General features: G+C 34.0%; 1 long non-coding RNA gene across 1 annotated transcript; it reads left to right on the top strand.

Moving 5' to 3' along the window:
• Positions 1-3248: 3248 nt before the first annotated feature.
• On the top strand, positions 3249-46589 carry LOC124367136. Its single transcript, XR_006922869.1, has 3 exons — positions 3249-3342; positions 7317-7434; positions 46492-46589. It is a non-coding gene; the product is annotated as an uncharacterized LOC124367136 (long non-coding RNA).
• Positions 46590-69794: the final 23205 nt, after the last annotated feature.

The raw sequence follows: 69794 nt of genomic DNA on the forward strand, positions 1-69794 counted from the left end.
TGTGTGTGTGTGTGTTTATATATATTTGTATATATAATATTGTATATATATCAGAAATGACACTAACATTTTATTTCCCTTACTATGAATTGAGTTTCGGTCAGTTGAACAAACAACAAAAAAATTTATTTTACTCATGGAGTTAATCTAAATTCTTTTGCATGAGTAAAAAATTTTAATTCTGTATAAATTTGCTAAAATTTTTGTTTCATTAAATATGATATTACTTTCTAAATTAATATTTGGGATCGTACGAATGTGCAACAATATATTTATTGTTTTCAGTTACTAGAACAGTACAAAAGTTTAATTATTTATTGAGTTGACCAGGACAGTTAGTTCTAGCTTGTATGGAATTGAGTCCAACGGTATATAAAAGGAAACAAGCTCACGTGTAGTGAAAAATGTTGTTGCAGCTATCCTTATTTCCTTTAGTGGTGGTCTCGAGAGATAATAGTTTTACTCTACTCTTCTTATAGCTTTCTCATCCGAGATACTCATCACTTACGGTGCTTAGTGAGACCATACGTATTAGATTTACAATTCCTTATTCTCAGAGAAATATAATGGAGACTTTTGGTAAAGTACGATATAAATAGTAATACAAATATTGGATGAGCAGGTAGCCTTTATCATTAAATGAATAAAGCAAGTAATAATTTGACATGATGTACTATTGAACTAGTTTCTACCACGATTCTTATATTTCATATTCAAAGTAGCTGAATTTATTACCTAAAGAACCCTATATGTAAAGTGCAAATGTCCAAGAATATACAGTACAATCATGAAGCAGTATAATACTACTATAATATTAAAGTACTTTCGATTGTACCTTTGAGAAATCATTTGGTTGAATCGAATCAATATTAATTCATGATTTTACTACAAAAACTTTATTTGCGGTGTGAGTGAGTGTCATTAACACGTTGGTCTTCGCCTTTTAACAGAATTATCAGAACCAGAGAGATGTCTGACAATATATAATTTACCACGAATAAGCCTAAAGACCCTTCAAAGGTTTTAAAATCCTGTGTTGTTGGGTCAAGAAGTCAAAGGGCAGTCTGTATGATGAGTCTCAGCGAAATCTGGTAGAAACTTCAAACTTGTACATTGGTTCATTCAGGTCCAAGTAAGATTATTATAGATCTTAAAATTGAACTCCCAACGAACATTCAGTTTCTGTGTCTGTTTGATGTGAACGATAAAGGTGAAAAATTTAACAGTTTGGTAAGATTTTCGTTACGGCTTGTCCTGTGAAACTTCGTTGTCTCAGTTTGTTCATTACTTATTGAACAGGATAAAGTTAAACTTATTTTTAATAAATATCACAACTAAAATGGCGGATAATTTAGATTTATTCTTTTAATTTATTTACTAACATTCGGTTCCAGATGTGAACTGCAAACCTGAACGAGGATCCTGCCGATCGGATTAGGTGGAGTCAGTGCGGTGTGAGTACTGACAACTTTGATTTGATTACGGTTACAGTTCATATCTGAGTTCTCTCAGTCTAACCTACGTAAGGTATGAATCACTGGGTTTTTTTTTCATGATTTAATTACATGAATTTGCTTAAAATATAATATAAATATAGGCAGTTCAAAGATGAGATGCGTCATATTTTATACCTCTTGGCCAGATTAATCACACCTGTCTTTTATTGCGCAGTTATTTTTTTAGTATTGTTTGGACGAATAATACACTAAATAAGCGTTGTGCAGATATTAAAAATAATGTAAAGTGCTAAAAAACACATTTTTCCGTCACTTTTCACAAGTTAACACCAACGAAGTATTTTAACGGTGAAATGAAACATGACCAAAAGAGTATAATAAATTGGGGTAGGTTGATTTTGATATTTTAATACCTAATACATTTTTATCGAATAATTAAAGTAGTAAGGAATCGCCATTTATGAAATACTGTATGAACTACAGGTTTTGGATTTACTAGCTTTAGTGAAATAAATTTCATATATAAATTAATTTCATTTACTAGGATAAACTCGTTACGTGGTATATGACTTAGATACTCTATAAAATAATATGTTGATTATTTTTATAAGACTAACGAAATTCTAATTTATTGGAGTTGATGAAATATTTTCATTAATGCACTTTGCTTAAAATATATTTGAACAATGTGACGTTTAAAACTGGTGCCTTTAAATTCATTTTCATAACAAATGCCCATAATTAGAAATTCTGGATTCAAGTTTCACTTTGCTTTATCCAAGACTACAGTTACTTTTTTTTAAATAGAAACGAAATAAAAGCTGTAAGTTAAAATATTATAGATGTCGAGTTTAGTATTACTGGCTAACATAAGTAATCAATGTTCTAGATGACAAAATAAATTTCTCTCTTCACTCAGCAATCTTCACTCCATTCAACTAACAACAATGAGAAGCTGACACAGATAAATATCGAGGGGTATTTGGAGGGAGCTTTTGGCGGGAGATGACTTGATTACAGCCGGGGAGGCCTCCCGCTATGTCGCGCCGCGAGTTAATCGCTCCTCTCACTCTTGTTCCTTAAGATTATAATTAAAATCACTCATATGGTACTTTGAGCTGAACTGGCATTATCCTAACTCTGCAAAAGAATCGAGTTAAATTTATTATAGAGAAAGAAAGAAACTATAAACTTTCCCTGCCTATATGTGTAAACTTTCAATTGACACAGGCAAAACAAATATTCTTTACGTATTATTAACGCTATAATTTATAGAGATTTATTATAAACGAAGACAAACCAACCAGCTTTTATTTTAATCAATATTTAGCCTAACATATTAAAGAAAATCTTTGTTGTATGGATCACTGTTCTTATTCTTTTATTATCCGGAAATTTCGTGACCCATGAAGAATAAGATACTTTGAATAAGTTTTTATTTCGATTTTCTATGTATTGACTTCTTGTATAGTTACTTGCAAGCATAACAAATTTGCTGGAATCTCTTTACTCTTATCCATTTCTCGCAACAGCTACTGTGGGTTTTCTCTATATTTTTCTCTACAGATTCAGACATTTTGCCGGATCATCTAAATGAAAGAGACATAAAATATTTTATATTTTATTCTAACTTTTCACTTTATTCTAACCTCATTCCTTAAATAATCTGTTTGTTGTTAAATCTTATAATTTAGGCCCATAATGCTCTCACGAATCGTCCAAATTACAGTATATACTTTAAACCTGGTTCTAATGCTCCACATAATCAATCCTGCTAATCCGTTTGGGTATACCCTATTTCAGAATAGAATCTGGAAACTCCTCCCACTCCAGTACGCAGGCGAATTGTGAATTGATCACTTCTCTTAATCCACCAGCCACAAAGGTAAAATTCGTAGCCATAGTATGCCAAAGCATATCCAATCTAAAAATCAAAACCCTGATTTGCCATATTTTCCATACGATTTTCTTTGTTTCTTGGATAAATATATCCTCTTTTACCCGTACTTATACTGTTCGCTCTCATTTGTAGGTCTGCTTAGCTCTATGCAGAAGATACCATCAGGGTCCCCCTAGTTATATAGTGTATTTTAGATTAATAATGTTTAGCATGGAATATGCTACCGTCACTCAAGGATAATTTTATTAGTAACGATTGTTATATACGAGTATAAAAAAAATTATTTATCACAAAATAATTTGTATTCCGGAACTGACTGTTTCGTGGACTTCGTAATAAAGTCTCAAATAGCTTTGAATATATTATGCTTGTTTTTTACTTTATTATAACCCTTTATTTTGTTTCCAAACATTGTCACTGTTATTCTTAATAGTATAATTATTTGAAATATATAAGAATACTTCAGATAACGAATTACACGTGGCACGCAATTTATAGGGCAACCTCTAATAATAACTATCAACTTTAAAAAGTAATTCTTGAACCCGGATATAGAGATATTTTTATCAAAGTACTATAATACATTCCAGATGCTTCTTTTATCCATCTTTGATAAAAAAATAAAACTATCCAATTGTTATATTTTATTATGGTCACGTATTTTTGATTAGATATAGTTTCAAATTTTTATATACCTCTATTTTTGTAACTAAAAGTGTTTTATTTAAGTTTATATACCTACTAATGTATGTTTATATTATTTATACAAAACTGTGTACTCAATTATGTGGGTCAAAAAAATTTAACCTAATTTTTAAATTAGTTAAATTCAACTAAGTTGGTAATTTCCAATTAAAACTTGTATTAGAGCACGTTATTAGTAGATATTAGGAGGATTTCAGACCTTTAACATCTGACAACAAAGAGCTCGATGGTATTATAGCTACTGGCATTCTTCCCGCTCGCCTATTTCCTTTACTACATACACGCTCAAATTTACACGCTCAGGTTATTAAAACGAGAACATTCCAATTACGTTCAATATGGTGAGCACTTATAAACTTAAAATTAAACAAGAAGTTTTTTAGTATTTTTTCATTTCGAAATATAGTTAAAAAGCAGTTTTTGTTTATTAAAATAAATGTAAATCCCACTAAAATTTCAGTATAAATAGATGTAATATTTCTTTTATCATCATTGTTACCAGTAAAACCAATAATGAAATACTCGATAAAGTTCAGCCAAATCGCATGAAGTAGCATGCACCATCATCTAACTCAGTGTTCCTTATGTATAATGGATGCATGCCCAATTTAAAGTCTACAGGTTAGTTCGTTTTTTATGTATCGTGCGGTCTAATATCTATATGAAATTTCACTATCCCAAGGGCGAAAGGCCTCTCTAAATCAGTCAATAATTCCTGTATTATATTCTAGTGTTTGTATATTACACACTTTCCTCATTACTTGTAATATGTTTTCTCATAAGTCCTGCGAAAATGTTTGTATACATTGTGATGCAATAGCTACACACCTATAACATTGAACGGTGCAAGAAATGACAATGGCGTTTGGCCTGGAGTGTTTCTTAGTGGAGAATTTTAAGAGCTATGGTGACAACTGCTGCCATGTAGGAATCCACCATCTCGGTTTTAAGCAAAGCTTTTAAAATAGTAAGGAACTGACGGAACTTCAATTCAAAAGAACCTATGATGAATAGCCTATTATTCTTGAATACAAATATGAAATATTATTCAGATATTTTTGTTTGTAAAGTCATACACAGTTAAAGTTTGTACCCAAACATCAGGATGAATGATCAAATCTAAAAATATACTCACTCAAAATAGTTGATCATAATTTTTTATAACATGCATTAGAATCCATGGGAACCTTTATCTTGAATAATCTTGGGCCTTTCATTACTTTCTCGTAAAATGGTGCATCAGAATGCCTAATGTGTAAAAAGGAACTATATAGCTGTCTTATTTTAAATTAAGATACGGAAGACGTAATATATGTCCAATGTAATAAGAATTTAATTACAAGGAATTAAACTCTATAAACGACTTACGCTGTCATAAAACTTTATAAAACACTCGTGAGGGTAGCAAGACTTGTTCTCAGAAAGTAATGGCTTAATAAAAGTGAAGAGGCAAATGTATTAACAACTATGGAATGAAGCCTAAAATACGTTAACTAACCTATTGTAGCTGTGTTGATACAGGGGCTAAATCTGTTTATAAAAGGGCTACTGGACTCTGAAATAAAGGCGAGAAAGTGTTTTGGTAGACTTCTGGCTTTTTTAATTCCAATGTTTCAATTGTTGACGTGACAACGTCTTAAATTAGGTTGCGGCTCGGAGTCACTCATGAAAAAGTGTAACGCCCGGTAACGTTACGATGCCCGTCCAGTGGGTCCGCCGCACGGGATCCGCACGGGATAAAGCAGATAACTGTGGGTCCGCCGCACGGGATAAAGCAGATAACTATGTTTATTCGTGAAAATGTGGAGTGCTTAGATTCGTCATTTACAACAACTACAACAATAAAGGTAAATAATTGTACACTGATATTTCATTATCGTAAACTATGATTGATTGATTAATTGTTAGATTGACACAAAAGTTGAGAAACTGAGTTTATAGGTTATGTCATACTATTGACAAATGTTGATAGTGTTAAGTAAATTATTAGTTTAAATCACTCTGCAATCAATCGTAATTCAGTCGATTGAGAAGAAACAGCGCGTATTGCTAGTCAAACATTTAAAATAACAAATTATAACCTCTAACCTGTCATAACAGTGCGACCAAACAAACGAACTAAACCGACCAATCACCACGCGCGGAGTTAGAATTTAACTGTGTTTAGCAAGAATTTCAAATTCCAATTTTAGTAAATGTTTTATTCAACTTTACCATTTACAATAACAAATTTTAATTAATTTCAAATTATGTACAATGTTTTAGTAAACAAAATATATTTCTATAGTTAAAATTTGTGCAATTCTTATTTTCATTCAATTCCTTGTTCCTATTGTGCAATTTAATAATATTCATATCAATAAATATTCTACCGAGAAAAAGACGTTGTCACGTAAAATCTTCGCCCGTAAAACCGACTTTACAGGCAACCATAATTTTTTTTTCTTGTGTTAGTAACAAGAGGGATAAGAACTTTATTAAAAAAACTTATTAATATTCAGTAAAATCATGTAGATACTTTACCATCTATAAACACATTTTGTGATAGGCTACATGAGGTTTTTGGTTTTCTAGATACTCCATTACCATACACTAATTGACATTATAAACCATATCCTCATTTATCTTCCTCAATTATAGCGGTACTTAAAAATGAAAACAATATAAAGCAAGGATGCAATTCCTTTTACGTAAATTCTTACTCTATTTATTTACTTGCATTACATTTGTTGTAAATTAATCAATATTAAGATAAAAACATGATTAAGAACATTTTTTATCTTTAAATAGTGAAACATATATAATAATGCTATAAAGATTTTAAAACCTATTTTTCTTCTCATGAGTGAAATATTTATCACCTAATGTTAATATAATATAATAATAAACCAAAATTGTTTCCCAACAATATTAATCATTTTTAATATTGCATACATAATTGGATTAATTTTAACTATGTTCTTATAACTTAATCGTTGATCTGCTAATTGTATGTATGAATATTCAATTAAATATAAAACCTGTTATTTTTACCCTTATTAAATTACTTGTTGTCAATTACAATAAACAAAGAAAAGTGTGTATCTATGTGTAATCAATTCCCACTTTTTATATATTTATACATATTAGCACGGATATTCCTTGTACAGATAACTAATTTAATCTTGCTACAATAATTAAATGGGTCCTAGAGCTTAACCAGTTTTATACATTGCATATTATGACGTGTTAGTGATTGTAACAAAATTTTATAGGCATTTCAAGGACCATGCTGATTGAGGATTATTAGGATGATGGACATTCGACTGGGTCACACCTACCGCAGTATCCCTGTTGGCTTTGTAGAGGAATGAGCTTGATATCGCTCCACTTGTAAGGCGCAACGTATTGATCTGTTCTTTCTCCATAGTCTAGTAAATGGCACTAGCATCCAGATAAAGCTGTTTTGGATTTGCTGTAAATCAAGTAGCTGTAAAAAGTTCAAAACAATAAAAATATAACACGAAATATTATACACTGCGTATTAGTATGAAAAATAATAGGGTTTTTCATGCATTGAATTTAAAAGATTATTAAATACAATAAGCTAGGCATGCTTATAAACGCTTCATAAGTAGCAAAATAGATAAGAATTTTTGAATATAGTTCTTCAGAACTAAGGACCCCTCAGGACAACAACATTGTTGTCTGGGATGGATGACGGGTTATAATAACGTAGTCCTAGCATTGGATCTATAATCTAAAATATATGTACGATAGCAGGGGAAGAGGTTAGCAGTTAACATAATATCATTAAGATAGGTTTGAATTTATGGATTTAAAAGTGTGTGATTAGTTCAATAAATAACATTCCTTACCTAATTCTTAATATTCCTTATTGATTATTTCAACGAGATGAAATTTCACTCCTAATTTACTGGACTATTTAACCCGCCATACTATTATTAAATACTATATCACGCCAATTATACTTAAAATTTGTAATTATTCAAATGCATTAACCATGTAGGATAGTTAGAGACTTGTGGATTGGAGTACAACGGGAATTAAGTGAGATTTCTTGGGTTTACAGCTTATCCCAATACAACTTTATAACATTTTTACCGTATTGAAAATCTTTCAATGTTATATATGTTTTTATATATTAATGCATTGGTTTTTCTCTTTGTTGTTCAGGATCAGAGTGAGAGCTAATTTGTATTGTATAAGGAAACAACACGGTTTTTAAGGCAACTAATAGAGAAATTTCATCAAGGTCGAAATTGGGGAGTATAAAAAGGGTTAGAACTATAAACTAATTAGTTATTATCTTATTGTTTGGTTAAAATTCCTAAAACCTAAATCATTAATGTTATATCGTAAATAAATGATAAATTAACGCCAGTTTATACAGACCCTTAAAAATTAGCCTTACAGTATGTATATCTAGTTTTGAAGGAGATTTGTACAATATTCATGTGTTTCAATTATATAATATGATAAAATTACAACGCGTGAAATATTTGCTGCTTCCTATTTACAACTCTTTGAATACATTCACTTTTTAAAAACCAGGAATAAAATCTAAATAATGGTCGATTTCGTTTCTAGGACATTATTCTTGTATTGATTTCCAAAAATTGGTATTTTGTGGGATCATGTAAAATTTTAAGTATATAGCTTATGCGTTACTATGTCACATGTTACGATATCGTATGATGTAATCAGTCTTTAAAAAAATCATTAATCTGCAATTTTTTCTTTGCCATCATATATGATGCTTCATACAAAGTGTTAAGTTTAAAGGTCATTTTGTTCCTAAGATATTGCGCAGAATGACATACAGATAAACAAACAATAACTAATAAATCTTTTCCAGTCCCTCGTGTTCAATAATTACCCTAAGCCAGTTCATTGCTAGGACTTCTAACTATGAGTTATACTTATTCTTTCTTTTATGACTTTTAATTTGAGAATGTTTTAAAGAATATATTATGTAATAAGGACACCTCTAACTATAGTAATTTAATAAATATAAAAACATCTTAAGAAACAAGATTAAAATATAGAATCCAATCATTACAACAATTAATATTTTTGTGAATGAATATTTAAATATTTTTAGTTACTTTGGATAGATACTCTAGAGAGATAAAAAAGGGTTTATAACACAAACATAACTGTGTACTCTCCTCAAATTAGTTATGGATTTATTTGTATGATTCGAGTACATTAACCAGGACACCAGACTTTAATATTAATTTGATAAAGTCCTTTTAGTATTAAGTAGGTCAGTGAACAAAATGTAAAGACTAAAGTCTGATAAGGGAAATAATGACAGTGCCAAGAACTAATCAGTGTACATATTTCAAAAGCGAGAAACTCAAATTTTCTATTACTAAAAAACCCACAAAGAATACTGCAAAAATGGATTTTTGGTAAGAAATATTGTCATTATCTCCATAAGTACTGGAAAAAAGTAGAGTAGGGCAATCAAGGCGTGAGACAACCCTCCTTTAAGAGCAGTTGAGGGAGAAAAGAACTGTAGTACGTCGTTCTCAGACAGGAGATAATTTTACGATAAAAGAATGCACGAATATTCATTAAAGGAACAAGAAAAGCTTTTGATATAGTATATATAATTTCAGTTTCCTTGTTTGTTTTATATTTAGGATATTTATAAAAGCTTTCCTTGTTATATAAAAGGATTTGTGTTGTGTTGCGAGTTTCCTCATTGGTTTACGGATACTTTAATATACAGGTTGTTCCATGAGTAACCCTAAAGACGTTTTAGGTAATTTCCTCTTGTAAAAATAATCTAAAAAGTCCATATTAACATATATCCGAAAACGCTTTATAAGCGAACTACGGCTATTGAAAGATATCGCCCGATTTTCTGGGAAAGCACGGAAATAAAGTGAAACTGACGTTTTATTGCGTAAATGTAGGTGTTAAAGTAATCTTAATTTATGTAAAAGTAACTGAAAAATTGAATAAAATACGTCCCGGACATGTAAAACCACCCATACCTGAGATATTAGACAAAATATGTAAAGTTAGGTCTCGGAAACCATACATTAAAACGTATAGTATTGCAGTACATTAACTGCATTAATTTGGTATTAAACACACACTTTTTAACCAAAACGAGTAGAAAATTTCATTTTTAAAACAATTATGTAAATTAGGCCAAAAATAAACAAATACACGTTGATAATAGTTATGTTTTATTAAATCAACTCATATGAAAGAGGTATAAACATTTCATAATTTAATGTATGACTCAGCACGCAATTACGTAATATTTGGGTGTACAATGCAATAAAAATCCAAATATTTAGAACAATTTTTCCATTTAGTCCTGTTTAAAATGTTTTATTGACAAAGGATATTTTTATGCAATACAAATTTTTTTGAAATTTTCCATGTTAATTTTTAAAATGCTAATTTTTATTTACATTTAAAATAAGTACAATGGTTAATGTACTAAGCAAAACTTATATTGGTTGGTTGTTTTGCGTAGTAAAACACCCTAAAGAGTATGTAGAACGGTCACTTTCCTACATAATCTTTGTATTAAAAGACTAATTCTGAAACATATACAAGAATATATAAATATATATATATATATAAATGTTAAACCGTTATGGAAGATTTGAGGTATGCTTACTTACCAGTTAAAACTTTAGCGGTGGACATAGAGACCTTCAAAAATTAGATTGTGCGATAGTAAAATTTAATTCAGCTCTGAACTTCTAGACTGCAAAATATTCTATAGGCCAGAAAGAAAGTATCATATACTCGTTCATTAAAGTATGGACAGATTTTTAATATATAGTGTCTATTTCTTATATTTTATATTTACTTAAATATTTATTAAGCAATTATTAAAGTTTCTGCGCTGCTGATAATACAATAATATATTTAATTCCAGTGCTGAAATATTTTTAAAGAGAAACTCAGTAACAGGAGTAAGCTGATTCAAGTGCGTAAGTGAAAGAACATTTGCCATGTGAAAAGGTCCACATAGAATTTCATCACCAGTAAGTAATTCGATTGAAATGAAAGCTCTCGATAAAGGGAGGTCATATTGGTGTTGAAAAGCTTGGAAACCCCTCTTTGACAACGAGCAATATTTTTAAGCAACGCGAAATCTGAGATGTATTTCCATTGATTGACCAATTATGAGACTGAGATTTCTCTATAATTGAGGTATGAGTTAACACTTTTGGTTTAATCTTATTTTAGGTCCCAGCAGGCTCGACTGAGAGAGTGGCTAAAATAAAAGCTTAAAAAGTTATTTACCGATAAAAACAAACAAGTTGTATTTTAGCAGAATGTAACAACGATGTTTATTTAATAAATATTTTTACCAGGCTTTTACATATTTTATTTTCCATATTTCGCAAATATTAAGGTATGACATTGGGTCTTATAAGTTTCTTCATGCTGATAAATTGGTTTCCCACTAACGAAATGCATCTATAGAAGATCAGCTCCCTTCGCTCTCACTTCCTTTAACTGGCTAATTACTCGACTTCGATTGAGTCAGATGTGGGTATAATTGAGTCTCTTCGTCTGAACTGGTATAATTACTCAGGTGTCTTTCTCGAAGATAATTGCCTCCCGTCTCTGTTCTAGAAGTTTTCAGTCAGTGTTATTCCCCGATATCTGCCTCTCAGCCTTAGTCTTATGTTTTAAGATAATTACATAACCTACTGTAATGACTCGTATCCAATATGAATTACACATCAAATAATATTCATCATTACATTAAACTTTTATGTATAATTTAAACATGAATTATTCTTTATTTAATAAATATTTTCTTATCCTTGTGAAAGTCTTAATTTTTGACTAAAACATAATAATTATTAAATGTAAAGCAGTGTTGGAATTAAGTGAGTAGGGCAGTAGAAAGACTACTGACAATGAATGCATTCAGCACCTGCGTGTGCTGGAAAACAGTCTATATCAGGCCTTAGACTCAGGAACATATGATTCTCTGTACGTCTATTATAATAATTTTCTAAATTCTTTGAACAATGTATGTCAGTATTATATTTTAAATCAGAAGTGTTCTCCTATTTTAACTTTTTATAGATTTCACATTTCTATAACTCGAACAGTAGAATAGAAAAGTTATTTTTGAAGTTTAACTTTTGATGTTAAAAGGAACGTCTTTTCCGGAATCATCCAGAAGGATTTTTTCAAATTAAAAATTTTCCATCAGTTACCAAACAAGATTATATACAACAAAGTTGTACTTATTTACAACAAAGTGAACAAAAAAGATGAGAAACAAGAAGTACATAAATAATCTGAAGTATACCAAATTAACTGTAGTGACTGTTAAAAAGTTAGTGACTCGAAAGAGGAATTACATATTTATTAAAATTATAACAAATATCCTCACAACATATTAAATAGCAATCTAAAACATAAGACAAACCTTATTTAAAAAAAAAAATTAAATACAGAATACTAATCAAAATTACATGTGCCATGTAAACTGAAAATTTATTTAAACGTTCCACATGTTCATATTTAGTTAGAGGTTAATTTTCACACTGATGATGCTTTAGTACCAAAATACGTGAGTTTATCTCAAACAGAGGAAATAACCTTTTATAATGAATACGAGAATCCTCCATCCCTAGATTATCTGTCATCGATACACGTAAAGAAAAAGGTAAAAATAGTAATAAGTACTTATCCTATATCCAAAATTATTTTGACTCTATTTACCTTCATTTTTAATATGAATATCATGTATCAAACGTATATTTTATTTTTATCTATAAAATCGTGTTAAAATGAGTTGCAAATAGGTTTCGTAGAATTATTTACACGTGCAGAAACACGCAAAGAGAGAAGAGAAAACCATAACACCTGGCACATACATTGTTTGTATTTAATATTCAACTCCGTTTAAATCTGGAGCTCAAATGATCTTTTATACCAACTAATTCTCCAGTTGGGATTATTTACTAATGAGAAACGCTTTCTCGTATACGAAGAATAACGATTGCAACTGTGATTGGACACTTAGAGTATGTACTTTTATTTCAGTAATATGTGTTTTCCCTATCGAACATCATTAGATCTAACTTTACATTAAATATATACCATAACTCCTTAGAGTAAATAATATATAACACATATTCTTAACATCGTTTACAAATCTGTGTAAAGTTAATCTAATTCACTTCAGTTTATTCAATTAAAATTTTATTTTTGCCAACTATTCTGTGGGATTTTATGCCGATCGCTTTACATCCTAACCTTTTTCTAGCACATTGTACAATTTTAAGAATTCTCACAGTCGATAGTGGAATAGTTCCCAGTAACAGTTATTATTATTATTATTATTATTAAAGTATCGATTTCAACATTACATTTTAATACCTTGCGTTTTTCACCGTATTCCTCCTCGAGTTCACATCTAGATCGAAATGTAATTAATAATAATTCTTTATATACTTAGTCATGTACGGGTTTGTAAAGTAATAACGGATTTTTATATTAGATTGTATGTTAAATTTGTACGAAAAATAACGTATATTTTGGATAGGTAATGACGGCACTATATAAGAGTGTAGCTACTCTATCACTAACCGTGCAAGATAACAAATGTAAAAGTAATCAGGTAATCTGGAAGCAGTGAAGTGTAATTAAATCTTGGTTAATTAAGAATATTAGGTAGATGGTAAAGTTAATCTAATTATATTCAAATAATTTTAATGAGCTTGTGGCAGGTAAAATTGTGATAAAGTTTTAATCTGATTACAAAACAAATTGCAACAACTAAGCTTTTATCGGAAATATTTGTGCAACATTTTCTAAATAAACTAAAACTAGTTTGCAGTTTTAAACACATTCTTCGTGACTAATTGTATAAGTAAATCAAAAGTGAACGTTTTTGGTTATGATCTACAACTCTTATCATAGCTATTTTTTATGATATGCAGTTATACGAGGGGTGTTCAATACAGACTGACAGTAGCGTACATGTAAACAAACAAAGTAAAATAATTCGTTTTTTCAATTTGCTATTAAACATTGAAGTATTAGCAGCAACAAAATCAGCTGTTAACATTATTGCATATTTATTGTTGTCATGGCAACCAATGAATAAAAAGTTGCAAATTTTTGCCTCTAAAGTTTAATATATCTGGTTTTATGAACAAAGATATGCGATAAAGTGTTGTGTGAAACTCGGAAAAAGTGCTAATGATACAGCGACTTCAAAAAAGTAGTTGGTATTGATGCAATTAGTGAAAGAATCTGTTTTAGATGGCATACAGATTGGTGTGCCTGGCGCACCTGTTTCTATCCTTACCGAAGAATCAATCAGCACTGGCTTATGATTCACATTGGCCCACATTTGGCCATTTGAAGTATGCTATAATGCTCGATATATTAACTGGCAGTTTCCACACACTCATGCATGATCAATTGAATATGTCACGCTCGTTCGATACCACGTTTGTATCAATCAAGAAATAAAATCGCGTTGATATTGGCCAACTTAGGTTACAGTGCGTGCGTCGAGAACGTCATGCGTGATGGAAACATATTGTTACTGCTGATGAAATTTGGATTTACTGATCTGGTCCTGCAACAAAACAACAGAGTGCAGAGTGGGTGGTAAAAGGTGGACCGACGGCGAAAAAACCTTGTGCTCAAAGGTCTGCTGCAAAGGCAATGGTGATTACGTTCTTTCAATATCGTGGTATGGTGTACACCCATACAGTACTACAGGGTCAGAGAATTATTAGGGAGTACTACATTTTAGTATCGAAGCAACTAATCAAAGATAACATCCCAAAAAATCTAGACCTCGTCGGAAGTAATGGAAATTGCATCACGACATTGCTCGCCCCCACGTAGCCAATACTGTGCTTAAGTTTCTAGCCAAAAAAGGAATCAAAACTTCGCCACATCCACCCTACAGCCAAAAAGGTGTTCAAAGGCTGGCGTTTTTTATCTGCTATTGCCACTATAAAGACTTTACAGGTGATATTTAATGTTCTATCTAAGGAGGGCTTTGAACGCGTCTTGAACGAGTGGCAGAGGCGGTGGAACAAGTGTGTGGCTTTTAAAAGTAACTAATTAGAAAGAGATACAAGTGTTAAATGCTAAAAATGTATATTAAACGAATAGAAATTGTACTGTCAGTCTTTATTGATCACCCCTCGTATATTAGGAATAAATTTGACGTGCAAGGCTTGAAAACTTGCAAAAAGAACCACGCCATTATTTTCTGATTATTTGTTTGTTGTAGTTAAGAGAAACTCGTATTGTGTCGTCTGTTACAAGATAACTGTATCCATGTCAAATTTTGAATAATCATTTATAATATTTAACTTTAATAACACATTTGACTAAATATACTTGTATTTGTATAATAGAGGATACTACGTCAATTTATACATTGGGTTTTGTGTATATATATACATCACAGCACCAGTCATCTGGTTCAGTGTATTGTTCCCAAACCCCATTAATGAGTCCGATTCTTTGCCAATACTCGTAAATTCTAATTAAGGTTTGCCACAGAGTTAGGTTAACCAGTATAACCAGAATAGTGGTTATAACCTTTGAACCAAAATATGCTAGAAAGAGTTTTAAATTTTTTGTGGGTTTTGATAATATGCGTGTCTGACATAGACGACAGGTTTTGTATAGTTTGGTAAAGTATATTTTTGTATCAGTAAAAACATTTTCAATGTGCTTTATCATGATTATCTTTATACTCTTCTCCCAAAAAGGGACGTTAAAAAAGTTGATTATTTTTAAAAAGGCCCTGGTATAGTGGATTATCCAACAATAATACTATGTACTTACTTAACATACGGAAGGTAATATTTTTTCGGCAGGTAAAGAACTCGTCATGCCTTCTCGCTCTTTGCACGATATGTTAAGAGCTAACTGGCCTATGGACTTGAAATTTTGTTACACGTTTCATTCCTACATAGACAGCATCGAGATTGTAGATGGTGCAGACTTTTTTATGGGATAGATGTGTTAGCGAACATTCTTAAAATGGTCTTATAATAACTATGAGGGCAATACAATTGCAAAATAATGTGATATACAGTAGGTAGCCAAATGGTATGAAATTAAGATTTGACAGTTTCCATGATTTTTTCACCGTAGTGTAATATAATACGTGATATTGAGTACTTTTACATTGTTGCCTGGCTTATCGGACTCAAGCGCAGAATTTTTTTAAGTGATCACTATTGATTTTATGAAAACTTGATCCTTCATGTCATGATAAATTTCCCAATGTGTTATTAATTATTTCAGATCACAATAATTATAATACATTATTATAATAAAAATTTCCTAAAAAAACATATTTTATAACATCCAACTGCTTATTAATATTTTTCTTTAAAACATTATACATCTGCAAATAAAGAAATGTATATTAGTTACAGTTAAAGTTTAAATTAATGCTCTACATTTTGTTTATCCTCCCAATCGCAATGTTCCAACATCCCTTAAAGGTATTTTTCCTTTTATATATCCCTGCAAACATTTTATTATTAAAAAGTTAATAAAGTATGACAATGCGTTTATTTTATATATTCTTTCAATATTAAATTTATATTACTGAAGTTAAAATGTTACAGTTAATCCCTTGTTTCCTAATGTCCACACAATTTACACCTCTTAATTACCAGCCCCCACAACTGTTGATAAAACCCCTTAAAATGACTCATTAATATAGCAACTTAAGAATGTGTAATTGTGGTTTTTAATAATGTGATAATATAAGTTTCGTAAAACCAGTAACTAGTAATTAGGGAGCATATTATTACGGTGGCATTGAGGAATTTGCCATTAACTGAGCAGAGCTTTATTGCGATGTTCTCAGAAAATCATTAACCATTTCATTTAACACCATTTATATTTATACGTTTCATAAAGTGTTTTAAATAGTTTTAAGATTTTAATTAAATTCATATCTTTTAAGCGTAGAAAATGACAACTCTTGTTTTAATATTCATTATATATTTTTTACCGTATAAATATGGCAAATATTCTCAATTATGTCAACCTTTTGTTATAGATTTCTTTCAACAAGTATGACACAGTAGAATATAAATATGAGTAAATGTAATAAATGAAGATAAATGAGGATATGGATTAGAACGTTTTCTTGTTATAAGAATGGGGTTAAGTGGCACACCACCAACCTCACACATCGGAAAATATATTCATAAATGAAAATCAATGAAATACATTAATCATACTGAACGTTACCATTTTTGATACAATAGTTATCCTTCTTATTACTAACGAAAGAAAATTGGGTAAACATTGGGATTAAAGCAGGAGTTGGGGAGCACTTTCTCGCCTTTTATTATCACAGTCCAGCAGTCCCTATAAAAACAACTTTAGCCCCTGTACCAACACTGCTACATTGGGGTTCTCTAACGAAATTCAATGTCCACATTGTCACTTAGTTAAACCACCCCACTGGCGTAATCCTGTAGCTGTAAATACCTTTGACCCTTCACTTTTATTAAGCCACTACTTACTGAGAACAAGTGCTGCTATCTACACGAGTGTTGTATAAAGGTTTTACGGGGGTGTATATCCCTTGTAGAGAGTTTAATCTTTTGTAAGGTAATTATTTATATCTTAAAATATTTGGTACATTTTCAGTATCGTAGTATAAAATGTTTGTAAAATATAAAAAAAATCATTCTTTACTTGCCTATGTTGAAAATACACGACAACCAATATTTTAAGCTTTGTTATTCATTTCATTATTTTGTTTAAACAGAAAGTACTCTAAAGACGATTTCCATGTATCATGTACGTTTAAATTGTTTCTTATGGCTTTTTTATTAAGAGTGAAATAAAAGATTTTAAGAGTAAAAGTGTAAACATTTGATCGTACGCCTCTAATTATACAGAGACCTGATACTTGTCGACATTATTACTCCTCAGACCGTTAGATTTTTATGGAAGGCTATCCATAACGTTTGTCACATATTATATATGTAATTTTTTATGTAACAGAATACAGCCATGTATGGTATAAAGTTTGGCCTTGCCTTTCGTAGGTTCATTGTTGCATGTCCGGGTTCATCAGAACATCTGCTGAATTCTTGTCAATGTTGCCGGTAATTTTCTCAATGGACATCCCGTTGTAACATGGTTCCTGTTACTAGTATTGTGTACAAAACCTTTTTAAAGAATTAACTGTCAGTTCTACTTGAAAATTTACCAGTTGAAAGAAGACATCAAATGGTATTCCAACATTATGGGCCTACCAGCACATTATTTACAAAATGATAGAGCACTTGCAGATAAGGACAAAGATTTCCAGGCAGATGGATTGGTCGAGGTGGACAAATTAATTTACCTTTTTGCTCCCCTGATTTAAATCCCTTGGATTACTATCTTTGGGGTCATTTAAAGCAACGTGTATACGCAGAACCAGTTAATTAGAATTACTGAACTGAATTTTAAACACTTATGAACTACTTAAGAAAGACCAACATGCTATCAGTAAAGCAACACGTAGTTTCATCTAACGCACTAGATTCTGCATAACTTATCAAGGAAATAGTTTTGAACACCATTTATAGTGTGGAAATTGAAATAAAGGATTTTCAAAGATCAGTATTTTTAATGTTTTTGAAAAAAAAATAACATTCATTTAATAAACATGTATTGCATTTTGTGTCTTATTTCTCGTATGTATTGATTGAATTAATTATTAATTTTTTAATCCTTGTGTTTGTCTATTATTAGTTTATTATTCTATTACATTATTCTCTTCAGATGTATATATTTTAAATTTTTGTTAAAAATTTTGCGTATTTATTAACCACTTAATGAAAGTTAATGTGGTTCAACACTTATTTTATATTAAATTTCGTTTAAATTGTCAGAATTTGTAATCAGTCAGTAATGAATTTGTTATACTACTCTAATTTAGACATACAAATTTAATTACTTTGCTCCAAAGGTAGCAAGGCCCGCGCTATAATTAATTATCACCTGAGTTACTAGCAAAAGCGTGTCGAAACATTGTTCACACATTTATCTTCGTGAAATATTTTAGCCTTTTTGTGTACGAAAACATAACCAGTTAACAGAAATTTCCATAATTAGCAATCAAAACCTGTGGGATTTTGGCTCTGCAATGGAACACATATTTAAATAATATAATTGTGTAGGGAATGTTTTCACATGAACGGGGAAATAACTGTACGTAAATATTATGAATACATTCCGTATATTTACCCGAAATAATTGAATACAATAAATTCTAATATTTTGTTATTTTATGTTTTTTGAGAACTACACAGTTTTCTAAGGTTAATGGTTAAATCAAACCAACATTATGTATTTCAGTGTTGAATGAAACATAAGTACAGAAGATTACATACTTACCAAATCATCTTCAAAGTTTGAATTATTGAATAGAAGCTGAATAAGAAGTTTAATAATCTTAGTATACCACCTGTAGGATAAGGAGAAGAAACGTTGCTCTATATCCATTCACACGGATGATAAACGGGGCAGGTGAAATGAGTTATGTGTTTTCATTAAAAACTCGTGACAAATCCCGTGATTTGTCTTGTGTAGCAGATTTGTGTTAAACGTGCAGCCAAATACATTATAGTCTAGAAGCTGAGAATATATTTGTAGTTCACAATAGGACTTTTTATAAAATAAATACAGGAAACCTTCCTAATATTGGTGGAGGTCGAATAGAGAGTGCACAAATAATGAAAGCATATAATATTTTGACTGCAAGCCGAATTTAGATATGCTTTTTAGTTCTAAAACGTCAGTTTATTTTACTCACTGAGTCAAAAATGAGTTTGCTTTAAAATTTCCGTTTAATACAGTTTGCTGGCAGGAATAGTGACAGCAATATAACAGATTACCGCCTTAGTAATAGTAATAGAAATAGTGCTGTAGGAATAGTTACAGCCATCTCGTAGGTCACCTGGAGAGTAATTGCTTCCAATCCCATTGCACTGTTGGACGAACCTTCTAAACTTGCTACCCCTGACATATCAGTTATTATAGGCTGATTAGATCTGTATGAATTAGATTTCTGGTTTTTTTATACAGACACCTGGTAAATATTTATTTCCATTGTTACGGATAGAAGGACCTGTGTAAGTGTAAAAAATCTTAAACAATTACTTCGATTATTTTCGGCCTCTGGTAAATCTTGAAATCTGGGAAATATCTTTATCTTGATCTAGATCCAGTTTCTGGTTAGGGGATTGTGAATAGAGTAGTACAGAAATCTTCTCTTTTCAGGTTACGATATTAAAACAATGTTTCGATAAAATATCCAAGTTAATTTTTTGTTATTAGATATGCGCCTAATAACCTGGAAAGCATGGATAATGTTTTGAAAAAACTATATTAGGAATCACAGCTTAAAATTCTTAGTCCTATATAATATTTTGGAGGTAATAATGTTTTAACAAAATGGTCTAATAATTATGACAAACTTTACATATTTATGACAATTACATGGTGAAAGTTTTCCAAGGCTGCAAACTTTATGGCTTCAAAAATTAACCCTACCTTTAATTCATTTCCATTCAACGTAAATGTTACTATTGATTAATGCCGGTATAAATAATAATTTTAAAAACGTCGAGCATTGTGAAGAAAATATCTTCTTCTTTGGCTTCAATCCTTTCACCCTGGTCGATCTCACGAACTAACCTCGGTCACCATTTGTTATACACAATGTTCATCCGTTGAAGAAATCCTTTAAAAATTATGTAATCTGTAATTATGTAAAAGCACTTTATAAAAAAGTGGTTTTAACAGCGGGAATTTACCCAGTTATGTCTCATTGGCATAATAAATTAGACCTTGACATTTATTTTAAGAAACTTCTGCCTTTAATATAAAGATTTTTTACCAATTGCTACTATGAATTGAGTTTCGGTCAGTTGAACAAACAACAAAAAATTTATTTTACTCATGGAGTTAATCTAAATTCATTTGCATGAGTAAAAAATTTTAATTCTGTATAAATTTGCTAAAATTTGTCTTTCATTAAATATGATATTACTTTCTAAATTAATATTTGGGATCGTACGAATGTGCAACAATATATTTATTGTTTTCAGTTACTAGAACAGTACCAAAGTTTAATTATTTATTGAGTTGACCAGGACAGTTAGTTCTAGCTTGTATGGAATTGAGTCTAACGGTATATAAAAGGAAACAAGCTCACGTGTAGTGAAAAATGTTGTTGCAGCTATCCTTATTTCCTTTAGTGGTGGTCTCGAGGGATAATAGTTTTACTCTACTCTTCTTATAGCTTTCTCATCCGAGATACTCATCACTTACGGTGCTTAGTGAGACCATACGTATTAGATTTACAATTCCTTATTCTCAGAGAAATATAATGGAGACTTTTGGTAAAGTACGATATAAATAGTAATACAAATATTGGATGAGCAGGTAGCCTTTATCATTAAATTAATAAAGCAAGTAATAATTTGACATGATGTACTATTGAACTAGTTTCTACCACGATTCTTATATTTCATATTCAAAGTAGCTGAATTTATTACCTAAAGAACCCTATATGTAAAGTGCAAATGTCCAAGAATATACAGTACAATCATGAAGCAGTATAATACTACTATAATATTAAAGTACTTTCGATTGTACCTTTGAGAAATCATTTGGTTGAATCGAATCAATATTAATTCATGATTTTACTACAAAAACTTTATTTGCGGTGTGTGAGTGTCATTAACACGTTGGTCTTCGCCTTTTAACAGAATTATCAGAACCAGAGAGATGTCTGACAATATATAATTTACCACGAATAAGCCTAAAGACCCTTCAAAGGTTTTAAAATCCTGTGTTGTTGGGTCAAGAAGTCAAAGGGCAGTCTGTATGATGAGTCTCAGCGAAATCTGGTAGAAACTTCAAACTTGTACATTGGTTCATTCAGGTCCAAGTAAGATTATTATAGATCTTAAAATTGAACTCCCAACGAACATTCAGTTTCTGTGTCTGTTTGATGTGAACGATAAAGGTGAAAAATTTAACAGTTTTGGTAAGATTTTCGTTACGGCTTGTCCTGTGAAACTTAGTTGTCTCAGTTTGTTCATTACTTATTGAACAGGATAAAGTTAAACTTATTTTTAATAAATATCACAACTAAAATGGCGGATAATTTAGATTTATTCTTTTAATTTATTTACTAACATTCGGTTCCAGATGTGAACTGCAAACCTGAACGAGGATCCTGCCGATCGGATTAGGTGGAGTCAGTGCGGTGTGAGTACTGACAACTTTGATTTGATTACGGTTACAGTTCATATCTGAGTTCTCTCAGTCTAACCTACGTAAGGTATGAATCACTGGGGTTTTTTCATGATTTAATTACATGAATTTGCTTAAAATATAATATAAATATAGGCAGTTCAAAGATGAGATGCGTCATATTTTATACCTCTTGGCCAGATTAATCACACCTGTCTTTTATTGCGCAGTTATTTTTTTAGTATTGTTTGGACGAATAATACACTAAATAAGCGTTGTGCAGATATTAAAAATAATGTAAAGTGCTAAAAAAAAACACATTTTTCCGTCACTTTTCACAAGTTAACACCAACGAAGTATTTTAAGGGGGAAATGAAACATGACCAAAAGAGTATAATAAATTGGGGTAGGTTTATTTTGATATTTTAATACCTAATACATTTTTATCGAATAATTAAAGTAGTAAGGAATCGCCATTTATGAAATACTGTATGAACTACAGGTTTTGGATTTACTAGCTTTAGTGAAATAAATTTCATATATAAATTAATTTCATTTACTAGGATAAACTCGTTACGTGGTATATGACTTAGATACTCTATAAAATAATATGTTGATTATTTTTATAAGACTAACGAAATTCTAATTTATTGGAGTTGATGAAATATTTTCATTAATGCACTTTGCTTAAAATATATTTGAACAATGTGACGTTTAAAACTGGTGCCTTTAAATTCATTTTCATAACAAATGCCCATAATTAGAAATTCTGGATTCAGTTAAAATATTATAGATGTCGAGTTTAGTATTACTGGCTAACATAAGTAATCAATGTTCTAGATGACAAAATAAATTTCTCTCTTCACTCAGCAATCTTCACTCCATTCAACTAACAACAATGAGAAGCTGACACAGATAAATATCGAGGGGTATTTTGAGGGAGCTTTTGGCGGGAGATGACTTGATTACAGCCGGGGAGGCCTCCCGCTATGTCGCGCCGCGAGTTAATCGCTCCTCTCACTCTTGTTCCTTAAGATTAGAATTAAAATCACTCATATGGTACTTTGAGCTGAACTGGCATTATCCTAACCCTGCAAAAGAATCGAGTTAAATTTATTATAGAGAAAGAAAGAAACTATAAACTTTCCCTGCCTATATGTGTAAACTTTCAATTGACACAGGCAAAACAAATATTCTTTACGTATTATTAACGCTATAATTTATAGAGATTTATTATAAACGAAGACAAACCAACCAGCTTTTATTTTAATCAATATTTAGCCTAACATATTAAAGAAAATCTTTGTTGTATGGATCACTGTTCTTATTCTTTTATTATCCGGAAATTTCGTGACCCATGAAGAATAAGATACTTTGAATAAGTTTTTATTTCGATTTTCTATGTATTGACTTCTTGTATAGTTACTTGCAAGCATAACAAATTTGCTGGAATCTCTTTACTCTTATCCATTTCTCGCAACAGCTACTGTGGGTTTTCTCTATATTTTTCTCTACAGATTCAGACATTTTGCCGGATCATCTAAATGAAAGAGACATAAAATATTTTATATTTTATTCTAACTTTTCACTTTATTCTAACCTCATTCCTTAAATAATCTGTTTGTTGTTAAATCTTATAATTTAGGCCCATAATGCTCTCACGAATCGTCCAAATTACAGTATATACTAGTAGAACGGGCGCCACTTTAGCGCTAACATGGGCTCTTATGGAGTTATTCTGGACCAATGAGAAAGCAGCAATGGCGGCTAGGCCACGCCCCCTGCCCCCCTCCCCTCCCCCCTCCAACACCCCCCGCCCCCTCCTAGAACCCCCTGCGACGACCCCCCAGCCAATGGGAGAGCAGCAAGCCCCCCACCTTACGAGAGCGATGGCGGACGAGCGATGGCGGACGGTGTCATGGCGGATGAACAAAAATTTGTGTCTCCGGCGGCCGGTATCCGAACCCGGGCCCCTACGAATGCGAGACTGTCGCGCTGACCACTGGACCACGGAGACGAGTTGTGCGTGGCGGCGCGATATGGCTGTACGTGCGGCGCGGGGCGCCCGGCGTTATCGGCGATCAGCTGTAGTTTCTTAGCTTTGCGACTGCAGTGCTGCTATCTGGTAGAGACGGCTTACAACATGCTGGTAGCGGCAAGTGAGGACGTAAAAAAAAAGTATGCCTACTGTAACACTATTGTTCTTAGCGTACGTGTGTGACTTCGGTGCTGCTATCTGGTAGAGACGGCTTACAACATAATGGTAACGGCAAGTGAGGCCGCAAAAAAAAAAGTATGCCAAGCCATCCAGGATTTGAACCCTGGTCCCGCGGAACGTAAGACGAGCGCTTAGACCACTCGGTTGGCATACCTTAAGAGCTCTCTCGTGTAGGCGAGCATAACCTCGTTACAGCACATGGTGACAGAGCGGATACAGCTGTGCATTCCAATGACTACAACTACGCATGTGTGTACCAGACCATCTTACTCTGTAACATTGTGACAAAGCGAATGAAGCTACACAACACACACATGTAGACACTTACGTAAATCCCACCCCGGACAGGGTTTGGGACTGTCCGGGTGCGTACACCCCCAGGTTAAGGCATCATATGGTGCACAAAGTCGGTCCAGAGATACTGGTTGTTACACTGCGTACCACATAATGCCTCCCTCCCTTTTTAGGTGGGATTCACTTACCTGTATTGACGTCCATCGTCTGCTTGTATATGGCGAGCCACTGTAGACAGAAAGAACAAAAACACATTGCCGACCGCGATGTAAAAATAGCCGGGAGGGGGGGGCGTTGCAGAAATAACACACGTGTTGACGACCGTACTACATTTATTAAAAGCGTTCTGATTACATACATTTCCAAATCTTAACATCTACCAAAAGTCCGTTAACACCCGTACATCTAACTTTATACCTTTTAGACGACGTCATTTCTTGTAGATCACTGTCATCTAAAGTCTTTTCAAATCTCACCGGTAGAAATGTGACGGCTGTTTTGGTGCTGTCCACTTCTACGAGTAACATCACTGCCTTCCGGTCAAATTTAGTGTCCACCTTCTTTGCCTCCAGGATCCTGTAGCCAGCTTTCCGTGTCAACTCTTTTATCGCCATCTTTGGTGTGGGTTCACCATGCTTCTCCAGGGACGAAAGCTTTGTAGAAAGTTCCATTTTTCAATCTGTAAAGGAAAACCGACAATCTGTATAGCGAATAATCTTAACAACGAGTTCATCGTAAAACTGTTAACTTGGCTAGCGGATTGAGAATAACTATGCGTGAGCAACACACCGCAAATAGAGAGCGCAGTCGAATATCTTAAAGAAAACAGTTAAATGTGTAGTGTAGTCACTTACCTGTAATGAGAGCGTCGACACGTAGACGAAGAGTGACTGTGACGATCACCTTGCCACAGGTAGTATATATATACCTTGGAATGAAAGTGGAGGTAGTCGCGGCTGTGGTCGTGGAAAACTGCCAAGCTGAATATAGACAGGAATGCAGCGTAGTTGACCCACGTTTTCCATCACCACGGTAGGCTTTGAGCCAGGCCGTAGGGGTCTCGGCGCGTTTTTTATTATAGTGAGTTTCCCCAGGAGGCCTAATCTCACTTAACAAAGAACACTGAACACGTTCAAGTTCTCAACTCAATGCCGAACCTCTCCGTGTCACCTCTCTTTGCGAGTGGGCCCCAACCATCGCCCACTCTGTCGTGATGGCCACTCCATAACAAATTTGCCACCTCCGAAAAAGTAAACTTTTTTTTTTGGTGTCCTTGCGAGACCGTTTAGCGAGTCCGTTAAAGTTCTCAACTAAAATGCCGAACCTTTCCGTCTCACTGTCAAGTACTCGCAAAAACTTTTATATTTTTGCAAGTGTTTTTTCTGCCCCACGTGAGCTTTGAAGTTTTCAACTTAATGCCAAACTCCTTAGCTCTCGCAAAGACATTTTTTCCAGGAGTAGTTCTCAACTCAATGCCGAACTCCTCCTCCTCCTTCCGAGAAGGACATTTTTGTACTAATCTACATTATACTACTAGGCGGACGCGACAAGTCACTTTACTTGGTGAAGCCTTTCAATATGACTTGCCTCATCCAGGTGAAGCTGAAGCATCTCTCAGTCGGTTTCATACAAGCCACTTTACTTGGAGAAGCCTTTCAATGTGACTCGTTGTAACTTACAGAGGATGAGCGAGATCCGATTCTCAGCAAGATTCCTACAAGTCACTTTACTCAGAGAGGCCTTTCAATGTGACTCGTGAAACACAAGCAGAGAATCGGTTGTTGACCACTTTACTCGGTGAAGCCTTTCAATGTGGTCTATCGTAAAACTGGAGTTTTTCTACGGGACACATTACGCTTCATCACTATAATAATTACAATGGTCCTGAAGAAACTTTCCACTAAGGTTTTGGTACAATAGTATGTAATCCCAGTCCAGCTGTTCAGCAAAATCGTGTATAAACTGCTCCGATAGAACCTGGTGACGACTTATTACTATCCAACAGTAAGTGTCAAAGTTCGGCATCATTTCACGTAAAATGAATTCAGGAAGGCGAGAATTTTCCAAAATCGTGGTCCAAATTACTTTATGCTGAAATATTCTCAACATGTCAAACGAAAAAGTATAATTTGCCGATAAAAGCTTCCAATTCAGAAAGCGACTAAATTTCAAAATGAACGCATCAGTGAGCACACCGACAGGCACTTTGGGCTCTCGAGAAATGAGGTCCCATACAGCAGCGGTAGCAGCAGCAGCTGTACTCGCCATGCTGACACGATGTAATCTCAACAGTGACCGTGAACAGAATGACTACTAAGCGGACTGGTGAGTCTGTTTATTCAGGATTTCAAAACGACATCTAGCAGCGTGCATTGCACACCGTACATCTTCATCACGGCCGCTGTGTTGCGGTAGGGAGCAGGAAAACCGATGCGTTCCTTTACAACTGCATAATGTACTACTGTCATAACATGCCAGGTTGTCCAGCTCACAAACGTTAGAGTGAAACCGTCTTAAAAAATTCGCTTTCTCATGACCACGTGTATAAATTATGGTAAACGGCTTGCACAGGTTGCGAATGACACTTCCACTGTAAGGGAAATCGCCTTCTTCCCACAAGATCTTGTGATAGTTCTTCTCTAACCACAGAGCTGTTGTACGCATTTTCTTGTTTAATCTCTCCCTAGGAAACGGAGGTTTGAAAACAATTTGACATTGAAATGAATTAGCCACAATGGCAAACTCTTTGATTATAAACGGTTTTTTGTTACCTTGAAAAGCTTGAAATTCAACTACTGCCACATTCATCGCCGCTGGAATGTGGCCAACGTTTGTAGCACTGGACGTCATCAAAAAGTCTGTCGCAAAGGTGACGTGGTAAAGCCTCAGGCGGATCAACGTAACCCTCGTCCGGACTTCCGTTGTTAGGCAATGCTAACACATCACCGACGTAAGATCTCAATAGATCCTCCGTTAAAAACAACTCGTTGATTTGACGTGTTACGCAGGGCAGACAGTTGGTGAACTGAGTCCACTCGTCTACGGACAGAGTTAATGTATTCTTTCCGTCGTACAGTACAACGTACTGCTGACCAAATACTCTACGTACCACCATATTCTCTCCACTTTCGCTTTTAGAACTACTGAATCTATGCACGCCTGTCGATTCCAAGAGTCCGGTGATTTGGTTCGCGCACCCTAATAGAATGTTGAACATTTCAGGTTTCCAAAACACAAACGTTCCCCTTTTACCTTTCATCAAGATACCGACACCATTGTCGTGATCAACAAACAATCCTACAATCAAGTATTTGGAACAATCAGGATTCAAAAAGTAAAGAGACTTTAGAAACACACCGGTAACTAGATTCGGGAGATTTCGTTTTGAGCTTTTACGGACTGATTTAACCTTGTCTATTTCCATTGGTTGACTCACCAGCTGGTCCTCCTCCTCCTCCTTGAACACAGCATCAGCGACTGTAGCCAGTATGTCTTCACTCTTTCGCTCCATGATCACGAATGACTCTGTACACCTTGAGCAAACCATTAAGTACCTGACGTATTAGTCACTGGCTTATACAATTACATACCTCCTCCTCCTCCTCCTCCTCCCCTTCTTCCATAGAGGATATCGTATAGTCACTATCATCTTCTATGACATCGTCGTCGTCGTTTTGCACAGTGATATCGTAAATTTCATTTAACAGTCTGAATATTTCATCTTTCCGCCTGTCAATCATTACACATACACAAGTGTCTGGTACATCTTGACAATCCGGTGCGGTATACGCACATTCGCAATAATGCATGTAGCCATCACTCGTCCGTTTCATTGTTGTTAACTGGTGATTGCGGATTAATCTACGGATTTCACCGACCAAATCAAGGACAATATTTATCTTCCGTGAACCTTCCATCGTGGCGTCCAATTTGAAACTGAAAGATTCTGTCATTTGCATCGTGTTTTATTCACGTTACATCATCTTCTTTACCGTGCCCTTGAGCATTGTGTAAACGAAATACGAGTCATGAAGCAGTAGACAGTAGGCTGTGGTATTGGCCTTGAACGCTTCCGTAGCCTCAAATTCTAGCCGCACATCGACAGGTCCAGACTTGACCGAATCATTTTGGCGTGAACAATCAATCACATACAGAGGTGTTTTATTTTTAAACGTGTCCAGACTGACGTCAGGCCACCGACGACCGCCTAAATCGCCATAATAGGAGTTTTGAAATCTTACAAACATTTCATAGAATATAGCGGTGTCTCCGTGAATGTTGTCATAAGGGAAATATTGTGTATTTAAATACAGGCGGATGTTCGATAACTTACAACTGTCAAAACATGACATGTCTTTCTTTAAGTTGTTTTTTCCTTTCTGTCTGGAAAGCTACAATCACGTATCGTGGTTTCTCCAATTGAGAAGAAGTTTTTATAGTCCATGATTGACGTTCAGTTTGCGGCAGTACAGGGTATTCGTGCAACTCCCACGATCTAAACGGTATATGTATTGGAGTATCTTTTTCAACTAGACGTAGGATTTTAGCACGAAACAAGTCGGATACAGAGATGTGAGGCACCCGCCAGTACAGATTGGTGATCTTCAACGTGTGGGTCGCTGCGTCATCGCTAATAATAGCGTTGGCATCTGTCGCCGACCGCAGCAGTATCAACTCTTGTTTTACATTCACAATTATTCGCTTGTAATCCTCTGCGAATCCCAACAACAACCTTAAAGGCACAGAAAATGAGAATTTGTTCATTTCTTTCTTTCCACCGGGGCCGAACCAGCATGCATTTTCCAGATTATTTTCGTCTTCCGCACGAGCTGATAATATATTTTTTAACGAACTGGCTATACCTACATTCTTTGTGCGATCAATTTCCACACCGCCAATCTCGTATCGGATATCATCAAAGAGAAAAGCGATCGCGTTGTTAACCAGAGACACTTTAGCATCTGTTGTACCGTCAGCTTTCTTACCGCTTACTGTACCCACAACGTGTAGTGTGCTTTCAAAAGGAGCTGTTATTAAATCCTGATAACTGATTGGTATCCTTATTTCATCGTTATTATTAAACGTGGTTGAAGCATACGGATTATGTGTGTGATATTCCAGTCCGGTAATGATTTCATTGTACTCAGCGGGACTCTCTATATCGAGCATTTTCACGAATTGCGCCGGTGTTAACTTTAAAGCCAAGAGAGCGCAAGAAATTTGCGTTAGCAGAAGTTACCACTATCAGGCGCGACGGTCTAATGACCTGAATTATGTTCACACCCTCCTTAAATACTAGACCCATGAGCACCCACTTTCTTTATATGCAACCTCAAAGATAACGTTTCACCTCTGAGATTCACAGGATTGTTGTCTTGATCTTTAAGCTCGACAGTTATGGTGTGCACCTTCTGAACGTTGAGCGGTAAATAAATCACTGTACCAGGTGTCTCGACTATTTTATACCCCGGCTCTACTTGTGGAAAGAACTCGTGAATAACGTGACTCTCTACACCGTTATCAAACGAGCCGCGAACAACGTTGCACTCAACTCTTATGCTGTTCACCTTGAGAATATTCACAGGCAGGTCTGAAGTGTGTACTTTATTAGCTTGCAGCACCTTTTTTCTGAAGCCCAATATCGATGCAATTGTGCCTTTCTTGCTGAAATCAATCTGCACGTTGCTTTTAATCTCGGTCTTAAGAGTATTGTTATTTGCATTCAAGCGGACTGTGATCCCCTCCGGTAGTCTCCCCTGTATATAATTCGCAATATCTTCTACTTCGTAAGAACCTTCCTCAAACGTTATCACTTCATCATGGTTTCCGTAATAAAATTTATCGTTTACATTCTTTTCAATATTGGGAATAGAATTGAACGTGCTCAGATCTATCAATCCAATTACGTAATCGCCATCACTGGTGTCGTATGGAGGAAATACGTCACAAGTTATTCTTGAACCTTTCCCGCTCAGGCAAAACATTCTTTCCGCTGAGAAACTCTAAGCACAGATGTCCACATACAACTGAATCAAACCCCTGACGACTTTGATAATTATACTGTATGTCAGCGGTGGGTCCGAAATAGTATATGAGTTCCCAAGGAGGGCGAAGATTTCCGAAACTGTCAAAATAGCTCACATTATGCCGGCGTTTTCTGTAGCAAACCCAATGAGTACCGTCACCGTAACTTGAGTCCAGATTAACTATAGCTGACTCGTATTTTCTGGGCCCTATTTGAGGTAACGTGTCACGCATAAACACCCCTCTAAAAATTGGGAATGCTTAGTTGTTTAGCGTAGTGGATCAACTCGAAATTTGTCAACGGTCTTATCGGGATCGAGATTTTTTTTTACAACAACTCCTCTTCTTCTTTCTAACACCAGCTCCCCTCTTTGGATAAGGTTTTAGGTAAAGGCCCCTACCTTTCGTCTTTCCGCTCTTCTTCTTAACAACTTTCCTTCGTCTCTTCCCACCACCACCACCACCGAAAGCCGTTTTAGCTTTCATCGCACCAGTTACCGCTAAAGCAGCTGCTCTTTCACCTAAAGTCGCGTCTGACGCTTTTACTCTATCCCCAAGCCCGCTTTGCCAACTCTTTGTCTGCTTGATTGCGATGCTCCGAGTCACTGTATTTATCGTAAGCTATATCGTGAATACGGCAGGCTTCATCCAATAAATTCACCCCCTTCTCACCCCTAGCGATTCTTTTTTTCAAAAATGTGCCAGGTCCGCAGAAAGAATAGCCGGGGATGTGTGCTTCAAAAGGTAGAAGGTCAATCGCCTTGTTAATAACACTAGAGATAATACCTCCTGCTCCTCCGATGGTTCGCTTTCGTCTGACGGACGACCCTTTGCGCTTTGCCATTTTATCCGCGCCGTGGCCAAAACCAGACTGCAGTGTATGGCTTGCAATCACAGTTTATATAATTAGTCTTCCGATCTCATTATTTTCGTTTTGGCGTTTAAGAAAAACGGATCAACAACGTTTGAACGAATCCACTGGTCTTTAGCGACCGATCTAACACTATCACCAGGAGGAGCGAGACGTATATAGAAACTGTAAAACACTTCACTTAAGACACGAACGAGATAGTTCATTGTCACAGCATCCTGCATTTCGGTAGGGTCTGCAACTAACCCTAACTTTTTGTTTGCAAACTCCCAACCGTCTTGCTTCTTTGTAACTGTGTTTGCGTTGAAATAGTTGAGCGTCACAGCGTCACGAAGCTCGACAGGATCGGCCACTAGCTTTAGCCTTTTGTTTCCAAGCTCCCAACCATCCTGCCTTTTTTTGATAGTGTTATTTTTGAAGTAACCGAGTGTTAACGCGTCATCGTTTTTGTTTAGGCTCCCCAATTTGATGTAATCTAAAGCGCTGGAACTTGTAAGATTTATCCTTTAAATCTTTTGACGGTATGTGTTCGGCCAGTTGAGCGAGTGGTAGAGCATCGTATGGTCTTGTAGCTTTACTTATATTGCTCAATCTCTGTTTCCGACAGTCAATTCCATCTTTCCCGATTATCACCGATTTACTGGTCAGCGTTTGTAGATTTACGGCGTCGAGATCATCTTCTGGACTTTTTACATGTCTTAGACGCTTCCCGTTAATGTCGTAGTCACCTTCGGGCCGTCAGCTTGAATCCATCTCCTTTCGGTCCCCTTAAACCGCCTTTTCCAAACTGCCTGGATCGCCGTCCAAACTTGTCAACACTCATTGTGCAAGTGATGGCGAGTCACGAACTTTACTCTTTATAAATATCTTATCCCAGTCGATATATGTATGTGCATCAACGTTAAAGTGTGCTTGAAACCTACCAACAGCTACGGTACTGTGTACTCTATTGATCCAATGGAACAATTGAACCGCTAAAAGCTTCATAGAAATTTTTCTTGTGAATCTTTCAAGCTGTTTAACTTGTCGGTTAAAGTAATCATTTCGGTCTGCAGATCTCCTAACTTACTGATCAACGTCTGTAGATTAACAGCGTCTAGTTCATCTTCAGGGTTCCCTAGATTTCTCAGACGTTTTCTCTGCACGTCATAGTCACCTTCGGCCAGTCACATTGAATCCCTCGCCTTTCGGACCTTGTTTAGCCTTTGTACGCTTGAAGCGTCGTCCAAACTTGTCCACACTCATTTTACAAGTGATGAAGACTCCTCCTGTACATTGCTCTTTATAAATATCTTATCCCAGTCAATATATGAGTTTTCATCAGCATCTAAGACGGCGTGGAAGCGAGCTGGAGGTACGGTAGTGTGTATCTTGTTGATCCAGTGAAATAGTTGAACTGCTAGACGTCTTATAGCTTCTTCATTTGTATTTTGTAAGCTGTTTATTTGATCCTGCTGAATAAGCGCTTGATTCTGAAGGATTGCAATTTGAGAGTACAATCTTCTTACATCTTTCTTTAGCTTTTTGTTTACAGTATTCATAACTCTCTGGATGTCTTGCTTCTTCAGAGATTGTGGCCTCTGACCAAACTTATTGACGGTCATCTCATCAATGATCTGAATCTCGCGTTACCATCACCTGATATAGTCTTTGATTCTTTCAATTCTTCAATGATATTTATAATCTCGTTCTTGTGGTTCGTGTTTCCAGCTTCAGCGGATGCCACCAACAGCCTAAGACGGTCGCACAACTCATTTGGATCGTTCCAGTAAACCGTATCGGGATCTGATAGTGATTTAGTCACACTATGAGCTTTCCTGTCAGCTCCAGAACCCTTAACTACTTTTGGAAATAAGTCTGAAATTACATACTTATACTTGAGCGACGTGTTGCGATTGATAACTCCATTTGGGTTATAGTTTCTTTTATGAGCGCTAGTTTTCTTCAGTATATCTTTGTAAGCGATTTTGTCTTCGTCATTGTAGATTTCATCATCTGGTATTCGCTTGAAAATCAAACTCGTACAGACCCTCTTGTGGCTTATACGCCACATCATCTATTCGAATACTACCGTCCTCATCAAACTGCAATTCCTTTATTGCCAACCATTAAAGTATTTTTTTTCGTAACGAGGACCGTAAAGATGGTCAATTTTAGATGAACGCCCACCCAAATCCTTCATAAGCTCTTGCATGTACTTTCTGGTCAACGGATGAGCAAAGCTGTCGGCGATATATTGGGACGCCGTCTGTAGACCCGTAGGTGTTGAAAGCATTTTTGTAATTTCGCTGTTTCCACCATCACCTTGGTCGTCTGTCTCAAACACTTCTTCTGCTCCAGAATCAAGTCTAGTGGAGACCGATGGTTTTAAATGGGAAAGATTAGGCGAAGAAAATACATTTGGTAGAAACTCTGAGTTTTCATCATCGTCATCATCTGCATCATCTTCCTCTTTCTTGATTTCCTTCTTGACATCGGTGTGTAAAGTGCGGGTCTCCTTGGTGTCACGCAATTCCTTGATCAACGGCTGGTATTGCTTTTCAAACATCTCCTCGGACTCCAATTCACCCCGCTTAAACCGATTATACTTTTGTTTTATAGCTTTCTTTAATTTTGATATCTCCGTCATAAGCTGCTTCTTGTTTCGCGCCATGATTGACACTGAACCCACAGCCTGCTATCTGTTTTTATTTATATAGGATTTCCTCATCTGTTCGAAAAATGATGAAGTATCGAATAATCTGCACTCGTCATAACCGCGGAACTAGCCTTACCTCCACTCTATCGTCAAACCTTTACCCTCTTCATGGCAGTTCTACTTGTCTAAAAAACAATGCCCGCTTCTTGTGTTTTCTAATGTAACGAATCACTTCTTTAAGTGAAACACCAGAGGTCAATGGTAGGCCCGTAGTAATATCTGTCTGTCTCAGGATTGAATCTGGGTATGCGTTCTCGTAGCGTCATATCTCTAAAAATAAATGTTCTTTTAATACCGTGCCGCCACTGAGGGATCTCAGCGACCGTATACTGATCGTTTGACACTGTTCTGTCCATATATTCCTTCAAACGTTGAATAGGTCGATCAACGTTAGTGTTGTGCAACAGATATGAGTTTAGAAGAAGAAACTCATCCGAGTTTGCGCCGGTAAATTCATGCCAGCTTCTAAACAGGTTTGGTTGCGTTATTTTATACTCACCGGTTTTCGTTACCAAAGAGATGCCGAATTTTTCGCACTGCAGTGGTACTGTGGGTAATGCAATTTTCAAGAAATCTGCTGTGTACAGTCCTTGACATATGTTGTTCACTGCAGCAAACGGTTTACCCCGCCTTCCCATTACACTACTAGGCATTGGGCCGTAACTTACATTGTAACTTATGTTTAAGTAACACCGCGACCGCAGTGCACGTCTATAGAGTGTAACGGGGGATCTAACTGGTATACTGCGCTCAGTCAACACTATACACTTAGTGGCATAAGGTATATCACAAGCATACTTCAACATCCTTAAGTATATCTGAGTAAAGTTCAAACTACCGTGACTGTTACTGAGTTTCAATATCGGCTTGCCAAAGAGGTCGGGGAACGGTCTAAACCGAGACAGTAGGTTCATGGGTTCACGCACCGTACCGTTTAGCATGTCCTCATGGTAAATTACCAATTCAATAGGTACATTCTTCTCCTGACACTCGGCTATAAACGCTATCCACCTATCTCTGTTGTATATACGCTGGCTAGATGAAATCATCAACAGCACTATTGGCGGTAAGCTCCTGCTGTAGCAACCTGGTCTTCTATGACGCCAACAAAGTCTATTATACGCATGACCGTGTGCACCACGTCTACTGCAATAGTTACCGCAAAACCTTTTCTTATCTGCGTAATACCACGTGCAAAGATTAGAGCTTACCTTTGTAAGTCTCTTGATACCACCGTAACCGGCATCTGCATACCTTCTAACGTCGTTGTAGTAATAGATCCGCGTACTCATAGTGACTCAAGGAAAGTGTCAACCCCAACGCGGTATCTGCCCTTATAAAGGTCGCGATCCTTGTCTATGACAAGAAATCCATGCTTGTCATTCCACGCTAGAGTGCATAGTTTTTTCAAAGAGTCATACGGCATGTCTGTATTGATGTGATCAGCGTACACGTGTTTAAGATTCATGTCATCCTGTTTAAAGAGTATTAAAAAATTTGCATTGTCTCGTATCAGTTGTTTGGGGATCCTGCTGTACGTTTGGCCAAGATAGAAAACATCGATATTGTTGTGACGGCCCATAGTGAAATAAGCGCGGATGTTGTCATGCTTTTCACACGCTATGTCGTCGAAAACCATAATGGAATGCGGTTTGGCTTCGCTAGGACTTATAACGGTGTTATTGTCATCTGAAGGAAAGTAACCAATCTCTTTAGGCAATACCTTTGCAAGAAATTGGTATTTGGGTTGATAAAGTGATTTAGAAAAAACGTACACGTTCTCGTAAACAAGGCCGTTTGGATCAAACAAGAGGTTGAACAGCACGTTGGTTTTTAAACGCAAATTAGAAGGCCCTGCAATAATACAGCGTATAGAGTTTGGTAGGAGAAGACCGTGCTTGCTTTTTTCCAAGTCTCCCCCTCCACCCACATACCGGTCAAAATTAGACACGGGTAGCTCCAGAGACTGCTTCACGACACGCATTCCAGCTGTTACTGACTGCGCATCGTAAATATCTATGTTTAAATATAGCTTGCACCAGCAGTCGCTCTCTCTCTCTCTCTCTCTTGGACGGAACATTAAGTCCTCAGATAATATGCTTCTTGTCTATCCACGTATCACTTGTTTTATCGAAACCTGTCCATCTAACAAGTACTTTATCTTTTTTTCTTTTTAATACTTTTTCAATTAGATAAACGTCACCAGTTTTTTGCTTTGGCTAGTTCCTCTTTGTAAAAACCACCTTTTAACACAGTCCCGCTAGAGTCCATCAGAATGTATGTCTTTGGATTGCTCGGTTTCACGGCGAACACTGTGAATATTTCATTCGTCCAGTTCGGCATGTAACCTTTTTTTAAAAACACGCTTGTACTTGCTAATTCTTACTTTATCGTTCACGTTGAACTTTGACTCGATCTGTTTTTTTCCTTTATTTCTTCTCGATTTTTCGATACGCGTCAGAATAAGCTTTACGTGTTTTTCCCTCACATCCTTCGGTTTCATACCGATGCTCCTGTGAACGGACGCGTTGTACTCCTTAACTATTCTCGGTAACATGGAGAGCCACTCGTAATTACCTCTAGCAGTAAACAGTTTCCACATTTTTTTCTTTTAGCGTCCGATTGAGCCGTTCTACTATACTTGCTTTAAGCTCTGAGTAAGTGTTATAGTGATTTATTTCGTACGCCGTCATCAGTTTGTTAACATGAATGTTGAAACCATTCTTTACCCTGATCGGTCTGAAAGTTCTTCATCTTATGCTTCTTCAAAATTGGTTCTAACGCTCTCGCTACCTTCTAATCCGGTTTTACTCTTTAGCGGTACAGCAAAAGCAAACTTTGTTAAGCAATTTTATCATCGTAAGTATGTATTTCATACCTTTGTTTTTCACCAGCGTACGGTAGCATCTCTACAAGATCCGCTTGGTACAAATCGTCTTTACCTTTCAAGGTGACGCCACGCCTCTTGAAATTGCGACGAGCCGGTCTGTGTAGCTCGTTAGCTATTGCTTGACGCTTGTCCATTACGCAAAATGATGAATATCTAAGTAATCTTTTATATTTAACCCCCTAAATTCTACAGCCCCTCCACCGCTGTAGACCGTGGCATGCTCCAAAAGACGCTAGTTCATGCCTCCGTTATCCCCCCTGGCATTACCGATGGTTGTCAACACTCTGATCGACTGTCAACACGCCGACCGGGAATACCCATACAGCCCCAACCAACGCTGTATGCTGTGATGGGACAACGAGTTCCCACCTCCCTTCCTTGTCCGTTGAACAAGGGTATTCTCTCGAGCAGCGATAAAGACCGAGAGTATGATACTATATTCCCTTTAGTAGTGGTAGTAGGATTGTGGAAAGAGTTTATATAATCTAGAGTCTGCAGAGGCATAAATCGGATTAGTGGCTGAAATTAGCCTTATTGCATACTTCATATCATTATACACCTGCTGACGTAAACACGGGTTTCCGAGCGCTTTAACAGGGTGGTGGACGCTAGAGGTGCCCGTCCAGTGAAGGTTTCACCCATCTACATTGCGTGAGTCCTCGCACCTTACATGGTCACACCTCGTAACGACCGAAGGAAAAGTTTGTTTCTACGGTGTTTAGACCAACCTCCTCGTCACCCCGGCTCTGGAACCGCGAATACAACAGCGCAGGAAGTGCGTCACAACATGTGTTGACCACATGTGCTAGTAGAGGCGCCGTTCTGCCACGTATCCCGCTCTCAGTACTGAGTTCGGCTCCGTGCAGAGTGCTACCAATTATTCTTGGTGCGTATCACCTATACTCGTTTCTCGTTGATACGTTTTTAATAATACCACTATCACGATCATCCTCTGCGTCATCCGTGGTCTCCAGTGCTAGTGATTAGTAGTTTTTTTTGCGGAATTCGCAATCAGGAATATTCGGGTGAGGAAGATGAAGAACCAGAATATTTCCGGTGTCGTGGTGATGGTGGATGGAGTACGACTAAAGGGAATACAGTACAGAGGTAAATTTATTCATTATTTTCTCATTTTCGCTCCAAACTCAATTCGACTGTGACAATAGACTCATTACTTGTTAACATAATTCTGTATTGTCAGCATAAGGTACCATCTAACTGGTTTTTGACATTTTACAATAACCATAAGGCAGGGTTCCATACTCACCTTCGCGTCTGCGTTTTTGGACCTGTAATTTTGAAAACCTTTGTCTCTTTGACAGTAACTATTTGCCTGGACTTTGTTTCTCCTAATTCTGTTTTCTTCAATATCGAGTGTTACCCAGGTTTCACTAAGAACCATTTCTTTAAGTTTTTCAAAATTTAGATTTTTTGAAGTTTTTAGGTTAAGAGTGAGACCCTTGATTTTGCAGACAGATACAAAATCGTTTTTGTTTGTGGAAAAAACGCGATAAGCATACGTCTTTGGACCACCGGAAACAAATTCTACAATATGAGATCCGGGACCGTAGTCTTTAGCCAGCTCGTCTGTCATTTGCCCTAGGTAGTCGCCGGTATTTACTCTGTACAAGCCATTTTTGTATACGTACACAACACTGTCTGTATCGTAGTACAATACTTGTTTACCCAGTGCCTCCAGATGATCATAAAGCTTTAAACGGGCTTGACTTGTAGTGTAGGCAGCTAGGAACAACGTTTACAGTGGCTAATGACTCGCCCACTTCCTCTAAATGTTGCCAGCTTACCAGGACAACGTCATCGTTGATTTCCTGTATTCTGTTTACGGCAACGCTAGAATCCATACACAGCTTAAACAGTTCCTCAGGTCTCTGGTGATGAGCGTTTTTGTCTGGTTTTCTCTCTGCCCAAACTTACCCCAGAACGAGTTAAGCATTAACTTTGCTAGAGAGCGGAGGCCTTCGTTTTTCTCTATCTTTGACGAATCGAGCTTTACTCCCTCGTGGTCGTAATAATCCTGCACATATTTTTTCCTTTTCCTCGTCTGACCGACACCATGATGGATAGCCGGACGCCTCTTGTTTTATCTTTAGAAATTTGTCGATAAAGTCTGTAAACAATCCGCCCGTTTCGAAAGTGGCTACGTTGTACTCCCACAGCTCGTACATTTCAACAACTCTATAGCCTTTTTCAACTGCCTTCCGTACTTCATCCATCGTCCCATGTGCCAATCAACGCCCTTTCCTCGTCACTGTGTTGACAGTCATCGTTGTTGAGCTCTTCGCCACAGACATTGCACAGTACAAACATTAATTTGTCATTCATTCTAGCTGGAAGCACTGGATGATAAAGATCTTTTGGAGGTAGCATTTTGCACTTTAGCAAGCCCTCAACCTGCATTCCCCTCTCTCTGCACTCTTTGTCACCAATGTAGATGGTAGGATGGGATATCGGATATTTACCATGTTTACAAACGTAGGGATATAGGGAGCATACGTCCACATACTGTATTGTCTCATCTTCCGTACACTTGTAATACGTCATGGCATTTCCGGTTCTTCCTCCGAAAAATGCGTCTCGTGGATTGAGCGGTAAGGTGTTCAACACGGGATGGTTTTCCAAATATGTTAGCTCCTTTTCTGATTTTAGTTTATTAAAAGTCACACTGCCACATCTCTACCACCTCATAAGGTGTACGTGACAGCTTCTCGATTTTGGCTCTTGTCCTCTCGTATCTGAGTTCGAGGGTGTCAGAAGGATCTTCTTTCAACGGTTCACCTCTTTTGTACGGGAAACACTTTGGACATCCGTGATAGTAACAACCTTGAAATTCATATATTCTGTCTCCATCAAATCCATCCACCTTCATTCCCTCAATGTTGACCTCTCGCTCTCTTCCTGCGTGCTGTATTCTAACACCTCGCCGCTCTTCTTCCCACGTCAACCATTGTAAAGAAATGCCAGAATGATTGTCCACTAATCTGTATCCTTTCTTTGGCAATATTCCGATTGTTTCAGGCTTTAAGAAATTACGTCTAAACGCTAGGTTACATGCGCTAGCTATGGTGACAGCTTCCAGAAACGGGTCGACATTGCATTCGGCTAAAAAATAGGGATCTAAATTTAATACACGCCTTTGCCAGTATGTCAACGTCAGAGATGCAATATTCTATCAATTCCTTCTGAAAGTCAAACACATAGTTATTGCATACCTGTTCATTGTGCCATTTCTCGAAGTCTTTGTAGTTCTTTTCAAACATTGACTCTGGGCAATAGAATACTTTTGCTGGTATCGGTCCCACGTAGTTTTGGTTTGCGATCGTGTTGAACAGATGAGGGAAGTAGCCTTTCTTCATTTCGGGACCAAGATCAAAGGCTTTAGGAAGAGCGGACAGTGACATGGGAAAGTAGTTGAGAGAGTCAATGAAACGTACGTTGTCAAACTCCAGCAAAATTACTTTTGTCCCACGAGTAATGACTTCCGGTGTGAATTTTGGTCTCTTCCAGAATATATCTCAAGATGAATTGAAAGTCGAATCCTTGTCCGTTATGAGCTATGACGCAACACGTCTTTGTATGGTTTGCGAATTTCCATTACATAGTTCATAAAACTGGATATTGGGTCTTCCTGAAAGATTTTTCTGCGTTGGAGGCAGTTTTCACAAAACTCGTTATTATTTATACATTGGCTACAGAACTGTTCTGAGACGCACAAGTTAGCTTTGTGAACCTTGACGTCAGGCTCGTTCTCTAAACATTCGTCCTGACGAGTCTCCAGGTCAAAGAATATGTACAGAAAGTTATCATTCTTAGTGGGTACTTTGTTTTTGGCGCATGTAACATTGATGATTAGCGGGTTTAAATTCTGCGCAAGTGCTACAATATACTTCACCGCATTCATGTTGTGTTTTTCTATGTTTCTTGTATATGTTTTTCTCACAGTCGAGACACTTCTGTACGTTTTTGCAGAGATCACCTTGGTGGGCAGCAAAGCAGCGCTGGTTTTTAAAGTGACGATTACACTCAGGGCAAGTTATTCCTGAATGCTCGAGCTTGCAGGGAGGTGAGATTGTGCTACAAGCAGAGCAGACATTAGAACATCGGTGATCACCTCTGTGGTCATACGGCACATGACAAGCTTCACAATAGAAATGGCAAGCGAAAGCTGCTGTCAAATTAGTTATCACGTTGAAGTGACCTTTGTGAAACAACAAGTTTATTTTATAAGAGGCTTCCGTATTGTTACCACTGAAGTATACGTCCCGCCCTTTTGCATTATAGCTGAATACTGTTATGTTATATTTCTTCAAGTGGTCTTGAAACTTTTCAAGTTCAGCTATACCAGCCCCCTCTTCTGAAATATTAACTCTTGCCTTTGCCATTAGTTTCTGTGCTCTAAATGTTTGTCTCTTAGCCTTGTCTTCTCGTATAGCTTTAAGTTGAGGATCTTTTTTGGCATAGGCTTTTGCTACCACTATAGCTCGGGCAGACACAGATTATCGCTATTCTTAATGACTACGATACCTTTTCGTCCTTTGCACTCTTCGCTGAAGCTATTGTATTTACCGGGGCCTATTTCTACCTCTACCTACGGGCAGATTGACAACCGTACAAGACACTTGAAACGTATCACTAGAAGTGACAGATTCAGCGTTACTCTGTACAATACCTCCAAATATTTTCCATAACACGTCAAGGTTAACTTCATCAGCTGGTCTAAAGGCTACGTATCCCGGATCTTTATTCTTGAAATTTAAACTGTTCAAAGTGAAACCTAGGTAATCTGTATCTGAAGCTTTAGCTTTCATTTGCTCTACAACTTCTCCGAACCCCCGCTTAATCCAATCCAGTTCAGATATTCCTTCAGGAGGACTGTTGAATTTAAACGTTGTTCTCATACCGTAAAGTCTAAACTTTTTGACATACGTTTCACTGGTGTTTACTAAATATACAGGCTCTAGCATATTTACCGACATGATATATGGCTTATTGAGAAATGTAGTTGAGGTTTATGTTTAAACAAATATGACAATGTTATTTTAAATTTGTTTAAATGAACGGCTATCGTTGAGATGGTACAATGTAGCTATACACAATGACAATGACAGAATAGTGTTAAGTGAACAAGTAAGAAGCAGGCTTACCACAGTGAAGAGCAGCACGGTTAATGACTGGCCATCGGTCGGCCGCTCTATTTATATAGCGCTCCGGTAATGTTCGGTAACCTGAGCACCTATAAATAGCTGACTCACCGGTATGGACTGAAGACTAATGATCTGCACTTGGCTCACGTAGCTCCCAGGCTGACGCAATATGATTTAATGTTTCATGTTGGTTACTGTGGAATGCACATCTGTGTAGTTATTACTGGAGTCGTTGGAATGTGCACCTGCATCCGTCACCGAGAGAGGGAGAAGAGCCGTTGGAAATGCACATCTGTGTAGTTATTATTGGAGTCGTTTAACGCCGGGCGCCCCGCGCCGCACGTACAGCCATATCGCGCCGCCACGCACAACTCGTCTCCGTGGTCCAGTGGTCAGCGCGACAGTCTCGCATTCGTAGGGGCCCGGGTTCGGATACCGGCCGCCGAGACACAAATTTTTGTTCATCCGCCATGACACCGTCCGCCATCGCTCGTTCCGCCATCGCTCTCGTAAGGTGGGGGGCTTGCTGCTCTCCCATTGGCTGGGGGGTCGTCGCAGGGGGTCTAGGAGGGGGCGGGGGGTGTGGGAGGAGGGGGGGGAGGGGAGGGGGGCAGGGGGCGTGGCCTAGCCGCCATTGCTGCTTTCTCATTGGTCCAGAATAACTCCATAAGAGCCCATGTTAGCGCTAAAGTGGCGCCCGTTCTACTTATACTTTAAACCTGGTTCTAATGCTCCACATAATCAATCCTGCTAATCCGTTTGGGTATACCCTATTTCAGAATAGAATCTGGAAACTCCTCCCACTCCAGTACGCAGGCGAATTGTGAATTGATCACTTCTCTTAATCCACCAGCCACAAAGGTAAAATTCGTAGCCATAGTATGCCAAAGCATATCCAATCTAAAAATCAAAACCCTGATTTGCCATATTTTCCATACGATTTTCTTTGTTTCTTGGATAAATATATCCTCTTTTACCCATACTTATACTGTTCGCTCTCATTTGTAGGTATGCTTAGTTATATGCAGAAGATACCATCAGGGTCCCCTAGTTTTATAGTATGTTTTAGATTAATAATGTTTAGCATGGAATATGCTACCGTCACTCAAGGATAATTTTATCAGTAACGATTGTTATATACGAGTATAAAAAAAAATATTTATCACAAAATAATTTGTATTCCGGAACTGACTGTTTCGTGGACTTCGTAATAAAGTCTCAAATAGCTTAGAATATATTATGCTTGTTTTTTACTTTATTATAACCCTTTATTTTTGTTTCCAAACATTGTCACTGTTATTCTTAATAGTATAATTATTTGAAATATATAAGAATACTTCAGATAACGAATTACACGTGGCACGCAATTTATAGGGCAACCTCTAATAATAACTATCAACTTTAAAAAGTAATTCTTGAACCCGGATATAGAGATATTTTTATCAAAGTACTATAATACATTCCAGATGCTTCTTTTATCCATCTTTGATAAAAAAATAAAACTATCCAATTATTATATTTTATTATGGTCACGTATTTTTGATTAGATATAGTTTCAAATTTTTATATACCTCTATTTTTGTAACTAAAAGTGTTTTATTTAAGTTTATATACCTACTAATGTAATGTTTATATTATTTATACAAAACTGTGTACTCAATTATGTGGGTCAAAAAAATTTAACCTAATTTTTAAATTAGTTAAATTCAACTAAGTTGGTAATTTCCAATTAAAACTTGTATTAGAGCACGTTATTAGTAGATATTAGGAGGATTTCAGACCTTAACATCTGACAACAAAGAGCTCGATGGTATTATAGCTACTGGCATTCTTCCCGCTCGCCTATTTCCTTTACTACATACACGCTCAAATTTACACGCTCAGGTTATTAAAACGAGAACATTCCAATTACGTTCAATATGGTGAGCACTTATAAACTTAAAATTAAACAAGAAGTTTTTTAGTATTTTTTCATTTCGAAATATAGTTTAAAAGCAGTTTTTGTTTATTAAAAATAAATGTAAATCCCACTAAAATTTTCAGTATAAATAGATGTAATATTTCTTTTATCATCATTGTTACCAGTAAAACCAATAATGAAATACTCGATAAAGTTCAGCCAAATCGCATGAAGTAGCATGCACCATCATCTAACTCAGTGTTCCTTATGTATAATGGATGCATGCCCAATTTAAAGTCTACAGGTTAGTTCGTTTTTTATGTATCGTGCGGTCTAATATCTATATGAAATTTCACTATCCCAAGGGCGAAAGGCCTCTCTAAATCAGTCAATAATTCCTGTATTATATTCTAGTGTTTGTATATTACACACTTTCCTCATTACTTGTAATATGTTTTCTCATAAGTCCTGCGAAAATGTTTGTATACATTGTGATGCAATAGCTACACACCTATAACATTGAACGGTGCAAGAAATGACAATGGCGTTTGGCCTGGAGTGTTTCTTAGTGGAGAATTTTAAGAGCTATGGTGACAACTGCTGCCATGTAGGAATCCACCATCTCGGTTTTAAGCAAAGCTTTTAAAATAGTAAGGAACTGACGGAACTTCAATTCAAAAGAACCTATGATGAATAGCCTATTATTCTTGAATACAAATATGAAATATTATTCAGATATTTTTGTTTGTAAAGTCATACACAGTTAAAGTTTGTACCCAAACATCAGGATGAATGATCAAATCTAAAAATATACTCACTCAAAATAGTTGATCATAATTTTTTATAACATGCATTAGAATCCATGGGAACCTTTATCTTGAATAATCTTGGGCCTTTCATTACTTTCTCGTAAAATGGTGCATCAGAATGCCTAATGTGTAAAAAGGATATATATAGCTGTCTTATTTTAAATTAAGAGACGGAAGACGTAATATATGTCCAATGTAATAAGAATTTAATTACAAGGAATTAAACTCTATAAAACGACTTACGCTGTCATAAAACTTTATAAAACACTCGTGAGGGTAGCAAGACTTGTTCTCAGAAAGTAATGGCTTAATAAAAGTGAAGAGGCAAATGTATTAACAACTATGGAATGAAGCCTAAAATACGTTAACTAACCTATTGTAGCTGTGTTGATACAGGGGCTAAATCTGTTTATAAAGGGGCTACTGTACTCTGAAATAAAGGCTAGAAATTGTTTTGGTAGACTTCTGGCTTTACTTAATTCCAATTTTTCAATTGTTTTTCTTGTGTTAGTAACAAGAGCGATGAGAACTTTATTATTAAAAAAACTTTTTAATATTCAGTAAAATCATGTAGATACTTTACCATACACATTTTGTGATACATGAGGTTTTTGGTACCCCCCATTGCCATACACTAATTGACATAATAAACCATATCCTCATTTATCTTCCTCAATTATAGCGGTAGGTACTTAAAATGAAACAATATAAAGCAAGGATGAAGTTCCTTTTACGTAAATTTTACTCTATTTACTGCATTATTTGTTGTAAATTATTCAATATTAAGTTAAAAACATGATTAAGAACATTTTTTATCTTTAAAATAGTGAAACATATATAATAATATAAAGATTTTAAACCTATTTTTCTTCTCATGAGTGAAATATTTACCACCTAATGTTAATATAATATAATAATAAACCAAAATTGTTTCCCAACAATATTAATCATTTTTAATATTGCATACATAATTGGATTAATTTTTAACTATGTTCTTATAACTTAATCGTTGATCTGCTAATTGTATGTATAAATATTCAATTAAATATAAAACCTGTTATTTTTAACCCTTATTAAATTACTTGTTGTCAATTACAATAAACAAAGAAAAGTGTGTATCTATGTGTAATCAATTCCCACTTTTTATATATTTATACATATTAGCACGGATATTCCTTGTACAGATAACTAATTTAATCTTGCTACAATAATTAAATGGGTCCTAGAGCTTAACCAGTTTTATACATTGCATATTATGACGTGTTAGTGATTGTAACAAAATTTTTATAGGCATTTCAAGGACCATGCTGATTGAGGATTATTAGGATGATGGACATTCGACTGGGTCACACCTACCGCAGTATCCCTGTTGGCTTTGTAGAGGAATGAGCTTGATATCGCTCCACTTGTAAGGCGCAACGTATTGATCTGTTTCTTTCTCCATAGTCTAGTAAATGGCACTAGCAATCCAGATAAAGCTGTTTTGGATTTGCTGTAAATCAAGTAGCTGTAAAAAGTTCAAAACAATAAAAATATAACACGAAATATTATACACTGCGTATTAGTATGAAAAATAATAGGGTTTTTCATGCATTGAATTTAAAAATTATTAAATACAATAAGCTAGGCATGCTTATAAACGCTTCATAAGTAGCAAAATAGATAAGAATTTTGAATATAGTTCTTCAGAACTAAGGACCCCTCAGGACAACAACATTGTTGTCTGGGATGGATGACGGGTTATAATAACGTAGTCCTAGCATTGGATCTATAATCTAAAATATATGTACGATAGCAGGGGAAGAGGTTAGCAGTTAACATAATATCATTATGATAGGTTTGAATTTATGGATTTAAAAGTGTGTGATTAGTTCAATAAATAACATTCCTTACCTAATTCTTAATATTCCTTATTGATTATTTCAACGAGATGAAATTTCACTCCTAATTTACTGGACTATTTAACCCGCCATACTATTATTAAATACTATATCACGCCAATTATACTTAAAATTTGTAATTATTCAAATGCATTAACCATGTAGGATAGTTAGAGACTTGTGGATTGGAGTACAACGGGAATTAAGTGAGATTTCTTGGGTTTACAGCTTATCCCAATACAACTTTATAACATTTTTACCGTATTGAAAATCTTTCAATGTTATATATGTTTTTATATATTAATGCATTGGTTTTTCTCTTTGTTGTTCAGGATCAGAGTGAGAGCTAATTTGTATTGTATAAGGAAACAACACGGTTTTTAAGGCAACTAATAGAGAAATTTCATCAAGGTCGAAATTGGGGAGTATAAAAAGGGTTAGAACTATAAACTAATTAGTTATTATCTTATTGTTTGGTTAAAATTCCTAAAAACCCTACTGTTATATCGTAAATAAATGATAAATTAACGCCAGTTTATACAGACCCTTAAAAATTAGCCTTACAGTATGTATATCTAGTTTTGAAGGAGATTTGTACAATATTCATGTGTTTCAATTATATAATATGATAAAATTACAACGCGTGAAATATTTGCTGCTTCCTATTTACAACTCTTTGAATACATTCACTTTTTAAAAACCAGGAATAAAATCTAAATAATGGTCGATTTCGTTTCTAGGACATTATTCTTGTATTGATTTCCAAAAATTGGTATTTTGTGGGATCATGTAAAATTTTAAGTATATAGCTTATGCGTTACTATGTCACATGTTACGATATCGTATGATGTAATCAGTCTTTAAAAAAATCATTAATCTGCAATTTTTTCTTTGCCATCATATATGATGCTTCATACAAAGTGTTAAGTTTAAGTTTAAAGGTCATTTTGTTCCTAAGATATTGCGCAGAATGACATACAGATAAACAAACTAATAAATCTTTTCCAGTCCCTCGTGTTCAATAATTACCCTAAGCCAGTTTCATTGCTAGGACTTCTAACTATGAGTTATTCTTTCTTTTATGACTTTTAATTTGAGAATGTTTTAAAGAATATATTATGTAATAAGGACACCTCTAACTATAGTAATTTAATAAATATAAAAACATCTTAAGAAACAAGATTAAAATATAGAAATCCAATCATTACAACAATTAATATTTTTGTGAATGAATATTTAAATATTTTTAGTTACTTTGGATAGATACTCTAGAGAGATAAAAAAGGGTTTATAACACAAACATAACTGTGTACTCTCCTCAAATTAGTTATGGATTTATTTGTATGATTCGAGTACATTAACCAGGACACCAGACTTTAATATTAATTTGATAAAGTCCTTTTAGTATTAAGTAGGTCAGTGAACAAAATGTAAAGACTAAAGTCTGATAAGGGGAAATAATGACAGTGCCAAGAACTAATCAGTGTACATATTTCAAAAGCGAGAAACTCAAATTTTCTATTACTAAAAAACCCACAAAGAATACTGCAAAAAATGGATTTTTGGTAAGAAATATTGTCATTATCTCCATAAGTACTGGAAAAAAGTAGAGTAGGGCAATCAAGGCGTGAGACAACCCTCCTTTAAGAGCAGTTGAGGGAGAAAAGAACTGTAGTACGTCGTTCTCAGACAGGAGATAATTTTACGATAAAAGAATGCACGAATATTCATTAAAGGAACAAGAAAAGCTTTTGATGTATATATAATTTCAGTTTCCTTGTTTGTTTTATATTTAGGATATTTATAAAAGCTTTCCTTGTTATATAAAAGGATTTGTGTTGTGTTGCGAGTTTCCTCATTGGTTTACGGATACTTTAATATACAGGTTGTTCCATGAGTAACCCTAAAGACGTTTTAGGTAATTTCCTCTTGTAAAAATAATCTAAAAAAGTCCATATTTAACATATATCCGAAAACGCTTTATAAGCGAACTACGGCTATTGAAAGATATCGCCCGATTTTTCTGGGAAAGCACGGAAATAAAGTGAAACTGACGTTTTATTGCGTAAATGTAGGTGTTAAAGTAATCTTAATTTATGTAAAAGTAACTGAAAAATTGAATAAAATACGTCCCGGACATGTAAAACCACCCATACCTGAGATATTAGACAAAATATGTAAAGTTAGGGTCTCGGAAACCATACATTAAAACGTATAGTATTGCAGTACATTAACTGCATTAATTTGGTATTAAACACACACTTTTTAACCCAAAACGAGTAGAAAATATTTCATTTTTAAAACAATTATGTAAATTAGGCCAAAAATAAACAAATACACGTTGATAATAGTTATGTTTTATTAAATCAACTCATATGAAAGAGGTATAAACATTTCATAATTTAATGTATGACTCAGCACGCAATTACGTAATATTTGGGTGTACAATGCAATAAAAATCCAAATATTTAGAACAATTTTTCCATTTAGTCCTGTTTAAAATGTTTTATTGACAAAGGATATTTTTATGCAATACAAATTTTTTTGAAATTTTCCATGTTAATTTTTAAAATGCTAATTTTTATTTACATTTAAAATAAGTACAATGGTTAATGTACTAAGCAAAACTTATATTGGTTGGTTGTTTTGCGTAGTAAAACACCCTAAAGAGTATGTAGAACGGTCACTTTCCTACATAATCTTTGTATTAAAAGACTAATTCTGAAACATATACAAGAATATATAAATATATATATATATATAAATGTTAAACCGTTATGGAAGATTTGAGGTATGCTTACTTACCAGTTAAAACTTTAGCGGTGGACATAGAGACCTTCAAAAATTAGATTGTGCGATAGTAAAATTTAATTCAGCTCTGAACTTCTAGACTGCAAAATATTCTATAGGCCAGAAAGAAAGTATCATATACTCGTTCATTAAAGTATGGACAGATTTTTAATATATAGTGTCTATTTCTTATATTTTATATTTACTTAAATATTTATTAAGCAATTATTAAAGTTTCTGCGCTGCTGATAATACAATAATATATTTAATTCCAGTGCTGAAATATTTTTAAAGAGAAACTCAGTAACAGGAGTAAGCTGATTCAAGTGCGTAAGTGAAAGAACATTTGCCATGTGAAAAGGTCCACATAGAATTTCATCACCAGTAAGTAATTCGATTGAAATGAAAGCTCTCGATAAAGGGAGGTCATATTGGTGTTGAAAAGCTTGGAAACCCTCTTTGACAACGAGCAATATTTTTAAGCAACGCGAAATCTGAGATGTATTTCCATTGATTGACCAATTATGAGACTGAGATTTCTCTATAATTGAGGTATGAGTTAACACTTTTGGTTTAATCTTATTTTAGGTCCCAGCAGGCTCGACTGAGAGAGTGGCTTAAAATAAAAGCTTAAAAAGTTATTTACCGATAAAAACAAACAAGTTGTATTTTAGCAGAATGTAACAACGATGTTTATTTAATAAATATTTTTTACCAGGCTTTTACATATTTTATTTTCCATATTTCGCAAATATTAAGGTATGACATTGGGTCTTATAAGTTTCTTCATGCTGATAAATTGGTTTCCCACTAACGAAATGCATCTATAGAAGATCAGCTCCCTTCGCTCTCACTTCCTTTTAACTGGCTAATTACTCGACTTCGATTGAGTCAGATGTGGGTATAATTGAGTCTCTTCGTCTGAACTGGTATAAATTACTCAGGTGTCTTTCTCGAAGATAATTGCCTCCCGTCTCTGTTCTAGAAGTTTTCAGTCAGTGTTATTCCCCGATATCTGCCTCTCAGCCTTAGTCTTATGTTTTAAGATAATTACATAACCTACTGTAATGACTCGTATCCAATATGAATTACACATCAAATAATATTCATCATTACATTAAACTTTTATGTATAATTTAAACATGAATTATTCTTTATTTAATAAATATTTTCTTATCCTTGTGAAAGTCTTAATTTTTGACTAAAACATAATAATTATTAAATGTAAAGCAGTGTTGGAATTAAGTGAGTAGGGCAGTAGAAAGACTACTGACAATGAATGCATTCAGCACCTGCGTGTGCTGGAAAACAGTCTATATCAGGCCTTAGACTCAGGAACATATGATTCTCTGTACGTCTATTATAATAATTTTCTAAATTCTTTGAACAATGTATGTCAGTATTATATTTTAAATCAGAAGTGTTCTCCTATTTTAACTTTTTATAGATTTCACATTTCTATAACTCGAACAGTAGAATAGAAAAGTTATTTTTGAAGTTTAACTTTTGATGTTAAAAGGAACGTCTTTTCCGGAATCATCCAGAAGGATTTTTTCAAATTAAAAATTTTCCATCAGTTACCAAACAAGATTATATACAACAAAGTTGTACTTATTTACAACAAAGTGAACAAAAAAGATGAGAAACAAGAAGTACATAAATAATCTGAAGTATACCAAATTAAACTGTAGTGACTGTTAAAAAGTTAGTGACTCGAAAGAGGAATTACATATTTATTAAAATTATAACAAATATCCTCACAACATATTAAATAGCAATCTAAAACATAAGACAAACCTTATTTAAAAAAAAAAATTAAATACAGAATACTAATCAAAATTACATGTGCCATGTAAACTGAAAATTTATTTTAAACGTTCCACATGTTCATATTTAGTTAGAGGTTAATTTTCACACTGATGATGCTTTAGTACCAAAATACGTGAGTTTATCTCAAACAGAGGAAATAACCTTTTATAATGAATACGAGAATCCTCCATCCCTAGATTATCTGTCATCGATACACGTAAAGAAAAAGGTAAAAATAGTAATAAGTACTTATCCTATATCCAAAAATTATTTTGACCTCTATTTACCTTCATTTTTAATATGAATATCATGTATCAAACGTATATTTTATTTTTATCTATAAAATCGTGTTAAAATGAGTTTGCAAATAGGTTTCGTAGAATTATTTACACGTGCAGAAACACGCAAAGAGAGAAGAGAAAACCATAACACCTGGCACATACATTGTTTGTATTTAAATATTCAACTCCGTTTAAATCTGGAGCTCAAATGATCTTTTATACCAACTAATTCTCCAGTTGGGATTATTTACTAATGAGAAAACGCTTTCTCGTATACGAAGAATAACGATTGCAACTGTGATTGGACACTTAGAGTATGTACTTTTATTTCAGTAATATGTGTTTTCCCTATCGAACATCATTAGATCTAACTTTACATTAAATATATACCATAACTCCTTAGAGTAAATAATATATAACACATATTCTTAACATCGTTTACAAATCTGTGTAAAGTTTAATCTAATTCACTTCAGTTTATTCAATTAAAATTTTATTTTTGCCAACTATTCTGTGGGATTTTATGCCGATCGCTTTACATCCTAACCTTTTTCTAGCACATTGTACAATTTTAAGAATTCTCACAGTCGATAGTGGAATAGTTCCCAGTAACAGTTATTATTAATTATTATTATTATTAAAGTATCGATTTCAACATTACATTTTAATACCTTGCGTTTTTCACCGTATTCCTCCTCGAGTTCACATCTAGATCGAAATGTAATTAATAATAATTCTTTATATACTTAGTCATGTACGGGTTTGTAAAGTAATAACGGATTTTTATATTAGATTGTATGTTAAATTTGTACGAAAAAATAACGTATATTTTGGATAGGTAATGACGGCACTATATAAGAGTGTAGCTACTCTATCACTAACCGTGCAAGATAACAAATGTAAAAGTAATCAGGTAATCTGGAAGCAGTGAAGTGTAATTAAATCTTGGTTAATTTAAGAATATTAGGTAGATGGTAAAGTTAATCTAATTATATTCAAAATAATTTTAATGAGCTTGTGGCAGGTAAAATTGTGATAAAGTTTTAAATCTGATTACAAAACAAATTGCAACAACTAAGCTTTTATCGGAAATATTTGTGCAACATTTTCTAAATAAACTAAAACTAGTTTGCAGTTTTAAACACATTCTTCGTGACTAATTGTATAAGTAAATCAAAAGTGAACGTTTTTGGTTATGATCTACAACTCTTATCATAGCTATTTTTTATGATATGCAGTTATACGAGGGGTGTTCAATACAGACTGACAGTAGCGTACATGTAAACAAACAAAGTAAAATAATTCGTTTTTTCAATTTGCTATTAAACATTGAAGTATTAGCAGCAAACAAAATCAGCTGTTAACATTATTGCATATTTATTGTTGTCATGGCAACCAATGAATAAAAAGTTGCAAATTTTTGCCTCTAAAGTTTAATATATCTGGTTTTATGAACAAAGATATGCGATAAAGTGTTGTGTGAAACTCGGAAAAAGTGCTAATGATACAGCGACTTCAAAAAAGTAGTTGGTATTGATGCAATTAGTGAAAGAATCTGTTTTAGATGGCATACAGATTGGTGTGCCTGGCGCACCTGTTTCTATCCTTACCGAAGAATCAATCAGCACTGGCTTATGATTCACATTGGCCCACATTTGGCCATTTGAAGTATGCTATAATGCTCGATATATTAACTGGCAGTTTCCACACACTCATGCATGATCAATTGAATATGTCACGCTCGTTCGATACCACGTTTGTATCAATCAAGAAATAAAATCGCGTTGATATTGGCCAACTTAGGTTACAGTGCGTGCGTCGAGAACGTCATGCGTGATGGAAACATATTGTTACTGCTGATGAAATTTTGGATTTACTGATCTGGTCCTGCAACAAAACAACAGAGTGCAGAGTGGGTGGTAAAAGGTGGACCGACGGCGAAAAAAACCTTGTGCTCAAAGGTCTGCTGCAAAGGCAATGGTGATTACGTTCTTTCAATATCGTGGTATGGTGTACACCCATACAGTACTACAGGGTCAGAGAATTATTAGGGAGTACTACATTTTAGTATCGAAGCAACTAATCAAAGATAACATCCCAAAAAATCTAGACCTCGTCGGAAGTAATGGAAATTGCATCACGACATTGCTCGCCCCCACGTAGCCAATACTGTGCTTAAGTTTCTAGCCAAAAAAGGAATCAAAACTTTCGCCACATCCACCCTAACAGCCAAAAAGTGTGTTCAAAGGCTGGCGTTTTTTATCTGCTATTGCCACTATAAAGACTTTACAGGTGATATTTAATGTTCTATCTAAGGAGGGCTTTGAACGCGTCTTGAACGAGTGGCAGAGGCGGTGGAACAAGTGTGTGGCTTTTAAAAGTAACTAATTAGAAAGAGATACAAGTGTTAAATGCTAAAAATGTATATTAAACGAATAGAAATTGTACTGTCAGTCTTTATTGATCACCCCTCGTATATTAGGAATAAATTTGACGTGCAAGGCTTGAAAACTTGCAAAAAGAACCACGCCATTATTTTCTGATTATTTGTTTGTTGTAGTTAAGAGAAAACTCGTATTGTGTCGTCTGTTACAAGATAACTGTATCCATGTCAAATTTTGAATAATCATTTATAATATTTAACTTTAATAACACATTTGACTAAATATACTTGTATTTGTATAATAGAGGATACTACGTCAATTTATACATTGGGTTTTGTGTATATATATACATCACAGCACCAGTCATCTGGTTCAGTGTATTGTTCCCAAACCCCATTAATGAGTCCAATTCTTTGCCAATACTCGTAAATTCTAATTAAGGTTTTGCCACAGAGTTAGGTTAACCAGTATAACCAGAATAGTGGTTATAACCTTTGAAACCAAAATATGCTAGAAAGAGTTTTAAATTTTTTGTGGGTTTTGATAATATGCGTGTCTGACATAGACGACAGGTTTTGTATAGTTTTGGTAAAGTATATTTTTGTATCAGTAAAAACATTTTCAATGTGCTTTATCATGATTATCTTTATACTCTTCTCCCAAAAAGGGACGTTAAAAAAGTTGATTATTTTTTAAAAAGGCCCTGGTATAGTGGATTATCCAACAATAATACTATGTACTTACTTAACATACGGAAGGTAATATTTTTCGGCAGGTAAAGAACTCGTCATGCCTTCTCGCTCTTTGCACGATATGTTAAGAGCTAACTGGCCTATGGACTTGAAATTTTGTTACACGTTTCATTCCTACATAGACAGCATCGAGATTGTAGATGGTGCAGACTTTTTTATGGGATAGATGTGTTAGCGAACATTCTTAAAATGGTCTTATAATAACTATGAGGGCAATACAATTGCAAAATAATGTGATATACAGTAGGTAGCCAAATGGTATGAAATTAAAGATTTGACAGTTTCCATGATTTTTTCACCGTAGTGTAATATAATACGTGATATTGAGTACTTTTACATTGTTGCCTGGCTTATCGGACTCAAGCGCAGAATTTTTTTAAGTGATCACTATTGATTTTATGAAAACTTGATCCTTCAATGTCATGATAAATTTCCCAATGTGTTATTAATTATTTCAGATCACAATAATTAGTATAATACATTATTATAATAAAAATTTCCTAAAAAAAACATATTTTATAACATCCAACTGCTTATTAATATTTTTCTTTAAAACATTATACATCTGCAAATAAAGAAATGTATATTAGTTACAGTTAAAGTTTAAATTAATGCTCTACATTTTGTTTATCCTCCCAATCGCAATGTTCCAACATCCCTTAAAGGTATTTTTCCTTTTATATATCCCTGCAAACATTTTATTATTAAAAAGTTAATAAAGTATGACAATGCGTTTATTTTATATATTCTTTCAATATTAAATTTATATTACTGAAGTTAAAATGTTACAGTTAATCCCTTGTTTCCTAATGTCCACACACAATTTACACCTCTTAATTACCAGCCCCCACAACTGTTGATAAAACCCCTTAAAATGACTCATTAATATAGCAACTTAAGAATGTGTAATTGTGGTTTTTAATAATGTGATAATATAAGTTTCGTAAAACCAGTAACTAGTAATTAGGGAGCATATTATTACGGTGGCATTGAGGAATTTGCCATTAACTGAGCAGAGCTTTATTGCGATGTTCTCAGAAAATCATTAACCATTTCATTTAAACACCATTTATATTTATACGTTTCATAAAGTGTTTTTAAATAGTTTTAAGATTTTAATTAAATTCATATCTTTTAAGCGTAGAAAATGACAACTCTTGTTTTAATATATCATTATATATTTTTTACCGTATAAAATATGGCAAATATTCTCAATTATGTCAACCTTTTGTTATAGATTTCTTTCAACAAGTATGACACAGTAGAATATAAATATGAGTAAATGTAATAAAATGAAGATAAATGAGGATATGGATTAGAACGTTTTTCTTGTTATAAGAATGGGGTTAAGTGGCACACCACCAACCTCACACATCGGAAAATATATTCATAAATGAAAATCAATGAAATACATTAATCATACTGAACGTTACCATTTTTGATACAATAGTTATCCTTCTTATTACTAACGAAAGAAAATTGGGTAAACATTGGGATTAAAGCAGGAGTTTGGGGAGCACTTTCTCGCCTTTTATTATCACAGTCCAGCAGTCCCTATAAAAACAACTTTAGGCCCCTGTACCAACACTGCTACATTGGGGTTCTCTAACGAAATTCAATGTCCACATTTGTCACTTAGTTAAACCACCCCACTGGCGTAATCCTGTAGCTGTAAATACCTTTGACCCTTCACTTTTATTAAGCCACTACTTACTGAGAACAAGTGCTGCTATCTACACGAGTGTTGTATAAAGGTTTTACGGGGGTGTATATCCCTTGTAGAGAGTTTAATCTTTTGTAAGGTAATTATTTATATCTTAAAATATTTGGTACATTTTCAGTATCGTAGTATAAAATGTTTTGAAAATATAAAAAAAATCATTCTTTACTTGCCTATGTTGAAAATTACACGACAACCAATATTTTAAGCTTTGTTATTCATTTCATTATTTTGTTTAAACAGAAAGTACTCTAAAGACGATTTCCATGTATCATGTACGTTTAAATTGTTTCTTATGGCTTTTTTATTAAGAGTGAAAAAAAGATTTTAAGAGTAAAAGTGTAAACATTTGATCGTACGCCTCTAATTATACAGAGACCTGATACTTGTCGACATTATTACTCCTCAGACCGTTAGATTTTTATGGAAGGCTATCCATAAACGTTTGTCACATATTATATAATGTAATTTTTTATGTAACAGAATACAGCCATGTATGGTATAAAGTTTGGCCTTGCCTTTCGTAGGTTCATTGTTGCATGTCCGGGTTCATCAGAACATCTGCTGAATTCTTGTCAATGTTGCCGGTAATTTTCTCAATGGACATCCCGTTGTAACATGGTTCCTGTTACTAGTATTGTGTACAAAACCTTTTTAAAGAATTAACTGTCAGTTCTACTTGAAAATTTACCAGTTGAAAGAAAGACATCAAATGGTATTCCAACATTATGGGCCTACCAGCACATTATTTACAAAATGATAGAGCACTTGCAGATAAGGACAAAGATTTCCAGGCAGATGGATTGGTCGAGGTGGACAAATTAATTTACCTTTTTGCTCCCCTGATTTAAATCCCTTGGATTACTATCTTTGGGGTCATTTAAAGCAACGTGTATACGCAGAACCAGTTAATTAGAATTACTGAACTGAATTTTAAACACTTATGAACTACTTAAGAAAGACCAACATGCTATCAGTAAAGCAACACGTAGTTTCATCTAACGCACTAGATTCTGCATAACTTATCAAGGAAATAGTTTTGAACACCATTTATAGTGTGGAAATTGAAATAAAGGATTTTCAAAGATCAGTATTTTTAATGTTTTTGAAAAAAAAAATAACATTCATTTAATAAACATGTATTGCATTTTGTGTCTTATTTCTCGTATGTATTGATTGAATTAATTATTAATTTTTTTAATCCTTGTGTTTTTTGTCTATTATTAGTTTATTATTCTATTACATTATTCTCTTCAGATGTATATATTTTAAATTTTTGTTAAAAATTTTGCGTATTTATTAACCACTTAATGAAGTTAATGTGGTTCAAACACTTATTTTTTATATTAAATTTCGTTTAAATTGTCAGAAATTTGTAATCAGATCAGTAATGAATTTGTTATACTACTCTAATTTTACAAATACAAATTTAATTACTTTTGCTCCAAAGGTAGCAAGGCCCCGCGCTATAATTAATTATCACCTGAGTTACTAGCAAAAGCGTGTCCGAAACATTGTTCACACATTTATCTTCGTGAAATATTTTAGCCTTTTTGTGTACGAAAACATAACCAGTTAACAGAAATTTCCATAATTAGCAATCAAAACCTGTGGGATTTTGGCTCTGCAATGGAACACATATTTAAATAATATAATTGTGTAGGGAATGTTTTTCACATGAACGGGGAAATAACTGTACGTAAATATTATGAATACATTCCGTATATTTACCCGAAATAATTGAATACAATAAATTCTAATATTTTGTTATTTTATGTTTTTTTGAGAACTACACACAGTTTTCTAAGGTTAATGGTTAAATCAAACCAACATTATGTATTTCAGTGTTGAATGAAACATAAGTACAGAAGATTACATACTTACCAAATCATCTTCAAAGTTTTGAATTATTGAATAGAAGCTGAATAAGAAGTTTAATAATCTTAGTATACCACCTGTAGGATAAGGAGAAGAAACGTTGCTCTATATCCATTCACACGGATGATAAACGGGGGCAGGTGAAATGAGTTTATGTGTTTTCATTAAAAAACTCGTGACAAAATCCCCGTGATTTGTCTTGTGTAGCAGATTTGTGTTAAACGTGCAGCCAAATACATTATAGTCTAGAAGCTGAGAATATATTTGTAGTTCACAATAGGACTTTTTTATAAAAATAAATACAGGAAACCTTCCTAATATTGGTGGAGGTCGAATAGAGAGTGCACAAATAAATGAAAGCATATAATATTTTGACTGCAAGCCGAATTTAGAATATGCTTTTTAGTTCTAAAACGTCAGTTTATTTTACTCACTGAGTCCAAAAATGAGTTTGCTTTAAAATTTCCGTTTAATACAGTTTGCTGGCAGGAATAGTGACAGCAATATAAACAGATTACCGCCTTAAGTAATAGTAATAGAAATAGTGGCTGTAGGAATAGTTACAGCCATCTCGTAGGTCACCTGGAGAGTAATTGCCTTCCAATCCCATTGCACTGTTGGACGAACCTTCTAAACTTGCTACCCCTGACATAATCAGTTATTATTATAGGCTGATTAGAATCTGTAATGAATTAGATTTATCTGGTTTTTTTTTATACAGACACCTGGTAAATATTTATTTCCATTGTTACGGATAGAAGGACCTGTGTAAGTGTAAAAAATCTTAAACAATTACTTCGATTATTTTCGGCCTCTGGTAAATCTTGAAATCTGGGAAATATCTTTATCTTGATCTAGATCCAGTTTCTGGTTAGGGGATTGTGAATTAGAGTAGTACAGAAAATCTTTCTCTTTTCAGGTTACGATATTAAAACAATGTTTCGATAAAATATCCAAGTTAATTTTTTGTTATTAGATATGCGCCTAATAACCTGGAAAGCATGGATAATGTTTTGAAAAACTATATTAGGAATCACAGCTTAAAATTCTTAGTCCTATATAATATTTTGGAGGTAATAATGTTTTAACAAAATGGTCTAATAATTATGACAAACTTTACATATTTATGACAATTACATGGTGAAAGTTTTTCCAAGGCTGCAAACTTTATGGCTTCAAAAATTAACCCTACTTTAATTCATTTCCATTCAACGTAAATGTTACTATTGATTAATGCCGGTATAAAATAATAATTTTTTAAAAACGTCGAGCATTGTGAAGAAAATATCTTCTTCTTTGGCTTCAATCCTTTCACCCTGGTCCGATCTCACGAACTAACCTCGGTCACCATTTGTTTATACACAATGTTCAACCGTTGAAGAAATCCTTTAAAAATTATGTAATCTGTAATTATATTAAAAGCACTTTATAAAAAAGTGGTTTTAACAGCGGGAATTTACCCAGTTATGTCTCATTGGCATAATAAATTAGACCTTGACATTTATTTTAAGAAACTTCTGCCTTTAATATAAAAGATTTTTACCAATTGTACTACTATGAATTGAGTTTCGGTCAGTTGAACAAACAACAAAAAAATTTATTTTACTCATGGAGTTAATCTAAATATTCATTTGCATGAGTAAAAAAATTTTAATTCTGTATAAATTTGCTAAAAATTGTCCTTTCATTAAATATGATATTACTTTCTAAATTAATATTTGGGATCGTACGAATGTGCAACAATATATTTTATTGTTTTCAGTTACTAGAACAGTACCAAAAGTTTAATTATTTATTGAGTTGACCAGGACAGTTAGTTTTTCTAGCTTGTATGGAAATTGAGTCTAACGGTATATAAAAGGAAACAAGCTCACGTTGTAGTGAAAAATGTTGTTGCAGCTATCCTTATTTCCTTTAAGTGGTGGTCTCGAGGGATAATAGTTTTTACTCTACTCTTCTTATAGCTTTCTCATCCGAGATACTCATCACTTACGGTGCCTTAGTGAGACCATACGTATTAGATTTACCAATTCCTTATTCTCAGATGAAATATAATGGAGACTTTTGGTAAAGTACGATATAAATAGTAATACAAATATTGGATTGAGCAGGTAGCCTTTATCATTAAATTAATTAAAGCAAGTAATAATTTGACATGTATGATGTACTATTGAACTAGTTTCTTTTTCTACCACGATTCTTATATTTCATCATATTCAAAGTAGCTGAATTTATTACCTAAAAGAACCCTATATGTAAAGTTGCAAATGTCCAAGAATATACAGTACAATCATATGAAGCAGTATTAATACTACTATAATATTAAAGTACTTTCGATTGTACCTTTGAGAAATCATTTGGTTTGAATCGAATCAATATTTAATTCATGATTTTACTACAAAAACTTTATTTGCGGTGTGAGTGTCATTAACACGTTGGTCTTCGCCTTTTTAACAGAATTATCAGAACCAGAGAGATGTCTGACAATATATAATTTACCACGAATAAGCCTAAAGACCCTTCAAAGGTTTTTAAAATCCTGTGTTGTTGGGTCAAGAAGTCAAAGGGCAGTCTGTATGATGAGTCTCAGCGAAATCTGGTAGAAACTTCAAACTTGTACATTGGGTTCATTCAGGTCCAAGTAAGGATTATTATAGATCTTAAAATTGAGACTCCCAACGAACATTCAGTTTCTGTGTCTGTTTGATGTGAACGATAAAGGTGAAAAATTTAACAGTTTGGTAAGATTTCGTTACGGCTTGTCCTGTGAAACTTAGTTGTCTCAGTTTGTTCATTACTTATTGAACAGGATAAAGTTAAACTTATTTTTAATAAATATCACAACTAAAAATGGCGGATAATTTAGATTTATATCTTTTAATTTATTTACTAACATTCGGTTCCAGATGTGAACTGCAAACCTGAACGAGGATCCTGTCCTGCCGATCGGATTAGGTGGAGTCAGTGCGGTGTGAAGTACTGACAACTTTGATTTGATTTACGGTTACAGTTCATATCTGAGTTCTCCATCAGTCTAACCTACGTAAGGTATGAATCACTGGGGTTTTTTTCATGATTTAATTACATGAATTTGCTTAAAAAATAATATAAATATAGGCAGTTCAAAGAATGAGATGCGTCATATTTTATACCTCTTGGCCAGATTATAATCACACCTGTCTTTTATTGCGCAGTTATATTTTGTTAGTATTGGTTTGGTGACGAATAATACACTAAATAAGCGTTTGTGCAGATATTAAAAATAATGTAAAGTGCTAAAAAACACATTTTTCCGTCACTTTTCACAAGTTAACACCAACGAAGTATTTTAAGGGGGGAATGAATGAAAACATGACCAAAAGAGTATAATAAATTGGGGTAGGTTTATTTTTGATATTTTAATACCATAATACATTTTTATCGAATAATTAAAGTAGTAAGGAATCGCCATTTATGAAATACTGTATAACTACAGGTTTTGGATTTACTAGCTTTAGTGAAATAAATTTCATATTATAAATTAATTTCATTTTACAGGATAAACTCGTTACGTGGTATATGACTTAGATACTCTATAAAAATATAAATGTTGTGATTATTTTTATAATACCTAACGAAATTCTAATTTATTGGAGTTGAAAGATGATATTATTTTCATTAATGCACTTTGCTTAAAATATATTTGAACAATGTGACGTTTAAAACTGGTGCCTTATATTCATTTTCATAACAAATGCCCATAATTAGAAATTCTGGATTCAGTTTAAAATATTATAGATGTCGAGTTTAGTATTACTGGCTAACATAAGTAATCAATGTTCTAGATGACAAAATAAATTTCTCTCTTCACTCCCCCCCCCCCCCCCACCCCCCCCCCCCCCCACCCCCCCCCCCCCCCACCCCCCCCCCCCCCCACCCCCCCCCCCCCCCACCCCCCCCCCCCCCCACCCCCATAGAATTCCTTTTTAAAATTTGTATTATTTTAGTAAATCTTTGGAACAAAGACGCCATACAAAAACTGCAAAGAAAAGATTTTGAAAAATTATTGAGAAGGATTCTTAAGCAATAAAAAATAATCATATTTTTATTAATCGCTTCCTGTAGGATAATACTCTCGTAGTTTCCGTTAAGTAAATTGTAAACCCAATTCTTTCATCGTTTTTGATTAAATTGTATTTTGGGAAAATCAGGATGTTATTAAAGAATATTTCGTAATTTCCTCCGTCACAAAAACATATCTTGTATTTATACTTGTCGTCAATAGCTTTTCAAAGTTTGATAAATCAGGTTATTAGAAATCAATTTGAATATGTTGTGTGTGTTTTGAGGCAAGATGATTCACTATCGTCGAGAAAGATTTAAAAAACAATTATGTGGGGATCTGATATGAGTTTATTAACAACTTTAATGAGCTTGTTGATAAAAGTTTGGAAAGAAAGACTACGGATTTGTTTACAATTAATCTAACTTTGAAGCCTAAAATGGTAAATATTTGAATAAATTTTCTAATATAAATGATGCTCTGTGGTCTGACAAATTTAATCGATAAAAATATTTGTTATAATTATTTTTTACATTATTTTTACTTGTTATTTACATTATAAAGAAAACTGAAAAACGGTAAATCTGTTCACGTTTTTTACGTTCCACGTTCACGTTTTTCACGTTCCACGTTCACGTTTTCACGTTCCACGTTCACGTTCTCACGTTTCAACGGTCACGTTTTCACGTTCCACGTTCACGTTTTTACGTTCCACGTTCACAATTTTACGTTCTACATTCACGTTACAAAATTTTCCTAAATAAATGGCGAACGTAACTTTCTGAAGAAGCAAAAAAACTTGATCACATCGAAAAGAAATTAATCAAAGAATTTAAAGAACAGATTAGAATTGATGATAAAGAACAAGAATTTATTAATCAAACTGTAACATCTGCAATAAAAGATGGTGAAGGTAAAATTGTAAATGTTTTAATTCAAAATAAAAATATGATGGATTTGAGTTCCAGTTGTAACGACAATTTGATATTTAGATTCCAGAATCTGAAGTAGAAGAATTTGAATTACCAAAAATTAACCATCTTTAACACCATTTAGACCCCGAATCATTGAAGATTTACAATAGTTGAACCAATAAGTCCTGGGGACAACGGATATAATAATTGTTGAAATTGGTTGAAATTTCTTCCTAGAGCAAAGGATGATAAAATTAGTTAGTATTGGGATAGAAAAAAGAAAAGTTTTATGATTGGAAATTTACCTGTGAATTTTGAACATAATGATATAATTATTAATGAAAAAACGTATGAAGGTACTCAAGGGATTGTGGAGATTATTAACAGCCAAATAAGGGTTCCAAAAGACGATTTTATATTCTGAAGATTTGAAAAAGTATACTGAAATTCTATGGAAATCTGATTCAATTTACAAAAATAATGATCGATCATCTAAAAAGCCTAAATCAAGTAGAGGTAAAAAATATATGAATTTTAATTTAAACCAATTTGGGAAAAACGAATCGAAGGATCTGGTTTAAGAAATTACAGTGATAATAAGATTGAATACAGATATATCGATGATTTGACAAAACTTGATGGAATTATTAATTATATTTATGCTCAGGAAAAGGCTGGAAATAACAATTTTTTGAACGAAAAGAAAGCGATTAAAGATTTTATTTAGAACAAACTTGATAAAATGATTGAAAAACCTGATGGAATTAAATATTTAAAACGGATTTTGCCGGCAATAAGTTCATCTATGATTGAAGGTAGTGGGCAAAACATAGAGATACAAATTCTAGGCATATTGCTGATAAATATTTACAAGATAAGGCAATGGATAGATTTTTATCAAAAGATGCTAGTTTAGGTGAAAGATTTGCTGCACTTCCAACAGCTGGAGCAATGTTTTTAAAAAGAAAACTAGGAATGGAATCGAAGAGAACTTGAAATTTTAGCTATATAAATGGAAGTGAACGTAAATTTCAGTAAAACTCAGAAAGAGAAAATAAAAATCCGCTTTTAAAAAGAAAATACCTGTTAGTATTCAATTTAAAATAGAACAACTAAAAAATAGCGAAGATAAAATATTTTCAACAAATAGACAATACAATAAACTCTTAAGAACATAAGAAAAACAATAAAGGAACCAGAAAATAATTTTCTTATAACCAGTTGAAAGAGCTTAAAAATGGTGGACCTTTTGAAAGATTTCTTAGATTTTGGAGAAAATATATTCCCAGTTGTTTAAAACTCTTGTTCCTTATGTTCGTAAAGCTGCTCCAATCGGTAAAAAAGAAAGGATTCCTATTGTTTCGAAACATTTTAAATTGGTTAGATAAAGAGTTAGAAGATGTTACAGGATCTGGATTAGATGAAAAAAACTTTGAATTTCGTGAAATCAAACATTACATAAAATTTTAATTCAAACCATTAACATTCGGAGAATTGGAAGAAATCTGCAAAAATATTAAACATTTTAGAGGAATTTTTATGCGTGATACATTACCTGAAAAAGTTTAAGAAATTTTAACGTGGAATTGTAAATTTAGACTCGACTATGGGAAGTGGAACGCATAGGATTTGCTATTATAAAAATGATAAGATTGCATATTATTTTGATTCGTATGGAAGAATTGAGGACAAACCACCGATAAGAATTGATCCAATATTTGAAAAAATCAAACCTTTATTATAATGATTATCAAATTGAAGACTATAAAGATCCCCCAATTTGTGGTCTATTATGTGTTTTTGTTTTGAATGAGTTGACTGATGGTTAAAGATTTTAAAGAAGTTGTTAACAAATTATAGCTTAATAAATATGGATGCACAAAATATTTTGATGTATTTCGAACACAAATTAAAACAGAAGGTATTCAAAATGTAGTTAATAGTTTGAATTTTGATAGTTTGAGAAATGAGTTTGATAACAAGTTAGAAAATTTGTCGCAAAAACTTCCAGATTCAGATATTTTTGCTGTCGATATTGAAGATTTTAAAGCAGAATATGATAACAAACTTGCAAATTTCATGAGTTCAAACGAAGTTGCTGATAAAATAAAAACATTGAAAAAAGAATTTGTAGAATGGTTCAAAAAAATACTTACCAATTTAATGTCTCATATCGAAAATGCTGATAAAATTACAGAAACAATCAAATTTGAAAAGAATTATTTTAGTTTAGCTAATAAGAAAAGAATTTTCAGTGTTCAACTTGGTATTGACAAACATGATGTTGTTGTTTAAAGAACAAATTTTAAAACCTCTATCAAAAATTATCAGAAAACATCGATTTAAATGATCCGAATGTTAAAAATGCCTTATATTTTAAAGGAAAAAGACTTAGCAGCGTTTTTAAGGGAATTTATCCGTTTGATGTTATCGTAAGAGATCAATTCGAAGATCACATTAAAATGTTTAATGAACTAAAACAAAATTATGAGAATCATAAACAGCATGTAAAAGATTTTACAACAGAAGTCTATGAAAAGTTAGAAGCCAGAAATAAAAGATATATAGAAAATTGTGACGAAATTCATGAAAAAATTACAAAATTTCAACAGTCTTTTGATAAGTTCAGTTCAGATGCCACCAAAACCTTTGAACATATTGCTCATTAATTTTTTCAATACAGTGATTCATATGCTGATAAATTTCAAAAATTATAAAAACAAATTAATAAGTTCCATTAAGAACTTGATAAAAGAAAGGTAGGAATTTTCGCAGGGGTTTATGCATGATAAATTTTCCCTAAAATAAATGGCGCTCGTATATTGTGTGACGTGTAAGGCAAAACCTGCAACAAACGATATAAAATATTATGCAAACATCAATGGAGTTAAGAGAATTTCTGGAAAATGTGCTGAATGTAACGCTAAAAAGAGCCAATTTTTAAAACTTGATTTGAAATTTTTTCCTAATCAATAGAGAAGGCGGGACATTACAGTGTTTTCGATCTTTTTATAATGCAACACGAAATATATTTGAAAAAAGAAAATTGGGATGATGTTTCTCAAAAAATATGAACTATCCGAAGATATGATTCGTTTCTACAATACTAAGTTAAATTGGTATAACATTGCAAAATACCAAAATCTGTCCCCAGAATTCATTAATGAAAATATACTTATCAATTGAAAGAACACATGTCTGTTCTTTGCCTTTATCAACACTTGAGCACAGGATTTTTTGAAGAATTAAAAGATTCAGTTGATTGGGAAAATATTATAGATAGCGGTTACTATCCTGTGCAAATTTTATTCAAATATGTGGCTGAAATCGCAAAATTTAAAGCAGAAAATCCCGAATATGGACGAATTAGATCATTAATAAATGACTAAAATTTATATCTTTTCTTATCGACTTATACATTATATTTAAAATTGTTCATAAAAAAATTTTGAAATTTTTTCTTATTAAATTGCGGATTATAAAAAGTATTCAGGCGATATTGAAAGGGCGGAGTTTAAAAATTTCTATCCAATTAGTGAACTACATTTGAATGAACCGAATAAAAGAACTGAGTTTAATAATTGATTTTGGGAGATAATCTTTGCTCGTCTAACTTCCAGTTTTATATTTCTGGAACTTTAACAAAACAAGATGGTCAAGCATATCTTGGAACAAATGATGTCAGATTGATTGATAATTTCGTGCCGTTTTTATTCATTAAAATTGAAGTAAGATAACACAATAAATTGGATAGAAGAAATTGAAAATTGTGGTCAATTAAGTACTATTAAAGGAACCATATCTTATTACAAAAAGTGATGTATTTTTCAAACGGTTTTGAATCAACTTTTAAATTTGGACAATTTGAAGCGGTCGGTGATTTAGCACATTTCGGCTTAGGATTCTTTGAAAATGTAAATTTTCCAACCTATAAAGGTGGATTTTACATTAGTTTCATAAGAGCTGAAAGACGATGATGCGATATTAAAAACAAAAACTGGAAATGATATGCCAGTTGATTGCAAAATTATAATTAAACCGAGTTTTTCATTAGAGTTCCGATGATTGATTAAAAAAACCACGAGTAAAAATTAGGTTGATTGATGAAATTACAAAAAGTCAAAACATTATGTTTAATTTTCTAGATTGGCAATGTATTAGAGCAAAAAGGTAATTTCTGGAACAACTTATTCGTTTGATATCACAAATATTTTTAGAAATATTTTCAATCCCAAGTTCATTATTGTTGGTTTTAAAACAGGTAGAAAGAATAATTAAGAAAAAAATCCTTCAGAGTTCGATATTTTGAGTGTGAAAAATATCAGAGTAAAATTGAATGGTTCTTTTTATCCAGATGAGTTTACAAAATTTAAACATTTCCTGAGGTCTTTTCAGAATTATGTATCAGATTTAATCAAGATTTTAAGAAAGTTTACTACAAAAAGTATGGAAATTTATTACAATCCCAAAGAACTTATAGCAAATAGACCCATTTATGTCATTGATACAACAGTTTTTGACAAATATTTCTGGTTCAAAGAAACGATATAAATTATCTATATGGATTTTCAAAATGCAGTTGCAAATGCAATTTGTTATGTTGTTGTTATTTCTGAGAAATTTTTATCATATGACGTGATTAAGAACGATATTAAAGAAATCCAGTAAAATTTTAGATATCTTGATTTTTCATAAAACAGCTTAAGAAAGTAGAATCAAACAGCTATAGATTCGGTTATTTTTCATTCGTGATTTTTCATTTATAGTCCAGTACATATATATATATATGGGGATTCTGGAGACGAACGGATATAGATTCGGTTAATTTCTCATTCGTGATTTACTGTTTGATTTTACAGATTCGTTTATTTTCCTTTAAAACAGTATTTTCCATTGATTGTCGGTCGCCTCCCAAAAGTGCGCTAGAAACCGGCTTATATATATATCTACTAATATGTACCTAGGGTACGTCCCACGTATGTTTAAAAAATTTCATAGGAGTCCATCATACACATTTTAATCGCTTATACTAAGTAGCATAATGATTTTTTAAAAATGCATGTAAAGTTACTGGCATCAGTAAAATATAAAATATATTGTGTCTGGAAAGTTAACCACAGTGATTTCAGACAACATAGGGGAACGTTTACTATCAGTAGCAACTGGGTAGCAAAGGAACCTAAGAACCTTCAAATTAAAGTAAATAAATAACGCTATTAAATAGACAGATACAATAGAGTATGGAAATAACTGACAATAAATAAATAACAAAAACAAATTCTCTACTGACGAAATCCAACAAATTTATTTCGTGACATGTTTTACCACGTCATATATCCTGTTTTGTATCATATTACTTATTATGATATATTTCTACCGTTCTAATGATATCTATCAGGCCAACGTACAACTTTTAATTTTAAATTAAAATTGTTCTCTTGCCATACAAATCAATGAGCTATCCTTGTACAAAGGGGAGGATGTAACCAAATTTATTTCAAGTTTTCTGGGAAATGTATATGCAGCCACACGGCACGGTGGTTAGTCTTTAGCCTATAAAATTATTAGTCTAATCCATAAGAAAATTCTTCGATGACATTCAAGGCAAGGCTTAGCGGTGCTTGAAGATAGAGCTAGTATTTGCTATTCTTAATTTATCCACTACATTGAGCACACCAACCAATACTAATAACATTTTATATTTGTGAGGCTTTTCGATAGCAAGTCTATGTTCATCAAGCACATCACAAAAGTGATTTATCATTAAATTTTTTGCGATGTGTCTGATGAAGACAGCCTTTCTATCTAAAGACCTTATAAAAATAAAAAGTTATTAGTATTGGTTGGTGTTCTCAATGTAGTGAATAAAATTAGCGGTCCTGACTATCAGCTGTTTCTCACGGCCTGACCCAAAATTCCGTCTGCTGTATTTGCATGTCGACTACAATTCAGAATGGATAAAAATAAATGTGTGTATGTTTTTTTCAAGGTAACTACCTGATAAATTTTATTTAGTGCAAACAAATTTTGAGACGGATCGTAATTTTCATACACGTACACACCATGATGGTGTGCGTGTGGTGAAGGTGTGTATGTGCGTTCTTCCTTTCCATGGTGTGGGAAGGAGGATTCAGATGCACCAC

Source organism: Homalodisca vitripennis, chromosome 8, assembly GCF_021130785.1.
Source record: "Homalodisca vitripennis isolate AUS2020 chromosome 8, UT_GWSS_2.1, whole genome shotgun sequence".
Lineage (NCBI taxonomy): Eukaryota > Metazoa > Arthropoda > Insecta > Hemiptera > Cicadellidae > Homalodisca > Homalodisca vitripennis.